At 43.7% G+C, this 72,089-nt stretch overlaps 2 protein-coding genes across 4 annotated transcripts in view; one reads left to right on the top strand and one right to left on the bottom strand.

Moving 5' to 3' along the window:
• The window catches only part of LOC144507715 (transmembrane emp24 domain-containing protein 1-like), a 10,734-nt gene extending 3,686 nt beyond the window's left edge, over positions 1–7,048 (bottom strand). For 2 of the 3 annotated variants that reach the window (XR_013500134.1, XR_013500135.1), the window contains exons 1-2: positions 6,824–7,036; positions 5,902–5,999 (exon numbers count right to left, since the gene is read on the bottom strand). Coding sequence is in view for 1 of the 3 variants with exons in the window: in XM_078234931.1 (XP_078091057.1) it covers positions 5,902–5,999; positions 6,824–7,012 (287 nt within the window). In the remaining 2 variants the exon portion in view is untranslated. Of the gene's footprint in view, positions 1–5,901; positions 6,000–6,823 lie in introns of all 3 variants that reach the window. The other variant, XM_078234931.1, reaches the window with a different exon arrangement.
• A 32,722-nt stretch (positions 7,049–39,770) lies between these two features.
• LOC144507526 (tumor necrosis factor ligand superfamily member 14-like) lies at positions 39,771–65,726 on the top strand. The gene is made up of 4 exons (XM_078234655.1): positions 39,771–40,121; positions 45,125–45,155; positions 59,340–59,384; positions 65,189–65,726. The coding sequence occupies exons 1-4, from the start codon at positions 39,900–39,902 to the stop codon at positions 65,602–65,604; spliced, it is 714 nt and encodes a 237-aa protein (XP_078090781.1). The 5' UTR covers positions 39,771–39,899; the 3' UTR covers positions 65,605–65,726.
• Positions 65,727–72,089: the final 6,363 nt, after the last annotated feature.

Raw genomic sequence — 72,089 nt, 5'->3', positions numbered from 1 at the left:
GGCGACCAGAACTGAGCACAGTACTCCAAGTGGGGTGTGACGAGAGTCTTATAAAGCTGCATCATTATCTCCTGACTCCTAAACTCAATCCCTCGATTAATGAAGGCCAGCACACCATACGCCTTCTTAACCACCTCCTCTACCTGCAAGGCCGATTTAAGAGTCTCCAAGGTCCTTCTGATCCTCTACTCTGCTAAGAGTCTTACCCTTGATATTATACTCCTTCATCCCATTTGACCTACCAAAATGGACCACTACCCATTTATCCGGGTTGAAGTCCATCTGCCACTTCTCCGCCCAGCCTTTCATCCTATCTATGTCACGCTGCAGCTTCTGACATCCCTCCAACCTATCCACAACACCACCAACCTTCGTGTCATCGGCAAACTTACCAACCCGTCCCTCCACTTCCTCATCCAAGTCATTTATGAAAATGACAAACAGCAAGGGTCCCAGAACAGATCCCTGGGGCACTCCACTGGTGACTGACCTCCATTCAGAAAAAGACCCATCTACAACCACTCTCTGCCTTTTGCAGGCAAGCCAGTTCTGAATCCAGAACGCAACAGCCTCTTGGATCCCATGCCCTCTCACTTTCTTGGGAAGTCTTGCATGGGGGACCTTATCGAATGCCTTGCTGAAGTCCATGTAAACCACATCTACCGCTTTTCCTTCGTCAATGTGTTTAGTCACATTTTCAAAGGATTCCACCAGGCTCAGAAGGCACGATTTGCCTTTGACAAAGCCGTGCTGACTACTTTTGAGCATACTAAACTTCTCTAAATGTTCATAAATCCTGTCCCTCAGGATCTTCTCCATCAACTTACCAACCACTGAGGTTAGACTCACCGGTCGGTAATTTCCTGGGCTATCCCTATTCCCTTTCTTGAAAATAGGAACCACATCCGCAATCCTCCGGAACCTCTCCCGTCTCCAACGACGACGCAAAGATCATCGCCAGAGGCTCTGCAATCTTTTCCCTCGCCTCTCACAGTAACCTGCGGTACATCCCATCCGGCCCCGGCGACTTATCTATCTTGATGCTATTCAAAATTTCCAACACATCCTCTTTCTTAATGTCCACATAATCTTTTCAGTCTGCCTCAATCCTGTAGTACAACCACCCAGGTCTTTTTCCACTGTGAATACCGAGGTAAAATATTCATTAAGCACTTCTGTTATTTCTTCCGGTTCTGTACAGACTTTCTCACCTTCACCTTTTGTAGGTCCTATTCCTTCACATCTCATCCTTTTACTCTTCACATATTTATAGAACGCCTTAGGGTTCTCCTTAATCTTACCTGCCAAGGCCTTCTCGTGACCCCTTCTGGCTCTCCTAATTTCCTTCTTAAGTTCCTTCCTACGAGCCATATACTCATCTAGATCCCTATCATTGCCTAGCTCTCTGAACCTTTTGTACGCTTTCCTTTCTCACTAGGTTCAGCGCAGCTTTCGTGCACCACGGTTCCCGTAACCTACCAACATCTCCTTGTCTCATCGGAACGTTGTCATGCAGAACTCCAGACAAACATTCCTTGAAAATCTGCCACCTTACTTCAGTACCTTTCCTGATGTTAGGGAACTTAAGGAAATAAATAGTGATGGCTTGAGGAGTGTACATATTACAGAGGAGGTAGTGCTGGAAGTCTTACAGCGCATCAAGGTAGATAAATCCCCAGGGTCTGATGAAGTGTATCCCAGGACATTGTGGGAGGCTAGGGAGGAAATTGAAGGTCCCCTAGCAGAGATATTTGAATCATCGATAGTCACGGGTGAGGTGCCTGAAGATTGGAGAGTGGTAAATATTGTGCCTTTGTTTAAAAAGGGCTGCAGGGAAAAGCCTGGGAACTACAGGCCAGTGAGCCTCACATCTGTGGTGGGTAAATTGTTGGAAGGTATTTTGAGAGACAGGATCTACAGGCATTTAGAGATGCAAGGACTGATTAGGGACAGTCAGCATGGCTTTGTGAGTAGAAAATCATGTCTCACAAATTTGATTGAGTTTTTTGAAGAGGTAACCAAGAAGGTAGATGAGGGAAGTGCAGTTGACGTTGTCTACATGGACTTTAGCAAGGCCTTTGACAAGGTACCACATGGTAGGTTGTTGCATAAGGTTAAATCACATGGGATCCACAGTGAGGTATCTAAATGGATACAAAATTGGCTTCTTGACAGAAGCCAGAGGGTGGTTGTAGAGAGTTGTTTTTCAAACTGGAGGCCTGTGACCAGCGGTGTGCCTCAGGGATCGGTGCTGGGTCCACTGTTATGTGTCATTTATATTAATGATTTGGCTGAGAATATAGGAGGCATGGTTAGTAAGTTTGCACATGACACTAAGATTGATGGCATAGTGGACAGTGAAGAAAGTTATCTCCAATTGCAACGGGATCTTGATCAATTGGGCCAGTGGGCTGACGAATGGCAGATGGAGTTTAATTTAGACAAATGCGAGGTGATGCATTTTGGTAGATTGAACCAGGCAGGACTTATTCAGTTAATGGTAGGGCATTGGGGAGAGTTACAGAACAAAGAGATCTAGGGGTCCATGTTCATAGCTCCTTGAAAGTGGAGTCACAGGTGGACAGAGTGGTGAAGAAGGCATTTGGCATGCTTGGTTTCATCGGTCAGAACGTTGAATACAGGAGTTGGAATGTCTTGTTGAAGTTGTACAAGACATTGGTAAGGCCACACTTGGAATACTGTGTGCAGTTCTGGTCACCCTATTATAGAAAGGATATTATTAAACTAGAAAGAGTGCAGAAAAGATTTACCAGGATGCTACCAGGACTTGGATTGAGTTATTAGGAGAGGCTGGATAGACTGGGACTTTTTTCTCTGGAGCGTAGGAGGCTGAGGGGTGATCTTATAGAGGTCTATAAAATAATGAGGGACACAGATCAGCTAGATAGTCAATATCTTTTCCCAGAGGTAGGGGAGTCTAAAACTGGAGGGCATAGGTTTAAGGTGAGAGGGGAGCGATACAAAAGTATCCAGAAGGGCAATTTTTTCAGAGGGTGGCGAGTGTCTGGAACAAGCTGCCAGAGGTAGTAGTAACGGCGGGTACAATTCTGTCTTTTAAAAAGCATTTAGATAGTTACATGGGTACAATGGGTATAGAGGGATATGGGCCAAATGTGGGCAATTGGGATTAGTTTAGAGGTTTTAAAAAAGAGGGCGGCATGGACAATAGAACCATAGAAAATTACAGCTCAGAAACAGGCCTTTTGGCCCTTCTTGTCTGTGCCGAACCATTTTATGCCTCGTCCCACTGACCTGCACTTGGACCATATCCCTCCACACCCCTCTCATCCATGAACCCGTCCAAGTTTTTCTTAAATGTTAAAAGTGACCCCGCATTTACCACTTTATCTGGCAGCTCATTCCACACTCCCACCACTCTCTGCGTGAAGAAGCCCCCCCTAATATTCCCTTTAAACTTTTCTGGGCCGAAGGGCCTGTTTCCATGCTGTAAACCTCTACGACTATGACTCTATCTTCTCCATATCCACTCTATCCACACCTCTCAGTATTCTAAGTTTCAATGAGATCCCCCTCATCCTTCTAAACTCCACCGAGCACAGCTCCAGAGTCCTCAAATGCTCCTCGTATGTTAAGCTTTTCATTCTCATGAACCACCTCTGGATCCTCTTCCGAAGTGAAGAGGTGTATAGATCTTGGAAGGTTGTAGGGGGTTAGAGATGTGAAGGAGTGATGCCTTAGAGGAATTTGAAATTATATTCAGTTTAACTGATTCATTGCTGGACTTGGAGCCAATGCAGATCAAGCACAGAATTCCTGAGACCACAATTAGGAGCAGGCCACTCAAGCGTGTTCCAGCATTCAACAAGATAACGGTTGACTGGATTATGACCATAACTCCACAATAAACCTTGACAATCAAAAATCTATTTACCTTAGCCTTGAATATATTCAATAACCCAGCTTCTACTGGGGTTACCTTGGGGACTGGATTTAAACTGATCATCTGGACATTAATAATTTGATTAATAGTAGGATAAATCATGTTATTTCCCAGTCCACTTGTTTCTGAAATCCATAAACAAACCTAATTAAGGTACGACAAGCACTCGGGAAGAATTTCCACACCAGGAAAAACAGGCAATAAAAGTGGAGAAAAGCATTTTACTGCACTTAGCTCTTAGGCAGGATTTCAAGAGTTGTGCAGTGTTAGAATGATCCCACAGTTGACCCTAGTCAGTGTTGAGTTAGTTGATCTCAGTCAAGGTATGCTAGTTAGAGCCACAATTAACCTCTGCATTTTAGTTATGAAAGAAATTCAGCTAGGGCTCCTGGCTTTTATGATTGGGTACAGTAACAAGAGTCACAACACCCGGTTAAAGCCCAACAGGTTTATTTGATATGAGCTTTCAGAGCGCTGCTCCTTCATCAGGTGATGATTGCACACATGGGCACTGGGTGATGACAGGATTGAGTTCCAATGTTGCATAAGGTTAAATCTCACGGGATCCAGGGTGAGGTTATCTAAATGGATACAAAATTGGCTTCTTGACAGAAGCCAGAGGGTGGTTGTAGAGGGTTGTTTTTCAAACTGGAGACCTGTGACCAGCGGTGTGCCTCAGGGATTGGTGCTGGGGGTCCACTGTTATTTGTCATTTATATTAATGATTTGGATCAGAATATAGGAGGCATGCTTAGCAAGTTTACAGATGACACCAAGATTGGTGGCGTAGTCAGAAGTGAAGAAGGTTATCTCGGATTGCAAGGGGATCTTGATCAATTGGGCCAGTGGGCTGGCGAATGGCAATTGGAGTTTAATTTAGATAAATGTGAGGTGATGCATTTTGGTAGATTGAACCAGGGCAGAACTTACTCAGTTAATGGTAGGGCCTTGGGGAGAGTTACAGAACAAAGAGATCTAGGGGTACAGGTTCATAGCTCCTTGAAAGTGGAGTCACAGATGGACAGAGTGGTGAAGAAGGCATTCGGCATGCTTGGTTTCATCGGTCAGAACATTGAATCCAGGAGTTGGGATGTCTTGTTGAAGTTGTACAAGACATTGGTAAGGCCACACTTGGAATACTGTGTACAGTTCTGGTCACCCTATTATAGAAAGGATATTAAACTAGAAAGAGTGCAGAAAAGATTTACTAGGATGCTACCGGGACTTGATGGATTGAGTTATAAGGAGAGGCTGGATAGACTGGGACTTTTTTTTCTGGAGCGTAGAAGGCTTAGGGGTGATCTTATAGAGGTCTGTAAAATAGAGGAGCATAGATCAGCTAGATAGTCAATATCTTTTCCCAAAGATAGGTTCATGGACGAAAAGAAATTGGTTTAGGTTGGAGGGTCACAGTTTTTTTTTTTAACTGGTCGGTGCAACATCGTGGGCCGAAGGGCCTGTTCTGCGCTGTAATGTTCTATGTTCTATGTTCTAAAGGTAGGGGAGTTGAAAACTAGAGGGCATAGGTTTAAGGTGAGAGGGGAGAGATACATAGGTTTAAGGTGAGAGGGGCAATTGTTTCACGCAGAGGGTGGTGAGTGTCTGGAACAAGCTGCCAGAAGTAGTAGTAGAGGCGGGTACAATTGTGTTTTAAAAAGCATTTAGAGTTACATGGGTATAGAGGGATATGGGCCAAATGCAGGCAATTGGGACTAGCTTAGGGGTTTTAAAAAGAAAGGACGGCATGGACAAGTTGGGCCGAAGGACCTGTTTTCATGCAGTAAACCTCTATGACTATGATCATCTGCACAGTCAAATAGCTTGACAACACAAGCGAGATACATGAAGAATGGCCAGGCTGTAAGGAAGTTGAAGTGTAACACCGTTTCAGGTAGCACTTGAGAGAGGAGAACATCATGCACACAACTGGCTGACAGATACAAGCTATGTTGAATCAATGTCTGGGAAAGAACACTCACATGTGGACACCATCAGATCTCCTTGATTCCATGACCAGGCTTTCGCCCTTTGGACTAAACACAGTAAAGTCGATATCCAGTCCAGCACCGCCAATAACCTGTGTGGAAAGCACAAGCCAGATACACAATGGTTTATCCTCATGTTAAAGTTCAGCAGTGATAATGAGCCACAGTTTTTGTTTATTAAAAATCTTTACATTGCTTCTGAGAGGAGAAAATGGAGATCAGCAATAAAGTTTAAGTTAGTCACAAGTAGGCTTACATTAACACTGCAATAAAGTTACTGTGAAAATGCCCTAGTCGCCACACTCCAGCACCTGTTTGGGTACACTGAGGGAGGATTTAGCACGGCCAATCCACCTAACCAGCACATCTTTCAGACTTTGGGAGGAAATCGGAGCACCCGGAGGAAACCCACTCAGACATGGGTAGATCATGCTGTGACCCAAGCCGGGAATCGAACCCGGGTCCATGGCACTGTGAGGCAGCAGTGCTAACCACTGTGCCACCCCAATAAGATCACAAGAAATCACAAAAGTAGCCTGAAGAAAATGACATAAAAACTAGGAGTCGGCCATTCAGCCCTTCGAGTCTGCTCCACCATTCAATATGATCATGGCTGATCCTCAATTTCAATGGCATGTTCCTGCCTTCTCTCGATAGACCCCCTGATGTCATTCAAATTAAACTAGCATTGCAGTTGAGGCACACTCAGAGCTGTCAGTTTAACCCTGAGTCCAGATGGATCTGTGCTCAGACAGGGATGAGTATTTGTGCTAGTCCTCCCTGCTCAATGCTGATTATATTTCCGGGGTTGGATAGTGCACCCTTTTTGAAAAGGGGGCACAGTCCCCAGCCCAGAGCAGTGTCAGAGGGGCATTTTCCTGAGGAGGTGCAGTCCCTGCCCAGCCTCGGGCCCCACCTGGTACTCCAGCTCCATGCTGGTGTTGTGGCCGGCGTTCTGGTAGAAGCATTCCTCTCTGCCAGGCGGGAGGACAAAGGTGAACTCCGAGTCGGAGGGCTGAGTGAAGGAGAGGGAACCAAGGGCCCAGCCCAGCAGAGTGAACAGAAGCAGCCCCGACGCCCCCATGCTCGGCTCCCGCAGCCTCATATCCGCCTCAAACTTCCCCAAAACTTTCCACTTCCGCACAACTTTGCAGAATACTGATTGGTCAGAATGTTGGAAAGCCGACGTCCAATCAGAGAGCGAGAGCTTGCTGCTTCCCCCATTGGTAGATTGCCAATGTCCAATCAGAGACAAACAGATGGCCAACCTGGAAACCTTCACCAATCACAATGAAGGGCAGGATTGGCCCTCTATTGAAGGGGGATTTTCCCCCCTCCCCCCTTTCACCCAGATAAACTCATCAACATCTGAAATTAATTTGTAATAGCTCACAAATATACACCTTGAGTATTGGTAATAGAAAGACTTGCTGTTCAAGCTTTTCCTATGGACAGATTCACAAGAATCCCAAAAGGAACAACGATTCATACTGCATTGGTATGGTAAGGTTATATAAGGCATTGGTGAGGCCGAATTTGGAGTATTGTGTACAGTTTTGGTCACCTAGTTACAGGAAGGATGTAAATAAGATTGAAAGAGTGCAGAGAAGGTTCACAAGGATGTTGCCGGGACTTGAGAAGCTGAGTTACAGAGAGAGATTGAATAGGTTGGGACTTTATTCCCTGGAGCGTAGAAGATTGAGGGGAGATTTGATAGAGGTGTATAAGATTTTGATGGGTATAGATAGAGTGAATGCAAGCAGGCTTTTTCCGCTGAGGCTGGGGGAGAAAAAAACCAGAGGGCATGGGTTAAGGGTGAAAGGAGAAAAGTTTAAAGGGAATATTAGGGGGGGCTTCTTCACGCAGAGAGTGGTGGGAGTGTGGAATGAGCTGCCGGATAAAGTGGTAAATGCGGGGTCACTTTTAACATTTCAGAAAAACTTGGACGGGTTCATGGATGAGAGGGGTGTGGAGGGATATGGTCCAAGTGCAGGTCAGTGGGACTAGGCATAAAATGGTTCGGCACAGACAAGAAGGGCCAAAAGGCCTGTTTCTGAGCTGTAATTTTCTATGGTTCTATGAGAAGAGAGTGCTGATTACTTGGCAAGTGGACTGGTTGTTAGAGGTGTCATGAGGAATGAACCAAGGAATGGCTGCCCCCGCCGCCCCCAACGCAAACTTTTTATAGTTGAAGACGGCTCAATGCCTGTAATAAAAACACAAAATGCTGAAAAATATTTTGAAACATTAACACTGCTTTTCACTCTACAGGGGCTCCCATACTTGCTGCGTTTTTCCAGCATTTTCTGTTTTTATTTCAGTTTTCCAGAATCCACAGTTCTTTGCTTTTATTTTAGCTCAATGCTCTATTCTTTCTGTTTGCAAAGGCCCTGTCTGTGAATATATGTAGCTTCTTGCACATATAAACCACACTAGGAGCCTGACTTTTAATCTTAAATTGGTTATTAGTGTAATCCCTAGCACAATCAGGATTATTAATAAGTTTTGTCTGATCACAGAATCATATCTAATGTTGAGCACAATGGCCGAGTTTTATAAGCACGGGCTCGTTGAGTCTGGTTTGTATGTTGCCTGTTGCAAACAGCTGAAGGAATGTGCTGTTTGATACAGTCTACCGGTTGCTGGGATGTACAGCCTATATACCTGGCATCACACTAAAACTGAAATTCATTCACCACATTCAAAGAATCACACTCACATCCAAAGGTGTGTAGATTAGGGGGATTAGCCATGGTAAGTGCGCAGGGTTATGGGGAGGGGTAAAATGCTCTGTGGAGGGGTTAGTGCAGACTCAGCGGGCTGAATGGCCTCCTTCTGCAGGGCAGGGATTCGATAGTTCTATTACTCATTTGTGTGGTAGGAAGAATTATTTTTGGCTTGACGGCAGCATTCTGTTAGTGGAGAATAGCATACATGTTATTGCTGCCGAGCAACAGCGTGCAAGAGCTAGCTTGCTTCAGACTTTTCATTGCACTCCAATCACACTTGTTAAGGTGATAAGAAATAGAAGCTGGATTAGGCTGCTTTGCCCCTCGAGCCTACTCTGCCATTCAGTAAGATCATGGCTTCTCCGATTGTGGCCTTAACTCCACTTTCCTGCCCCCCACCCCCACCCCCACCCCATCCCATCCCTCCTCGCCAATAACTCTTGAGTCTCTTGTCACTCAGAAATTTGTCTAAAGCAGCCTTAAATAGATTCAATGACCCAATCTCCACTGCTCAATGGGGAAGAAAAGTTCAAACACTAACAAACCTATGGAATAAGAAGTTCCTCATTTCCATTTTAAATGGGAGACCTCCTCCCCTATTTTGAAATTATGCTCCAATTCTAGTTCCTTCCATGAGGGGAAGCATCCTCTTCACATCTACCCTGTCAAGCACCCTTAGAATCTTATCTGTTTCAGTAGATCACCTTTCGTTCTTCTAAACTCCAGTCAGTATAGGCCCAACCTTTCCATGTTTAAAATATTTTAAGAAGTTTAACAACACAAGGTTAAAGTCCAACAGGTTTATTTGGTAGCAAAAGCCACACAAGCTTTCGGAGCTCTAAGCCCCTCTAAGCTCCGAAAGCTTGTGTGGCTTTTGCTACCAAATAAACCTGTTGGACTTTAACCTGGTGTTGTTAAACTTCTTACTGTGTTTACCCCAGTCCAACGCCGGCATCTCCACATCATAAAATATTTTATCTAGGGAACCCCTTGCTGTACCTGCATGCTGACATTTTGTAATTCATGTCCAAGGACACCCAGATCATAAGAACATAAACATAAGATCCCTCAATATCTCAGCATTCTGCAGTCTGTCTCCATTTAAGTAATAATCTGCTTTTCTATTCTTCCTGCCAAAATGAACAATCTCACATTTTGCCACCTTAAACTCCACCTGACAATTTTTTCCCACTCAATCTCATAGAATCATAGAGGTTTACAGCATGGAAACAGGCCCTTCGGCCCAACTTGTCCATACCGCCCCTTTTTTTAAACAAACTAGTCCTAATTGGGCCTCTTTCCTTCTGTAGCCATCTTACCCATGTAGCTGTCGAAACGCTTTTTAAAAGACAAAATTATGCCCACCTCTACTACCACCTCTGGCAGCTTGTTCCAGACACTCACCACCCTTCGGAGCAGGCAGAGAGGGGAGTGATTTTTGGAGAGCAGAACTGGAAGATAAGATAAGCTGAATTTTTCTTTTACTTACTTTTTTCTGAGTTGTTTTTTGGTGTTTTTTTTCCTGAGCAACAGGAAACCAGAAGTAGGTCGCAGGGAGACCTGGGATGGTTTTTTGCCCAATAAATTTGAACAGGGAGGTAACCCGAGACTCTACACGTGTAGATTCTCCCACCCTTCCCCCTCCTCTAACCTAATAAAAAGACTCGGTGTCAGAGCAGGTAAGCTTTTTTTCTTTTTCTTTTCTCTTTCGTTTCTTAGTTCGGGAAGTTAGCAGGGATGACAGTGCAGGCAGTGCAATGTTCCTCCTGTGGGATATTCGAGGTGAGGGACACCATAGTGTCCCAGCTCAGTACACCTGTAGGAAGTGCACCCAATTCCAGCTCCTTGAAGACCGTGTTAGGGATCTGGAGCTGGAACTGGATGAACTCAGGATCATTCGGGAGGCAGAGACAGTTATAGATAAAAGCTACAGGGAGGTTCATACTCCTAGGAATGAGGATACTTGGTTGACTGTTAGAAGGGAGAAGAAGCAGTCAGTGCAGCGATCCCCTGTGGCCATTCCTCTGTATAACAAGTATACCGTTTTGGATACTGTTGGGGAGGACGACTTACCAGGGGTAAGCCATGGGGTACAGGTCTCTGGCACAGAGTCTGTCCCTGTTGCTCAGAAGGGAAAGGGGGAGAGGAGTAGAGCATTAGTCATTGGGGCCTCCATAGTTAGGGGGACAGATAGGAGATTCTGTGGGAACGAGAGGGACTCGCGGTTGGTGTGTTGCCTCCCAGGTGCCGGGGTCCGTGATGTCTCGGATCGTGTTTTCGGGATCCTTAAAGGGGAAGGGGGACCAGCCCCAAGTTGTGGTCACATAGGCACCAAAGACATAGGTAGGAAAAGGGATGGGGATGTAAGGCAGAAATTCAGGGAGTTAGGGTGGAAGCTTAGAGCTAGGACAAATAGAGTTGTTATCTCTGGTTTGTCACCCGTGCCACGTGCTAGCGAGGAGAGGAATAGGGAGAGAGAGCAGTTGAACACGTGGCTACAGGGATGGTGCAGGAGGGAAAGATTCAGATACCTGGATAATTGGGGCTCATTCTGGGGTAGGTAGGACCTCTACAAATGGGATGGTCTTCACTTGGACCAGAGGGGTACCAATATTCTGGGGGGGAAATTTGCGAATGCTCTTCGGGAGGGTTTAAACTAATTCGGCAGGGGAATGGGAACCTGGATTGTTGCTCCAGTGTACAGGAGGATGTGAGTGGTGAGGTCATGAATAAGGTTTCAAGGTCGCAGGAGTGTACCAGCAGGCAGGAAGGTGTTTTGAAGTGTGTCTACTTCAACGCCAGAAGCATCCGGAATAAGGTGGGTGAGCTTGCAGCATGGGTTGGTACCTGGGACTTCGATGTTGTGGCCATTTCGGAGACATGGATAGAGCAGGGACAGGAATGGTTGTTGCAGGTTCCGGGGTTTAGATGTTTCAGTAAAATCAGGGAAGGTGGTAAAAGAGGGGGAGGTGTGGCATTGTTAGTCAAGGACAGTATTACAGTGGCAGAAAGGACGTTTGATCAGGACTCGTCTACTGAGGTAGCATGGGCTGAGGTTAGAAACAGGAAAGGAGAGGTCACCCTGTTGGGAGTTTTCTATAGGTCTCCAAAAAGTTCCAGAGATGTAGAGGAAAGGATTGCAAAGATGATTCTGGATAGGAGTGAAAGTAACAGGGTAGTTGTTATGGGGGACTTTAACTTTACAAATATTGACTGGAAACGCTATAGTTCGAGTACTTTAGATGGGTCAGTTTTTGTCCAATGTGTGCAGGAGGGTTTCCTGACACAGTATGTAGATAGGCCAACAAGAGGCGAGGCTACATTGGATTTGGTACTGGGTAATGAACCAGGCCAGGTGTTAGATTTGGAGGTAGGTGAGCACTTTGGTGATAGTGACCACAATTCGGTTACGTTTACTTTAGTGATGGAAAGGGATAGGTATATACCGCAGGGCAAGTGTTATAGCTGGGGGAAAGGAAATTATGATGCGATTAGGCGAGATTTAGGATGCATAGGATGGGGAAGAAATCTCCAGGGGATGGGCACAATTGAAATATGGAGCTTGTTCAAGGAACAGCTACTGCATGTCCTTGATAAGTATGTACCTGTCAGACAGGGAGGAAGTGGTCGAACGAGTGAACTGTGGTTTACTAAAGAAGTTGAATCTCTTGTGAAGAGGAAGAAGGAGACTTAGGTAAAGATGAGACATGAAGGCTCAATTAGGGCGCTTGAGAGTTACAAGTTAGCCAGGAAGGACCTGAAGAGAGAGCTAAGAAGAGCCAGGAGGGGACATGAGAAGTCTTTGGCAGGTAGGATCAAGGAAAACCCTAAAGCTTTCTATAGGTATGTCAGGAATAAAAGAATGACTAGGGTAAGATTAGGGCTAGTCAAGGACAGTAGTGGGAAGTTGTGCGTGGAGTCCGAAGAGATAGGAGAGGCGCTAAATGAATATTTTTCATCAGTATTCACACAGGACAAAGACAATGTTGTCGAAGAGAATACTGAGATATAGGCTATTAGACTAGACGGGATTGAGGTTCATAAGGAGGAGGTGTTAGCAATTCTGGAAAGTGTGAAAGTAGATAAGTCCCCTGGGCCGGATGGGATTTATCCTAGGATTCTCTGGGAAGCTAGGGAGGAGATTGCAGAGCCTTTGGCTTTGATCTTTATGTCGTCATTGTCTACAGGAATAGTGCCAGAAGACTGGAGGATAGCAAATGTTGTTCCCTTGTTCAAGAAGGGGAGTAGAGACAACCCTGGTAATTATAGACCAGTGAGCCTTACTTCTGCTGTGGGCAAAGTTTTGGAAAGGAATATAAGAGATAGGATTTATAATCATCTAGAAAGGAACAATTTGATTAGAGATAGTCAATACGGTTTTGTGAAAGGGAGGTTGTGCCTCACAAACCTTATTGAGTTCTTTGAGAAGGTGACCAAAGAGGTGGATGAGGGTAAAGCAGTTAATGTGGTGTATATGGATTTCAGTACAAAATACGGAGGCATGGGATTGAGGGTGATTTTGCGGTTTGGATCAGAAATTGGCTAGCTGTAAGAAGACAGAGGGTGGTGGTTGATGGGAAATGTTCATCCTGGAGTTCAGTTACTAGTGGTGTACCTCAAGGATCTGTTTTGGGGCCACTGCTGTTTGTCATTTTTATAAATGACCTGGATGAGGGCGTAGAAGGATGGGTTAGTAAATTTGCGGATGAGACTAAAGTCGGTAGAGTTGTGGAAGGATGTTGCAGGTTCCAGAGGGACATAGATAAGCTGCAGAGCTGGGCTGAGAGGTGGCAAATGGAGTTTAATGCGGAAAAGTGTGAGGTGATTCACTTTGGAAGGAGTAACAAGAATACAGAGTACTGGGCTAATGGTAAGATGCTTGGTCGTGTGGATGAGCAGAGAGATCTCGGTGTCCATGTGCATAGATCCCTGAAAGTTGGCACCCAGGTTGATAGGGTTGTTAAGAAGGCGTACGGTGTGTTAGCTTTTATTGGTAGAGGGATTGAGTTTCGGAGCCATGATGTCATGTTGCAGCTGTACAAAACTCTGGTGCGGCCGCACTTGGAGTATTGCGTATAGTTCTGGTCGCCGCATTATAGGAAGGATGTGGAAGCATTGGAAAAGGTGCAGAGGAGATTTACCAGGATGTTGCCTGGTATGGTGGGAAGGTCTTATGAGGAAAGGCTGAGTGACTTGAGGCTGTTTTCGTTAGAGAGAATAAGGTTAAGAGGTGACTTAATAGAGGCATACAAGATGATCAGAGGATTAGATAGGGTGGACAGTGAGAGCCTTTTTCCTCGGATGGTGATGGCTAGCACGAGGGGACATAGCTTTAAATTGAGGCGTGATAGATATAGGACAGATGTCAGAGGTAGGTTCTTTACTCAGAGAGTAGTAAGGACGTGGAATGTCCTGCCTGCAACGGTAGTGGACTCGTCAACATTAAGGGCATTTAAAGGGTCATTGGATAAACATATGGATGATATTGGAATAGTGTAGGTTAGATGGGCTTTAGATTGGTTTCACAGGTCGGCGCAACATTGAGGGCCGAAGGGCCTGTACTGCGCTGTAATGTTCTATGTTCCTTTTTTTGTATCCCTCCTCACAAGTTGCTTTCCAACCATTGTATGAACAGCACTTGGTCTCTTCATTCAAGTTATTAATAATTGTAAATAGTTGAGACCTGAACACTGATCCCTTATAGCTAGTTAGTTTGCCACTGACCCATTTGTCCTGAATCTCTGCTTCCTGTTTCTTAGCCAATCCTCTATCCATGTTAACACATTACCCCCAAGGCCATGAGCTCTGATATTGTGTGGTAACCTTTTATTATGTGGGTGGAGAGAATGCTCATACATCCTGTTTGTTTACAGATTCCCATAAACACTTGTTTTTGGTTTTGCCCCCAGTTAATTCTGGTTTGAGACTCAGAAGGGTTGTTCCACCTCTGACTAAAATTAAGTTTTCACATTTACAGTTTCTCACCTTGACTGGAGCCTGTGGTTTGATGGTAGCGATATGAGCCTGAATCGAGCAGTTTCAGACACATGGGAGGAACACAGCACATTTTTGTTAACTTGTCCCCACTGTCCACCAGAATTAGGAGGTGGGGGAATAGAAAGTGTGGCTGTTTTTTTTTTCAGTTTCAAGGAAATTAAAGAACATACTATTCAAACAGTTAATTAAACACACTGCCTTTACCTTAGCCCCACACCTTGTTTTAGTCATCTACATCCAAATAACTCTGCCCAACTCACAAGCAGCGAACGCATTTTTGAATTTGTCCCATTCTGTTTCTACTTCTGCTCTTTTGAGTAGAACAATACGGAGACAAGGTGTTACCCCAGTGTCAACAAGCAAACGTTCTAAAGGGACACAACTTACAAACACCCAAATCATAAAAGAAGCAAAAGAAAAGTTACCAAACTAAATCTCAATATTAATTCCTATGTTTGCTATGCACTTTGCCCCAGGCCACAGAAGCCTTCAAGCATACTGGTGCATGTTCTCTATCCAAAAACACCCAGTTACAGATAAGGCTGCCCGAGAGAGTCAACGAGTCTGAACAAACACCCCCATGGGCTACATCTAAACTAGACCCGTGGATGGCTACTTTTGCCAGGCCCAAGAGCAGACACACAAGAAGGTCCTCCAGCTTCCCTTTCATCCCCACTCCTTCGCAGCAGGTGGCCAAATATCAGGAGCATGCGGCCAGCCAGAAATTGAGGTGAAGCAGTGAATGAGGAGAGGGACTGAAACCTCTTGGGTTCCATATAGTCATGCAACACTAATTCATTCAGGTTATAAAAGTCTGGAACTTGTTCTCCATTCCTGCGTGTTTCCAATAATCAAAAAGGAATGGGCTGAATTCAGTTCTCATGAATTAGCTTCCATTCATTTTCCTATCCGTTTCATTTTGTGTTTACATTAGTTAACTGGTTACATTTGGGCTTACTGGGCCCGAAGCTTGGTGCGCCTGCCTGCGCCTGACTTCTGCATAAAGCTTAATGGGCTGTGGCCATGTGGTAAATGTCTGTTCGCTCTGCAGCAAGCAAAGAGACACTCTCAATTTATCAGTAGATTAGTTGGGAGACTTTTTTATTCATTCATGGGTATGGGCATGGCTGGCAAAGCCAATATTTATTGTTCATCCCTAATTGTTCTTGAAAAGGTGTTGGTTAAATGCTATCTCGAACCACTTCAGTCTGTGTAGAAAGAGAGTTCCAGCATTTTGATCCAGTGACAGTGATATCTTTGTTGGCCTTTATTGCAAAAGGATTTGATTACAGAAGTAAAGACGTCTTGCTGCAATTGTATAGAGCCTTGGTGAGATTGCACCTGGAATATGGAGGGAGTCGAGCATGAGAGGATACAGTCTCAGAATAAGTGGTAAGCCATTTCAGACTGAGATGAGGAGGGATGTCTTCAGTCAGAGTGTGGTGAATTTTTGAAATTCTTTATCCCAGAGGCTGTGGAGGCTCAGTAATCGAGTATATTGGAGACAGAGATTGATGGATTTCTAGATATTAAAGACATCAAAGAATATGGGAATAGTGAGGGAAAATGGTGTTGAGGTAGATGATCTAGTTGAATGGCAGAGCTGGCTCAATGGCCTACTGCTCCTATTTCCTGTGTTCCACTGTGTGAGATTTGGTGGGGACTCTTGCAGATGGTGAAGTTCCCATGTGTCTGCTGCCCCTATCCTTCTAGAGGTTGCAGTTTGGAAGCAGTTGTCAATGAAGCTTTAGAAAACTGCTGCATGTATCTTGTAGATGCATGCACTGCTGCCATGGTGCATCGATGGAGGGAATGAATGTTGAAGCTGGTGGATGGGCTGCCAATCACCTGGATGGTGTCCAGTCTCGAATGTTGTTGGAGCTGCATTCATAAAATCATAGAATCCCTACAGTGCAGAAGGAGGCCATTCGGCCCATTGAGTCGGCACTGACAACATCCCAACCAAGCCCTATCCCCGTAACCTCACATATGTACCTTGCTAATCCCCCTGACACTCAGGGGCAATTTACCATGGCCAATCCCCCAAACCTGCACATCTTTGGACTGTGGGAGGAAACCGGAGCACCCAGAGGAAACCCATGCAGACACGGGGAGAATGTGCAAACTCTACACAGACAGTGACCCAAGACTGCAATTGAACACGGGTCCCCAGCACTGTGAGGCAGCAGTGCTAACCAGTGTGCCACTGTGCCGCCCCACATTGGGAAAATATTCCATCACACTTCTGACTTGTGCTTGTAGATGGTGGACAGGCTTGAGGGAATCAGCAGGTGAGTTACTCACTGCAGAATTCTAGCCTCTAAACCTGCTCCTGTAGCCACAGTTTTTATGTAGCTTATTGGGTTAAGTTTCTGCAATGGTGACCTCAAGGGACATTCTGAAAGTCATAATGCCATTGAATGCCAATGGAGCATGGTTAGGTTCTCTTTTGTTGGAGATGGTCATTGCCTGGAACTTCAGGTCCAAACTTTAATGTTGTCCGGATCTTGATGCATGCATGTATAGACTGTTTCATTATCTGAGGCACAGCAAATGGTGTTGAATATTGTGCAATCGTCAGTGAGCATCACCATTTCTGATATTATGATGAAAGGCAGATCATTGCTGAAGATGTTAGGGCCGAGGACACTGCCCCACAATTATGTTCTGGGCCAAGATGTTTGACCTCCATCCACCACAATGGTTTTCCTTTGTCTAAGGTATGACTCCAAGTAATGGAGAGTTCCCCTGACTCCTCTTGACTTCAGTTTTGCTTGGATTGCTTGATTGGACACTCAAGTTAAATACTGCCTCGATGTGTAAGTCCTCCTGTGGGAGGAGATTGCAGAGCCTCTGGCGATGATCTTTGCGTCGTAGATGGAGACGGGAGAGGTGCCGGAGGATTGGAGGATTGCGGATGTGGTTCCTATTTTCAAGAAGGGGAATAGGGATAGCCCAGGTAATTACTGACCGGTGAGTCTAACCTCAGTGGTTGGTAAACTGATGGAGAAGATCCTGAGGGACAGGATATATGAGCATTTAGAGAGGTTTAGTATGCTCAAGAATACTCAGCATGGCTTTGTCAAGGGCAGATCGTGCCTTACGAGCCTGGTGGAGTTCTTCGAAAATGTGACTAAACACATTGACGAAGGGAAGGCGGTAGATGTGGTTTATATGGATTTTAGCAAGACGTTCGATAAGTTCCCCCATGCAAGGCTTCTAGAAAAAGTGAGAGGGCATGGGATCCAAGGGGCTGCTGCCCTGTGGATCCAGAACTGGCTTGCCCAAAGGAGGCAGAGAGTGTGTATAGATGGGTCTTTTTCTAAATGGAGGTCAGTCACCAGTGGTGTGCCCCAGGGATCTGTTCTGGGACCCTTGCTGTTTGTCACTTTCATAAATGACCTGGCTGAGGAAGTGGAGGGATGGGTTGGTAAGTTTGTCGACAACACAAAGGTTGGTGGGGTTGTGGATAGTCTGGAGGGATGTCAGAAGTTACAGAGGGACATAGATAGGATGCAAGACTGGGCGGAGAAGTGGCAGATGGACTTCAACCCAGATAAATGCGTAGTGGTCCATTTTGGTAGGACAAATGGGATGAAGGAGTACAGTATAAAGGGAAAGACTCTTAGTACGGTAGAGGATCAGAAGGACCTTGGGGGGCGGCACGGTAGCACAGTGGTTAGCACTGCTGCTTCACAGCTCCAGGGTCCCGGGTTCGATTCCCAGCTCGGGTCACTGTCTGTGTGGAGTTTGCACATTCTCCTTGTGTCTGCGTGGGTTTCCTCCAGGTGCTCCGGTTTCCTCCCACAGTCCAAAGATGTGCGGGTTAGGTTGATTGGCCAGGTTAAAAAATTGCCCCTTAGAGTCCTGGGATGTGTCGGTTAGTGGGATTAGCGGGTAAAATATGTGGGGGTAGGGCCTGGGTGGGATTGTGGTCGGTGCAGACTCGATGGGCTGAATGGCCTCCTTCTGCACTGTAGGGTTTCTATGACTCTGAAATCGGCCCCGCAGGTGGAGGAGGTGGTTAAGAAGACGTATGGTGTGCTGGCCTTCATCAATCGAGGGATTGAGTTTAAGAGTCCGGGGATAATGATGCAGCTGTATAAGACCCTCATCAGACCCCACTTGGAGTGCTGTGCTCAGTTCTGGTCGCCTCACTATAGGAAGGATGTGGAAAAGATTGAAAGGGTGCAGAGGAGATTTACAAGGATGTTGCCTGGATTGAGTGGCATGCCTTCTGAGGATAGGCTGAGGGAGCTCGGTCTTTTCTCCTTGGAGAGACGAAGGCTGAGAGGAGACCTAATAGAGGTGTATAAGATGTTGAGAGGCATAGATCGGGTGGACTCTCAGAGGCTTTTTCCCAGGGTGGAAATGTCTGCTACGAGAGGACACAGGTTTAAGGTGCTGGGGGATAGGTACAGGGGAGATGTTAGGGGTAAGTTTTTCACTCAGAGGGTGGTGGGCAAGTGGAATCGGCTGCCGTCAGGGGTGGTGGAGGCGAACTCAATAGGGTCTTTTAAGAGACTCCTGGGTGAGTACATGGAGCTTAATAGGATGGAGGGTTATAGATAGGTCTAGAAGGTAGGGATGTGTTCGGCACAACTTGTGGGCCGAAAGGCCTGTTTGTGCTGTAGTTTTTCTATGTTTCTATCTCACCTCACCTCTTCAGCTCTTCTACCCATGTTTGGACCAAGGCTGTAATGAGGTCTGAGGCCCTCAGGAACCCAAACTGAGCATCACTGAGCAGGTTACTGCTGAGTAAGTGCTACACGATAGCACTGTCAACAACATCTTCAATCACTTTGTTGAGGACTGAGCGTGAACTGATTGGTGATAATTGGCCAGATTAAGAGTTATTCCTGCTTTTTCAGGATGGAGTTATACAATGTTTCACATTCTCGGGTAGATCTCGGTGTTGTAACTATTCTTGGAACAGCTTAATTCAAGACTAGATCTGGAGCACACATTGGGATGTTGGGCACATAGCCTTTGCTGTATCCAGTGAACTCAGTCATTTCTTGATATCATGTGGAGTGAATCTAATTGGCTGAAGCCTAGCATCTATGATGGTGGGACCTCAGGAGTGGGTAGAGATGGACCATCCACTTAGTATTTCTGGATGAATTTCAATTCCATTTCTCTCTTTGCACCTAGTAGAGCACTAAGGCAGATACTCAGAGAGTTTTACAGCACAGAAAGAAGCCCTTTGGCCTATCATAACTGTGCTGACCATCAAGCACCTATCTTTCTAATCCCATTTTCCAGCACTTGGTCCATAGCCTTGTATGCTACGGTGTTTCAAGTGCTCATTAAATGTTTTTAAATGCTGTGAGGGTCCTGCCTCTACCGCCCTTTCAGGCAGTGAGTGCCAGAGTCCCACCACCCTCTGAGGTTTTCCTCAAATCCCCTCTAAATCCCTTGCTCCTTTACTTTAAATCCATGCCCACTGGTTATTGACCCCTTTACTAAGAGGAAAAAAATATCTTCCTATCTACCTCCCTCATAATTTTGTACACCTCAATGAGGTCTCTCCCTCAACCTTCTCAACTCGAATGAAAACAATCCCAGCCTAACCAGCCTCTCTTTCATCTGTTTCCATAGTTAGTAATTCCTAGAACAGGTCACTAGTCTGTCACCAGGGGCTTATAGCTTGAGGGGCGCCACTCTACATTAGGTGTGGCTGACCAGGAGTTTCTCCCACTCTTGCCATCAACCATTGATGTGTTTGAAAGGATTTGCAGGTTGATACTCAACTGTTAAGAATCAACTCAGTGTTTGGCCGCATTATAAACATACCTTCCTTGGCCATGAAGTCCTGGGATTGGACTCGAACCGGAGCCTCTGGCTCAGAGGCAGGGACGCTACCCACTGCACCACAAGACCTCCTCACTTCTGGTTGAAGATGGTTGCAAATGCTTCAGCCTTGTCTTTTGCAGTGACATTTAGGGCTCTGCCATTGTTGAGGATAGCTATGTTCATGAATCATCATCCTCCTCTGGTTAAATGTTTAATTGTTCACCACCATTCATGACTGGATGTGGCAGGATTTCAAATCAAATCCATTTGATCCTTTAGTTGTAGGACATAGAGATCTGTCTACATGACACTACTTCCGCTGATTAGCCTGCATTGGTTTTATGCTGTAACTCCACTAGATGGTGCTAACACAAGGAATGGTTTAGAAGAGTAAGAGGCAACTTGCTTGAAACCTTTAAGATCCTGATGGGTCTTTACAGGTGGATATGGAGCAGATGCTTCCTCTTATTGGAAATCTAGAACTAGAGGTCACGGTTGCTCATTTCAGATGGAGACAAGGAGAAATTATTTCTCTCAGGGTCTTGTGAGTCCTTGGAACTCTCTTCCTCAAAATGCAGTGGAAACAGTCTTTGAATATTTTTAAGGCAGAGCGAGATAGATTGATTAACAAGGGGGGGAAAGGTTTTTGGGTGTAGGCAGGAAGGTAGGGTTGAGGTTACAATCAGATCAGCAATGATCTCATTGAATGGTGGAACAAGCTCGAGGGGCCGAGCGGCCTACTCCTGCTCCTAATTTGTATATTCGTATTTGAACGTATTTTTATTTTTTATTTCAGATATTTGCTTGGAGCAGATTCTCTGATTTCAGTTTGTGGTTTAACTGTTATCAAATTGTAAAATGTCTTTGCTACAGGTGTAAACTGAAACTTGGTGATTTGTGTGTGAAGTTTGCAAAGGTTGGTGGAATATGGTAGACCAAAAAGGTTGCTAAAACACGGTGGGAAAATGGACAATATTGTAAAGGCGCAGAGTGAACTGGTTCCGCAAAAGGTTAATGGTTGATCTCTGACTGCACCATCTTGTGGCACAAGGACTGTAGAAGTGATAAACAAATTATCGTACAGTTCAACAAAGCATGATATGGTAGTGCCCTACGATCGGAGAAGGGAAAGATGATTAACTTTCATTGATTTAAGCAGTTGAAGTTGAGGAGAACAATCAGCAGCAGTTTAACCTTTGGCTCAAAACATGATTCAGTTCACTACTGTGTCAAGATAAAGATGCAAAGGAACTACAGTGGAGACACAAGGTGTTGTTAACTATGACAGTGTTAAGTGTGAAGCAGTGTTAATCGTGTCAGTAGTGTTAACTCATCATGGTCCCACTATATTACCCATATGATGATGGGCTTTCATGAAATAGATACTAAATAGGCTCAACCCCAAAAAGTTCCTGCCTGTTGGGCCAGCCTTTTACTTTATCCATTCCTGGGATAAATAAGAATGAATTCCAGTTTGGATAGCTTTGCGCCCAGGATGATTTTCATTGATGGACAAATTCAAATTAAGAATTTTGCTTAGCTCACTGTTGCTTCATAGAATCCTTACAGTGCGGAAAGAGGCCATTCAGCCCATCGAATCTGCATTGACCACAATCCCATCCAGGTCCTATTCCTGTAACCCCACATAATTACCCTGCTAATCCCTGGACGCTAGGGTCAATTTAGCATGGCCAATCAAACTAACCTGCACACCTTTGGACTCTGGGAGGAAACCCACGCAGACATGGGGAGAATGTGAAAACTCCACACAGACAGTGACCCAAGGCTGAAATTGAACCTGGGTCCCTGGCGCTGTGAGGCAACTGTGCTAACCACTGTGCCACCGTGCCGCCCCACATTGGGGAAATATTCCGTCACACTCCTGACTTCTGCTTGTAGATGGTGGCTTCCATTCAGTAACTTAGACATTTTTGATGTGGAGAAAGATCATGCAATCGAAGCTGTTTGAAAGCAATTATTTTTGACACTGGAGTATACAAACTTTTTCCCCACAGATATTTTGTCAAATGTGTTTTAGAAACAAAATATAATCAAAAATGACATAGGGGGAGCCAAGAAAATCAGTTGAAGAGAGGTGACTTACAATTGCACCAGTTAGTTATTCGGTTTGTTCAGTATCTTTCTACACAGTTACGAATTGGTCAGTACTTTCTGCTCCATCTTAGATTAAGAGCATTAGGTTGTTCCCTTATCTGTAACATGTCTTGGCTCTCGGAGTGAGCAAGAATATTTGTTGAAGAGGGAGTGTGTTAGCTGAGGAGTGGGAGAGACTGTATTAGTTCAAGTATTTCTACTGATGGAACTTGTAATCTAAATTAGAATTACAATGTGATTTTAGCTGGAATAATAAGTCTATAAGCATTTGAAAAGGAGTCTACAATGCACAGCAACACAGTTAGAACAAACAGCTATAAATATTGCTGGGAAAGAGTTGGAAGCAGATACCTTAGTCAGGCTCAGATCCACTCTCCTTTCCTGGTCTCCATTACTAGAATTATATTAATTGATATGCAAACAGAATCTTAACCATAACCTATCAGAAGCTGCTGTGTATCCAGCCAGTAGAAACCTAGTGGCCTACCCCTGTGGTTAACCATTCGACGACCACTTCTTCAGCTGTTTATTGTGGGGCAATGGCTATTGACTGCACAGCATCATCCCATCCTGTCCAAATCAGTAGAAATGCCTGCACCCAAGGGTTAAATAATTCCTGTTTCTCACTAACCACCTATGTTTAGACACATTCATGTCATGTGTTTCATTAATGAATAACTGTCTGAAGAATCTTTCTTTGAAAGGGATATTCAGAAGTGATTCACTGTGTGTAAGGTGGCCACTTTATTAAAAAATGATTTTGTTGAAATAACTACTCGCCTCTCCAGGCTAATAGTTAAAAAATGATTGAAGTGAAATTGGGTAAATGCCAAGTTCTCTGTCTGTGGTTGTCAGTATTGGCTGTGACTATGAAATTTAACTTGAGTCACAGGGCATACTTGCTTTCACTGTCTGGAAGTGTCTGGAAGGCAAGACTGTTCTCTTCCTGTTGGGGAGCACTTCAGCGGTCACGGGCATTCGGCCTCTGATATTCGGGTAAGCGTTCTCCAAGGCGGCCTTCGCAACACACGACGGCGCAGAGTCGCTGAGCAGAAACTGATAGCCAAGTTCCGCACACACGAGGACGGCCTCAACCGGGATATTGGGTCACACTATCTGTAACCCCCACAGTTGCCTGGACCTGCAGAGTTTCACTGGTTGCCTTGTCTGGAGACAATACACATCTTTTTAGCCTGTCTTGATGCTCTCTCCACTCACTTTGTTTTGTTTCTTAAAGAATTGATTTGCTGTAAGTATTCGCATTCCAACCATTATTCATGTAAATTGAGTCTGTGTCTTTATATGCCCTGTTTGTGAACAGAATTCTCACTCACCTGAAGAAGGGGCTTGGAGCTCCGAAAGCTTGTGTGGCGTTTGCTACCAAATAAATCTGTTGGAAATCATAGAAACCCTACAGTGCAGAAGGAGGCCATTCGGCCCATCGAGTCTGCACCGACCACAATCCCACCCAGGCCCTACCTCCACATATTTACCCACTAATCCCTCTAACCTACGCATCCCAGGACTCTAAGGGGCAATTTTTAACCTGGCCAATCAACCTAACCCGCGCATCTTTGGACTGTGGGAGGAAACCGGAGCACCCGGAGGAAACCCACGCAGACACGAGGAGAATGTGCAAACTCCACACAGACAGTGACCCGAGCCGGGAATCGAACCCGGGACCCTGGAGCTGTGAAGCAGCAGTGCTAACCACTGTGCTACCGTGCCGCTCTTAACCTGGTGTTGTTAAACTTCTTACTGGAAGTGTCTAAACAGCTCCATGGCAGAGAGATCTGAACACTTCAAACCACATGGTTATTGATTCCTTATTGATGGGTCATATCAGGAAAACACACTTGGCTATGTCAAGTTGAAGATAATCAGAAAATAAAAAGAGCACAGTCTGACTCTCTGGCTTGTGGGAGCAGCCGGTTGAGGTTGGAGATGTTGCAGAGATGGAAGTAGTCTGATACAGACCCAGCACAGTTCTCAGAATGAATAGTTTACACTGAGGGACAGGACCTGCTTGGCTGCAGTGGTACAGTGTGTGCAGTACTGTATATACTTCCTGACACTCAAGATTTGCATATTTCTGCTCAGTGATTTTGCAGGATCATTCTTATAGTGTGCACAATCATCTGTGAGTCATCAGTAATCAGGTCATCTTTTTACAATCCCAACCACAGTACTGAGTGTGTGTCACCAGACAAGCAGTTTAAAATAAATTGTCCCTGGGATGTGACTGCCAAGACTATAAATGCATATAGAAACAGAGAAAATAGGAGCAGGCCATTCAGCCCTTTGAGCCTGCTCCGCCATTCATTATGATCATGGCTAATCATCCAATTCAATATCCTGATCCCTCCTTCTCCTCATATCCTTTGATCCCTTTCGCCCCAAGTGCTATATCTAACTGCTTCTTGAAAACATTCTAATGTTTTGGCCTGAACTACTTTCTGTGGTAGCGAATTCCACAGGCTGACCACTCTCTGGGTGAATAAATTTCTCCTCATCTCTGTCCTAAATGGTCTACCCTGTATCCTCAGACTGTGGCCCCTGGTTCTGGACATTCCCACCATTGGAAACATCTATCTTGTCTAGTCCTGTTAAAATTTTATAAGTTTCTATGAGAGCCCCCCTTCATTCTTCTGAACTCCAGCAATTACAATCCTTACCGAAACAATCTTTCCTCATACATCAGTCCCGCCAACCCAGTAATCAATCTGGTAAGCCTTGTCTGCACTCCCTCTAGGGCAAGAACATCCTTCCTCCGAAAAGGAGACAAAAACTGCACCCAATATTCCAGGTGTGGCCTCACCAAGGCCCTGTATTATTGCAGCAAGACATTCCTTCCCTGTTCCTGTACTCAATCCTTTTGCTATGAAGACCAACATACCATTTGCCTTTTTTGCTGCCTGCTGCATCTGCATGCTTATCTTCAGTGACTGGTGTATGAGGACACCGAGGTCTCATTGCACATTCCCCTCTCCTAATTTATAGTCATTCAGATAGTAATCTGTTTTCCCATTTTTGCTACCAAAGTGGATAACCTCATAATAATCCAAATTATACTGGATCTGCCAATCATTTGCCCACTCACTCAACTTGTCCAAATCACATTGTAGGATCTCTGCATCCTACCCAGTTTTGTGTCATCTGCAAATTCAGAGATATTACATTTAGTTCCCTCATCTAAACCATTCATATATATATATAGTGAACAGCTGTGGTCACAGCACTGATCCCTGTGGTACCCACTAGTCATTGTCTGTCATTCGGAAAAAAAGCCTGTTTATTCTTACTCTGTTTCCTGTCTGCCAACCAGTTTTCTCTCCATCTCAATAGACTACTCCCAATCCCATGTGCTTTAATTTTACATGCTAATCTCTTCTGTGAAAGCCTTCTGAAAGTCCAAACCACATCCACTGGCTCTCCCTCATCAACTCTTGAGTATCCTGAGTAAACCTTTCTTGCACAAGTTTCTTCAGAGAAAGATAACAGTATAGACTAGTAAGATATAGTAGGCCAAATTCTAACCAATACTGCTGAGTAATGGTAAAGTTTGTAGGCCATATTAAGGTTTCTTTCTCTGAAGGCTTCATGGTCAAATCATGAGGTGTACTAAATTATTTTTCAAACCTGGCATGGTGGGACTTGACCTCATGGTTACCAGTCCAGAACTATTACAATGCATAGCCAGGAAATATCCTGCTTTAAGTATCCAGAGAGGTAGTAATCCCACTTCAAAATACCAAGAAAGTTAATGATAAACCCAGCAACCTGTTCTTTGTTCTAACTACAGACCAGTCAGTTTAACTGTGGTGGTGGGAAAACTTTTGGAAACTATAATTTGGGACAGAATTAATCAGCACATGGATAAATGCATGTTAATTAAGGAAAGCTAACAGATTTCTTAAGGGAAAATCATGTTTAAGTAACTTTCTGGAGGTTTTTGAAAGAGGTAACAGAGGGTTGATGAGAGTAATGGTGTTGTGATGGCGGCATAGTGGTTAGCACTGCTGCCTCACAGTGTCAGGGACCCGGGTTCGATTCCCACCTTGGGTCACTGTCTGTGTGGAGTTTGCACGTTCTCTCCATGTCTGCGTGGGTTTCCTCCGGGTGCTCCGTTTTCCTCCCACAGTCTGAAAGACGTGCTGGTTATGTGCATTGGCCCGAATAGGCGCCGAAGCGTGGCCATTTCACAGAAACTTCATTGCACTGTTAATGTAAGCCTTACTTGTGACTAATAAATATTTTTTAAACTTCACATGAATTTTCAAAAGACATTCAATACAGTGCCACACCTGCAAAAAAAGTCATAGTTCATGGACTAAAAGAGACAATAGCAACATGGGCGGCATGGTGGCACAGCAGTTAGGCCCGCTGCCTCTCAGCGCCAGGGACCTGGGTTCAATTCCAGCCTTGGGTGACTGTGTGAAGTTTGCACGTTCTCCCCATGTCTGTGTGGATTTCCTCTGGGTGCTCCGGTTTCCTCGCGCATTCCAAAGATGTGCAGGTTTGGTTGATTGGCCATGCTAAATTTCTCCTCTGTGTCAGAGGGATTAGCAGGGTAAATACGTGAGATTACAGGGATAGGACCTGGGTGGGATTTTTGTCGGTGCAGGACTGATGGGCCAAATGACCTCCTTCTGCACTGTAAGGATTTTATTCTAAAATGGATTCAAAGCTGACTGATTGACAGGAAGGTTAACGGATGCGTTTTGGGATGGAAGAAGCTTTCTTCCATCCCAGAAGTAGAGACAGTTGTCGGACTTTTGACACAATTGGTTCCTGCAAACGGCATTGTAAATTGAAAGGTCGTAAGTCAGAATCGATTTATCTATAGGAACAATGTTATAAATGGGGGATTGATTCCTGAACCCCTATTTTGACTGAAAAGTAACATTCCCTTTCCATCAGCTGTGGCCATGATGGTGTGAACAGAGGTGTAGAATCACCCTGATTTGATATTTTGTAGCTTCAAAGCGAAAACCAGTTTCTAATGAGTGTTAAGAAAATTCAAACTTCTTGTAAAACATGCATCAGCTCACCAGTTTCCGCTGAGTCAATTAATTCTAAACTGGGGCTTTTGTTAGGTAAAGTTTGTGAGATTTTCTATATCTGAGAAGCAATGAGGTTGTAAAAGGCAGAACATGAAGGAACACAAAAGTTGGTAAAGACCAACTGTTCAGTGGCAAGGCATCGCAAAGCAAAAACCAGCATTGTAAAACTGAAATACGGTGTACATTTATAACTGTCAGTAAGTGCCACTCATCAGAAACTGAACATCATAAGGTTGATCGATACCTGTCTGTAATGGAGTTCCCCAGGGTATTTTGATCTTCCTGATAGATATTAATGATCTAGACCTTGGTGTACAGGGGACAATTTCAAAATTTGCAGACATGCTAAACTTGGAAGCTTTGTAAACTGAGAGGAGGACAGTATAGAACTGCAAAAACAGTTTCCTCCTATCTGTTCTATCCAGGCCCCCATCTCCTTTCAGCCCTCTTTTCTCCAGAGTCTCAACATCTCCAATCTATCTTCATAAGTGAAGTTTCACATCCCTGGAATCATTTGCGTAAACTTCTGCTTCACTCTCTCCAATGTCTTCACACCCTTCCTAAGTTGGTGGAATGGGTGGATAGGTGGCGGATAAAACTCAATGCAGAGAAATGTGTGATGATATATTTTGATAGGAGGAATGTGGAGATACAGTATAAAATAAAGAGTAATACTCTAAAGTAGAAGAGGGACTTGGGTGAATGTGTGTATAAGTCATTAAAGATGGCAGGGCAAGTAAAGAGTGCGGTTAATAAAGTATATAGTATCCCTGAGCTTTATTAGAACATAGAACATAGAAAGCCACAGCACAAACAGGCCCTTCGGCCCACAAGTTGCGCTGATCATATCCCTACCTCTAGGCCTATCTGTAGCCCTCAATCCCATTAAATCCCATGTACTCATCCAGAAGTCTCTTAAAAGACCCCAACGAGTTTGCCTCCACCACCACCGACGTCAGCCGATTCCACTCACCCACCACCCTCTGAGTGAAAAATTTACCCCTGACATCTCCTCTGTACCTATCCCCCAGCACCTTAAACCTGTGTCCTCTCGTAGCAACCATTTCAGCCCTTGGAAATAGCCTCTGAGAGTCTACCCTATCCAGACCTCTCAACATCTTGTAAACCTCTATCAGGTCACCTCTCATCCTTCGTCTCTCCAGGGAGAAGAGACCAAGCTCCCTCAACCTATCCTCATAAGGCATGCCCCCCAATCCAGGCAACATCCTTGTAAATCTCCTCTGCACCCTTTCAATGGCTTCAACATCTTTCCTGTAATGAGGTGACCAGAACTGCGCGCAGTACTCCAAGTGGGGTCTAACCAGGGTCCTATAAAGCTGCAGCATTATCTCCCGACTCCTAAACTCAATCCCTCGATTAATAGGCATGATGTGGAGATGCCGGTGTTGGACTGGGGTGAACACAGTAAGAGTTTTAACCTGGTATTGTTAAAACTCTTACTTTATTAATAGGCGCATAGAATACAAGAGTAAGGAGGTTATGTTGAACTGGCATAAAGCACTAGTTGGTCCCCAACTGGAGTACTGCATCCAGTTCTGGTGCCACATTTTAGGAAGGGTGTGAAGACATTGGAGAGAGTGAAGCAGAAGTTTACGCAAATGATTCCAGGGATGTGAAACTTCACTTATGAAGGTAGATTGGAGATGTTGGGACTCTGGAGAAAAGAGGGCTGAAAGGAGATGGGGGCCTGGATAGAACAGATAGGAGGAAACTGTTCCCTTTGGTGGAAGGATTGAGAACCAGAGGGCACAGATTTAAAGTAATTGGTAAAAGAAGCAAAAGCAAAATCATGGTGAGTGGTTAGGTTCTGGAATGCACTGTCTCAGAATCTAGTGGAGGCAGGTTGAATCGTGACATTCAAGAGGGAATTAGGTGATTATTTGAAAAGAAACAACCTGCAGGGCTACAGGAGAAGGCTTGAGAATAGCACTAGGTGAAATGCTCATTGAGAGAGCTTGTGCAGACATACTGGGCTGAATGGCCTCCTTCCACCCAGTAACAATTCTGTGATTCTCAATCTCTTACAAAGTGCCCAGGCACAGAGTACGCACATAGTCAGGGAATTGTGTTCTTCAAACTGAGGATTGCTGAGCATGAGAACTAGCTGCACAAATTTGTGGAGACAAGTGCAGGGAAGGTGGTAAAAGAGGTGGAGGTGTGGCATTGTTAGTCAAGGACAGTATTACGGTGGCAGAAAGGACTTTTGATGAGGACTCGTCTACTGAGGTAGTTTGGGCTGAGGTTAGAAACAGGAAAGGAGAGGTCACCCTGTTGGGAGTTTTTTATAGACCTCCGAAAAGTTCCAGAGATGTAGAAGAAAAGATTGCAAAGATGATTCTGGATAGGAGCGAAAGTAACAGGGTAGTTGTTATGGGGGACTTTAACTTTACAAATATTGACTGGAAAAGCTATAGTTCGAGTACTTTGGAGGGGTCGGTTTTTGTCCAATGTGTGCAGGAAGGCTTCCTGACACAGTATGTAGATAGACCAACAAGAGGCGAGGCCACATTGGATTTGGTACTGGGTAATGAACCAGGCCAGGTGTTAGATTTGGAGGTAGGTGAGCACTTTGGTGACAGTGACCACAATTCGATTACGTTTACCTTAGCTATGGAAAAGGATAGGTATATACCAAAGGGCAAGAGTTATAGCTGGGGGAAAGGAAATTATGATGCGATTAGGTGAGATTTAGCTGGCATAGGTTGGGGAAGGAAACTGCAGGGGATGGGCACAATTGAAATGTGGAACTTGTTCAAGGAACAGCTACTACGCGTCCTTGATAAATATGTACCTGTCAGGCAGGGAGGAAGCAGACGTGTGAGGGAACCGTGGTTTACTAAGGAGGTTGAATCTCTTGTGAAGAGGAAGAAGGAGACTTATGTAAAGATGAGACGTGAAGGCTCAGTTAGGGAGCTTGAGAGTTACAAGTTAGCCAGGAAGGACCAAAAGAAAGAGTTAAGAAGAGCCAGGAGGGGACATGAGAAGTCTTTGGCAGGTAGGATCAAGGAAAACCCTAAAGCTTTCTATAGGTATGTCAGGAGTAAAAGAATGACTAGGGTAAGATTAGGGCCAGTCAAGGACAGTAGTGGGAAGTTGTGCGTGGAGTCTGAAGAGATAGGAGAGGCACTAAATGAACATTTTTCGTCAGTATTCACACTGGAGAGGGACAGTGTCGAGGGGAGTACTGAGATGCAGGCTGTTGGACTGGATGGGATTGAGGTTCATAAGGAGGAGGTATTAGCAATTCTGGAAAGGGTAAAAATAGATAAGTCCCCTGGGCCGGATGGGATTTATCCTAGGATTCTCTGGGAGGCTAGAGAGGAGATTGCAGAGAACAAAGAACAATACAGCACAGGAACAGGCCCTTCGGCCCTCCAAGCCTGCGCCGCTCCCTGATCCAAACTAGACCATTCTTTTGTATCCCTCCATTCCCACTCTGCTCATGTGGCTATCTAGATAAGTCTTAAACGTTCCCAGTGTGTCCGCCTCCACCACCTTGCCCGGCAGCGCATTCCAGGCCCCCACCACCCTCTGTGTAAAATATGTCCTTCTGATATCCGTGTTAAACCTCCCCCCCCCTCACCTTGAATCTATGACCCCTCGTGAATGTCACCACCGACCTGGGAAAAAGCTTCCCACCGTTCACCCTATCTATGCCTTTCATAGTTTTATACACCTCTATTAGGTCACCCCTCATCCTCCGTCTTTCCAGTGAGAACAACCCCAGTATAACCAATCTCTCCTCATAACTAAGCCCTTCCATACCAGGCAACATCCTGGTTAACCTCCTCTGCCCTCTCTCTAAAGCCTCCATGTCCTTCTGGTAGTGTGGCGACCAGAACTGGGCACAGTATTCCAAACGCAGCCGAACCAACGTTCTATACAACTGCAACATCAGACCCCAACTTTTATACTCTATGCCCCGTCCTATAAAGGCAAGCATGCCATATGCCTTATTCACTACCTTCTCCACCTGTGACGTCACCTTCAAGGATCTGTGGACTTGCACACCCAGGTCCCTCTGCGTATCTACACCCTTTATGGTTCTGTCATTTATCGTATAGCTCCCCCCTACGTTAGTTCTACCAAAATGCATCACTTCGCATTTATCTGGATTGAACTCCATCTGCCATTTCTTTGCCCAAATTTCCAGCCTACCTATATCCTTCTGCAGCCTCTGACAATGTTCCTCACTATCTGCAAGTCCAACCATTTTCGTGTCGTCCGCAAACTTACTGATCGCCCCAGTTACACCTTCTTCCAGATCGTTTCTATAAATCACAAACAGCAGAGGTCCCAATACAGAGCCCTATGGAACACCACTAGTCACAGGCATCCAGCCGGAAAAAGACCCTTCCACTACCACCCTCTGTCTTCTGTGACCAAGCCAGTTCTCCACCCATCTAGCCACCTCCCCCTTAATCCCATGAGATCCAACCTTTTGCACCAACCTACCATGAGGGACTTTGTCAAACGCTTTACTAAAGTCCATATAGACGACATCCACGGCCCTTCCCTCGTCAATCATTCCAGTCACTTCTTCAAAAAACTCCACCAGGTTAGTGAGGCATGACCTCCCTCTCACAAAACCATGCTGACTATTGTTAATGAGTTTATTCCTTTCTAAAGGAATAAAGGCTCTTAGAGCCTTTGGCTTTGATCTTTGGGTCGTCATTGTCTACTGGAACAGTGCCAGAAGACTGGAGGATAGCAAATGTTGTCCCCTTGTTCAAAAAGGGGAGTAGGGACAACCCTGGTAATTATAGACCGGTGAGCCTTACTTCTGTTGTGGGCAAAGTATTGGAAAAGATTATAAGAGATAGGATTTATAATCACCTGGAAAGGAATAATTTGATTAGGGATAGTCAGCACGGTTTTGTGAAGGGTAGGTCGTGCCTCACAAACCTTATTGAGTTCTTTGAGAAGGTGACCAAAGAGGTGGATGAGGGTAAAGCGGTTGATGTGGTGTATATGGATTTCAGCAAAGCGTTTGATAAGGTTCCCCATGGTAAGCTTTTGCAGAAAATACGGACACATGGGATTGAGGGTGATTTAGTGGTTTGGATCAGGAATTGGCTAGCTGTAAGAAAACAAAGGGTGGTGGTTGATGGGAAATATTCATCCTGGAGTTCAGTTACTAGTGGTGTACCGCAAGGATCTGTTTTGGGGCCACTGCTGTTTGTCATTTTTATTAATGACCTGGATGAGGGCATAGAAGGATGGGTTAGTAAATTTGCGGATGACACTAAAGTCGGTGGAGTTGTAGACAGTGCGGAGGGAAGTGGCAGGTTACAGAGGGACATAGAGAAGCTGCAGAGCTGGACTGAGAGGTGGCAAATGGAGTTTAATGCGGAAAAGTGCGAAGTGATTCACTTTGGAAGGGGTAACAGGAATACAGAGTACTGGGCTAATGGTAAGATACTTGGTAGTGTGGATGAACAGAGGGATCTGGGTGTCCATGTGCATAGATCCCTGAAAGTTGGCATCCAGGTTGATAGGGTTGTTAAGAAGGCGTACGGTGTGTTAGTTTTTATTGGGAGAGGGATTGAGTTTCGGAGCCAGGAGGTCATGTTGCAACTGTACAAAACTCTGGTGCGGCCGCACTTGGAGTATTGCGTACAGTTCTGGTCGCCGCATTATAGGAAGGATGTGGAAGTGTTGGAAAGGGTGCAGAGGAGATTTACCAGGATTTTGCCTGGTATGGTGGGAAAATCGTATGAGGAAAGGCTGAGGGGCTTGAGGTTGTTTTCGTTAGAGAGAAGAAGGTTAAGAGGTGACTTAATAGAGGCATACAAGATGATCAGAGGATTAGATAGGGTGGATAGTGAGAGCCTTTTTCCTCGGATGGTGATGGCTAGCACGAGGGGACATAGTTTTAAATTGAGGGGTGATAGATATAGGACAGATGTTAGAGGTAGGTTCTTTACTCAGAGAGTAGTAAGGGCGTGGAATACCCTGCCTGCAGCAGTAGTGGACTCGTCAACATTAAGAGCATTCAAATGGTTATTGGATAAACATATGGATGATATTGGAATAGTGTAGGTTAGCTGGGCTTTAGATTGGTTTTACTGGTCGGCGCAACATCGAGGGCCGAAGGGCCTGTACTGCGCTGTAATGTTCTATGTTCTAAGTGATTTCTGAGAAACACATTCTGGAAGTGCGCACCCCTACGGATGATGAAATAGTAAAACAAGAGAAGGAAAGTGGGTGTTGAGAGATAGGCTGGGAAATCTTGTGAGTCTGGTCTGCTTCAATCGGTTTACAATTCCCAATGCCGATGATGAGGACAATGCGAAAGTCACTGGGGAGCAAGGTGTAAACCATGGGGAAAAGAGATACTTAGCAGGAGAATATGAGAGGAGTAGTTATGCAGATACTATGATTAAGTGGCTGATTGGCCAGTTTGGCATCGATGACCTGAAGGACAAATGGTAAGGAAAGAGACACGTCAGAGTTGTGGAAAATCTTCTGAAAAATGCAGGAAACCAATCAAAAGTCATGATTCATGTTGTAACCAACAACAAGAAAGATAGGATGAAGGTCTTTCATAGAGCATTTGAGGAATTAAGCTCTGGTTTAAAGTACAAACCTTGAGATTAGAAACCTCGGGAAAACCTGATACCACATGCTAGACAAGTTCAGAAGCAGATTAAACATTTCAACAATGGCTACAAATATGGGAATGTGATATAGAAAGGCCATCAACCGCATCACAAGTGTAATTTTGCCACAATTTGTAATCGCATGGCCTGACATTCCTCTCTCAATCATTATTATTAAGCCAGAGATCCAACTCTAATTCAGTAGGAGAGGAGGGTAGAATAGCATTGGAACAGCACAAGATGTATGTAAAAATGAGCTGTCAACCGTGGGAATATATATCACACACCACATGCACATTAATCAGTAATTGTAAAATGTTATAAACAGAGCTAAACAATCCCACAACCAAGGGATTAGATCAAAGCTCTGCAGCCTTGTCACGTCCAGTCATGAACAATAATGAACAATTAAGCCACTAGTGGGAGGAAATGGTTCATTACTTTCTTAATCTTAATAATGGAAAAGCCTAGCAAAAAACAAGGTTGAAGTATTTGGAACCATCTTCAGCCAGAAATACTGAGTGGATAATCCACCTCTCCCTCTTCCTGAGGTTCCCACTATCACCGGCAAGTTTTCAGCCATTTAGATTCACACCATGTGACATCAGGAAACTGCTGAGGGCACTGGATACGGCAACAGCTATGGCTCCAAATAACACCTTGGGTGTAATGCTCAGGACCTGTCCTGCAGAACCAGCCACATCCTTAGCGAAGCTCCTCTAGTAAAAGCTAAAGCATTGGCATCTAACCAAAAAATCGGAAAAATGCCCAATTACATCCTGTCCACAAAATAACAGGACAAATCCAATCTGGCAATTACCACCCCATCAGCCCACTGTTAATCATCAGTAAAGTTATGGAAAGAGTAATTGACAGTATTTCGATGTGCACTTGCAATGCCAAGGCATACAAGACTATGGGCCAAATGCTGGAAAATAGGATTAGAGTAATTGGGTGGCTTGTCTTTGACCTGCACAGACACAATGGGCTGAATGGCCTTTTTCTATGCTATATACCTCGATGACTCTATGACAGTGTTATCAAATGGTACTTACTCACCAATAATTTGTTCACCATCGCTCAGTTTGAGTGCTACCAGGCCCACCTGGCTCCAGACCTTGTTACAGCTTTCATTCAAACACGGATAAGAGAGCTGAATTCAAAGGATGAGGAGGCAGTGACTGACCTCGACATCAAGGCAGTAATGGCCAAGTCTGGCACAAGGATCCATAGCAAAATTGATGTTAGCAGGAATCAGGGGAAATTCTCTAAGGCATTTCTGTCGATGTTCCTCAGGTTAGTAACCTAGGTATAACTATCTTCAGCTGCTTCATCAATGACCCTCCCTCCATCATAAGATCAGAAGCAGGAATGTTCACTGAGGATTTCACAGTGTACAGTTCTTTTTTAAAACTCCTTAGATAATAAAGTAGTCCGTGTCCATACTTAACAAGACCTGGACAACATTTAGGTATGTGACAAGTAACATTCGTGCCACACATATGCCAGGCAATGACCATCTCCAACAAGAAAATCTAACCACCTCTCCTTGACATTTAATGATATTACCATCATTGATTTATTCACCATCAATATTCGGGGGCCACATTATTGAGCTCAAAATTAACTGGGCTACCAACATAAATACCATGGCTACAAGACCAGGCCAATTCTGTGGCAAGTAACTCATCTCCTGACTCCCCAAAGCCTGTCCACCATCTACAAGGTACAAGTCAGGACTGTGATGGAATACTCTCTACAGCCTGAATGAGTGCAGCTCCGATTTAAGAAGCTCAAGACCATTCAGCTCACTAGATTGATACCTCCTCCATCACCAACAAAACATTGCAGCAGCGTGTATTATCGACAAGATAAGCTGCAGCAATGCGTTTAGACATTTACATGGGTAAGATGGGTATTGAGGGATATGGGCCAAACACAGGCAATTGGGACTAGCTTAGGGGTTAAAAAAAGGGTGGCATGGCAAGTTGGGCCGAAGGGCCTGTTTCCATGCTGTAAACCTCTATGATTCTATGGGCTCGATTTTACTATCAAGTTGTGCCCGTTTTCGGGTGCGAAAATTTGGTAAAGACAGGTGTGAGGCAAGTAGCGTGGCGATCTGCATCCGCCTCTGCACCGGTTCCCTCTTTATCAAGGTCTGAAAATGGCAGCCGTCGGGACTGCACCCGAAACGGGTTGCACACCTAAACTTACCAGCACTTCCCTCTTTACCACCACGTTCACACGTCCAGATTTGGCGCAACATGATCCGCAAAGGTCCGATTTGGGCACTCCAGCTTCTGAGGAGGTAAGTCCCAAGCTTCCGGTGGCTCTCTGACTCAGATCGTTGTGGGGGAGGAGGGGAGGGGGGGTGTGGGTGGAGGGGGGGAAGGTGGGTCAGATGGTTCTCTGACTCAGATCAGTGGTGGGGGAGGGGAAGGGAGGTGGGTCAGATGGTTCTCTGACTCAGATGGGTGGTGGGGGTGGGGGAGAAGGGAGGTGGGTCAGATGGTTCTCTGACTCAGATCGGTGAGGGGGGTGGAGGAGGGAGGTGGGTCAGATGGTTCTCTGATTCAGATTGGAGAGGGGGGAAGGGAGATGGGTCAGATGGCTCCACTCAGATTGGTCGGCGGGGGGGAGGGGGGAGTCCGCTGCCACTCTATCTCTGCTCAGTGAGGGGGAAGGGGCGGTCTGCTGCCACTCTGTGTGATCGATGGGGAGGAGAGAGGGGTCCGCTGCCACTCTGCGTGTGATCGGTGGGGGGGGAAGAGGGGCAGGGAGCCGCAATCGGTCTGGGTAGCTGGGGGTGGGGGGATAAGGGTGTCATTAATGTTGTGGGGGTGGGGCAATGTCTGTGGGGGCCAGGGGGAGGCATTATCCGCCCCGGGAGCGATGTGACAGGGGAGCGTTTTCTATCTTTCTTTTATTGCACACGCGCAGTTGGAGGTGCTAATCGGAGCTGCAGGGTTTCGGCCGTGTTAAGCCCTGCCCACAGGCTTCTGCAACGTGATTCAGAATCGCTACTATTTTTTCAGGCAGAGTGCATATGGGGGTGCCTGAGAACGGGTCTAAAAGTCGGATCTGAAACGCTCCCAGTTTCAAGTCTGCCCAGCACTTAGAATGAAAATGGTAAAATAGGGCCCATGACTCTATGACTGCAACAATTGATGAAGATAAACTTCAACGCACCTTCCAACCCTTGGCTATACAATAGGACAAAGGTAGCAGGTGCAGATGCAGGATAAAAAATGTCCTCCACAGAATCATTGAATGGTTACAACACAGGAGGAGGCCGTTTGGCTAGTCGTGTCCACACTGCGTCTCTGTAAAAACAACTCAGCTGGTATCTTTGAGATAAGCAGTGGGGTCTAACAGGGTTTTGTTCTGGCACTTTCTGCTGTCATTTGCCATCAGTGTGTGTCCACTTTCATACCAGAACTGATGAAAAGATGTTGAGCTTTGCTTGCCTGAGATCCAAGATAAAGATGCACCAAGTCCTCTTCAGAGAATTGCTCTGTGTTGTCGCACCTTCATTCCATATTGAGGGAAACCTTCAGCAGAAAATGGACAGATTTGCTCACACCTGTACATGGCTTAATTTGACCATCAACATCAGGAAGAGAAATGTCATGGTCCAGGATGTTGCCATACTGTATCTATCAGCACTGACAATATGACTCTGGAGGTTGTTGATAGTTTCACATATCAAGGCTCCACAATCACTAGTTTATTAGTTTAGTTTATTTATTTATTAGTCACAAGTAAGGCTTACACTAACACTGCAATGAAGTTACTGTGAAATTTCCCTAGTCGCCACATTCCGGCACCTGTCCAGGTAAATGCACCCAACCAGCACGTCTTTCAGACTGCGGGAGGAAACCAGAGCACCCGGAGTAAACCCATGCAGACACAGGGAGAACGTGCAAACTCCGCGCAGACAGCAACCCAAGCTGGGAATCGAACACAGGTCTCTGGTGCTGTGAGGCAGCAGTGCTAACCACTGTGCCACCGTGCCGCCCAGTAAAGATGCACCTTCACAGACTTCATGGCTGTAGCTTGCCCTCAAAATGTCTCTGCCAAGGAGCCTTTCTCACCCTGAGATGATTGCATGCTGAGTCCTGATTGGTCGCCTAGGCCAGGTGATCCTTACTCTGCCCTTAAAGGGACAATCACCACACTAACAATCTGTCACTTGATGCTGAAATTAAGACACACATTGTGAAATCTGTAGCTGTTATGCCCAAGCTGAGTAAGAGAGTTTGTGATAACAGCAACCTGACTGAGAAAGCCTGTATCCTCAGCGCATTCCTCTACAGGGTGAGATCTGAACAGTGCATGCGAGGCAGGAGAAAAGACTGAACGGTTTCCACCTGCTCTATCTCAAACATCCCCTTAGCATCTCTTGGCTAAGATCACCAGCTCAAAGGTCGCGGAGCATGGTAATTCCATCAGCACACACTCATTGCTAAACATGTGGTTTCTCACTGTTAAGCTAATGACATCTGTGCTGGCTCAGCCACGTCCATTGAATGGGTTGGTGCGCTATCAATTAGGCAAAAGACTACTTGTGTGCCAATACAACTGTAGGCTTTTATTCATAACAGAATCAGGAGCACGTCCCAACAGGTAACCGACCCGAACTGAACAAGGGGGAGGAGACAGCCACCTTTATACTAGGTGACAAGGGGAGGAGCCGAGCCGGCAGGGGATGTGTCCAGGCATAACAAACACACAACGGTGGTCCAGGCAGATCAAAGGCACAACTGAAGTCCACCACATGGGTAGTGGCTGTATACCCAAAGACTTCCTGTACGGTGAATTGGGCAATAGGTCATGACCTCCTGGACATCCTTAGCTCTGCTACAAGGACACCTGCAAGCAAGATGTGAAGATGGAGGACATTGACACTGACAACTGGGAGACAATCAACTTCTGGAGGTTGACTGTTTGGAAGGGCATTGGAACAGGTCCTGACTAAGGATAAGTCAGGACCTTGTGGGAAGGTACTAAATTGGGGGAGGGCAAATTATGACAGAATTAGGCAGGAGCTAGGGAGAGTTAATTGGGAGCAGATGATATTGGGCAAGTCCACATTTGACATGTGGGAGTTGTTTAAAGACCTACTGATCAGAATTCAGGACCAACATGTTCCAGTAAGGAAGAAGCACAAGGATGGTAAGGTAAGGGACCATTGGATAACGAGGGAGGTTGTGAATTTAGTTCAAAGGAAAAAAGGAGCTCTAGCAACCTGCGGAAGATAACAATTGCAGAAGAGAAAATGATGACAAATCTGACAAAAGATATCAGAAATATTGAGAAAGTAATTGTTTCTTGTGTGAAGCAATAATCTATACACATCCTGCAAGTGTGGTTTCTGCTGGTAAAAGCATCCATTCTCGCTGTTGTGTCATTTCGACAAGCTGCAGGAAGCCCAGTGATCAGGGTTATTGAAAGCTAAATATGTGGTTTCAAATTGACAAAAGGCAGTGGGTGGCTGTTTAGTAATGATATAAAGCACCGAGCCACAAGATTTGTCCATTACAGAGTGAATGATTCTGTCTGGGGACCGGCGGCACTCTTGAATTGATGAACATCACTTTGGTTTTAAATCGAACTTTACCAGATAGTTCTTTCCTTGATTGATTTTTTGCACTCAAGGAGCCCCAAAAATGGGGGACAATTATGTTTATCCTTCAATTTTTGTTGTGGATGGACAGACAGACACAGTCCCTTTTGCAACCTCGACTAAACGGAAAAAATTGACTTTTGCACACAAGTTCCTTCTGATGCTGGTGTTATTGGCTCTGATTGGAGATGGATTTGGAGCATTTTATCTGTGGAGACTGCGATCTGATGTTCAGGAATTCAGTTCCATGTTTTTAGCCAACAAGGTAAACCCTGTACAACTTATCCTTCTCTTATACAAAATTAGGTTGTTGAAGATACATGTAGATAACTGCAATCCGCATGCAAAAATAAAATTTGGAATGTCAGTTACTATTTTGTCACTGTACACTTTTGAGCCTATCAGCTAATTGATACCTCTGTGACAATGTATAACGGGACTGTATTAACAAAATGCTTGACACTTTCACTTCTGCACAGAATCCTCCAGGGCTGGAAATGACTAGGGTCAAGAAGAATTTTTTAAAAATTCATTTGTGGTACATGGGCGTTGTTGGCTGGCCAACATTTATTGTCCATCCCTCATTGCCTGAGAGCAGTGAGAGTCAATCACATTGCTGTGGCTCTGGAGTCACATGTAGGCCAGACTAGGTAAGGGCAGCAGATTTCCTTCCCGAAAGGACATTAGTGAACCAGATGGGGTTTTTCCAACAATCCACAATGGTTTCCTGATCATAAGTAGATTCTTAATTCCAGATATTTTTTATTGAATTCAAGTTCTACAATCTGCCGTGACGGGATTCGAATCTGGGTCCCCAGAACATTAGCTGAGTTTCTGGACCCATTGATTCCCACATTCCATGAATGAAAAGAAATACGGAATCATATAGTCCACATTGAATGTTTAATCGTGATAACCCCCCTCCTGAAGCAATACCACTAGGCCATCACCTCCCCTCGAATGTACATTATTTTGATTGTTGAACAGGTCAAGTATATGTCAGCAAAAATAAATCTAACCCAGGGATCTAATCAATTAAAGTCAGAGAAGCTCTCAGGGTTGCTATGTTCACCACAAGTCACTAACAAACTCTCCATAAATCATAGAATCATAGAAACCCTACAGTGTAGAAAGAGGCCATTCGGCCCATCGAGTCTACACCGACCACAATCCCACCCAGGCCCTACCCCCATATCCCTACATATTTACCCGCTAATCCCTCTAACCTACCCATCTCAAGACACTAAGGGGCAATTTTAGCACAGCCAATCAACATAACCCGCACATCTTTGGACTGTGGGAGGAAACCGGAGCACTCGGAGGAAACCCACGCAGACACGAGGAGAATGTGCAAACTCCACACAGACAGTGACCCAAGCTGGGAATCGAACCCAGGTCCCTGGAGCTGTGAAGCAGCAGTGCTAACCACTGTGCTACCGTGCCGTCCGAATGAATGAACTGAATTAATAGTCACATTGCTGAGAGTCATATTGTTCAAATAAAGGTGATTCGCTGATGTTGAAGACTGCCAGGGTTTATTAATCAGCATAACTCTCACAAGGTTGAGTGGTGGGAATCTGCTTTGTTGCCATGTGTGAGAGCGGCTTGTGTGCTGTAACCACAGAGTGTATACACAGGCTACTGAGCAGGTTGGGCCTGTTGTTTCAGGAGGGTGGGTTATCACGATTAAACGTTCAATGTGGACTATATGATTCCGTATTTCTTTTCATTCATGGAATGTGGGAATCAATGGATGGACCAGTATTTATTGCCATCCCTAATTGCCCTTGACCTGATTGGTTTGCTAGGCCATTTCAGAGGCAACCACATCTTGAGTTACATGTAGGCCAGGCCAGCAAAGAACAGCAGTTTCCTTCCCTCAAGGACATTTGTGAACCAGGTGAGTTTTTACGACAATCAGCAATGGCTTCATGGCCATTAGACTTTGAATTCCAGGTTTTTTAATGGAATTTAAATTTCACCATCTGCCATGGTGGAATTCGAATCCAGTTCCCAGACCATTACCCTGGGTCTCTGGATTACTAGTCCAGTGACAATCCACTATGCCACCACCTCCCCATGAGGCAGAATGGAAGGAAATGGTAGGGATGAACATAAGCTATTTTTCAAATCTTGTTCCTCATGATCAGTTTGAGAACAGCATTGGAACAGACCTGACAGTGACAGTGACTATACTCGGAAAGTTAAAGATATCGAGATGGATCAGATATCTGCAAGAATTTAATTGACATTATAGAATGTTCTGGTATATTTATCATGTCAATGTTTAATAAATAAAGGGATAAAGATAATCAAATTGAACCACATCAATTTGCAAAAAGACAGAGTTGGAAAGAGCTGCTATTGTACTAAGTAGAATGTCTGATTGCATAAAGTAGCGATACAGCGTGTGATCAGGAGGAAGGTAATGGGGTTATAGAGTACATTAACTTTGTGATTATGAGAGAGAGTGCGAGATTATAATGTTCATTCGATCAGAGATCTGGGGTTATAACAAAGGGAGGGGAAAAGTTTGAGCTGTGACATAAATTGGTAAATTATAGAAAAGATTTTGCATAAAAATTATTTTCAAAATAGCAAAGCATTAAAACTGCAATCTCTTGTTGTTCAATGAATTAGATATAATAATTTTACTGTAAATATGTTTGCAAATTACTGTCAGCATATTAACTTATGTTCATCTTTTGTAAAAGTCACAGTAGTTTAAGACTAAAACAAGATCTGATGTGTTGCTCTATCATTTATTAATATTGGGAGCGACTCAGGCGAGGCAGAGGTATTCCTGTAGCAACAAATAATTACCACAAAAATCATGCTATTCATTTTCTTAGACATGTTAACAAAAACTTACTGAGATAGCAGGACCAGTGAAGATACTCTTCAAGGCACACAAGTATAATTTGCTTGTGAAATATTCTAAGAAGAGTAGGATAGGCCCAGAAAGGTAATGATAAGTATCTGGAATTTAAGTTTTAAAGGAAAGCTAAAAAGTTGGACCATTTTTGGAAAAGAGGTTTCAAGGTTGAACTTATTTCAAGATGTGAACGGAATTGGCAAACTGACCTTATGGTGAAGAAATCCAAAACCCCATAAATTAATTGATGAGGAAGTTATAAGTAAGAAAATAAGTCAGGGCAAGTTTTTCACAGAATTTGTGAATAAACATGAGAAATGCTTTGAGTGAGCATTAGAGATAACAGAAAGGAAGAACGTAAGAATCGTATGCAATGTATGTGTTACTGTGTGTTACAGGCAACTAATCTGCACATCAGGACCCGCAAACAGCAATTAAATAAGTTTTGGTGGTGTCGTTTACCTGAGATGGCAGTTGGGGCTTGGTTTAAAATCTAATTCAAAGGCATTCCAAGTGCCTCTCTCTGTACGGCACTTTAGCATGAGGCTGAATATGCTCAGGTCTCCAGAGTAGGGCTTGAACCCACAATATTCAACTCAGATATGAGAGAGCTATCACTGAGTCATGGCTGGTGCCATGAACAGAATGAATAGGGAAAGTTTATTTTTGCTGTTTGAAGAATTAGTGATTCATTTAAAATTATCACTAAGAAAGTGAGAAGAAAGATGATCATAATTAAAATAGACAGGATTTTGCAAGGAGTGAACACTGAAACTTGAAAAGGAAAATTAGATAAATATCTTAAACAGAAGAATGTACAGAGTTATGGGGGAGACAGCATGGTGTTAGGATTAGTTTTGGATTGGTTTAGTGCAGAGGTAGCACATAACCAATAGCCAAATGACATAATTTTGTGCTATAACTTTCTATCATTCTAGTCTAGAATTGGGTCAATACCACTGGCGGATTAACCTAATTCTGGGAACATTATAGAAACAGGGTGATGATGCTTCAAGCACTTTCCCAGTTCACACAATGTAACCTGCCCTCTATGTCTCCTTCCATTTTATATATTTTTATTTTTATCTATTTTATTGTCAGATATTTATTGTTTGACTGAACATCTATGGTTGATCTAAAAGGGGCTTGGAGCTCCGAAAGCTTGTGTGGCTTTTGCTACCAAATAAACCTGTTGGACTTTAACCTGGTGTTGTTAAACTTCTTACCTAATCTAAAAGCCACAGAGACATGTAAGTGTGGTGAAAACAAGTCTTACTCTAGAATATAGATTCCATTTCCTGCTATTCTGCTTTGTCATCAAGTGAAATAAACACTGGATGGAATTATGTGTCGAGCAGCACCAAATCCAGCAAACATATTAATTAAAACAAGAATGGTATTAAGATGGCATGTTGTGTGACAGTGTGGTGTCACGGTGAAGGAGAGCTCTGAGAAGAATCTCATTCCATCTACCTGCATTACATTTAAACTCCTGGGGTTAAATATGGCTTTGAACATAGAACATAGAACAGTACAGCACAGAACAGGCCCTTCGGCCCACAACGTTGTGCCGAGCTTTATCTGAAACCAAGATCAAGCTATCCCACTCCCTATCATCCTGGTGTGCTCCATGTGCCTATCCAATAACCGCTTAAATGTTCCTAAAGTGTCTGACTCCACTATCACTGCAGGCAGTCCATTCCACACCCCAACCACTCTCTGCGTAAAGAACCTACCTCTGATATCCTTCCTGTATCTCCCACCACGAACCCTATAGTTATGCCCCCTTGTAATAGCTCCATCCACCCGAGGAAATAGTCTTTGAACATTCACTCTATCTATCCCCTTCATCATTTTATAAACCTCTATTAAGTCTCCCCTCAGCCTCCTCTGCTCCAGAGAGAACAGCCCTAGCTCCCGCAACCTTTCCTCATAAGACCTACCCTCCAAACCAGGCAGCATCCTGGTAAATCTCCTCTGCACTCTTTCCAGCGCTTTGCTAAACCAGTTCACTATCTAATCCTTCCTGAACCAAATGTTAACATTAAACAGAAAGGAATTCTGCTGCAATGAAGCTTTCAATGCTTTAATAGAAAAGTCATACTAATTCCCAGAGGCTGTCAATCAGATAGGTAATGTAGACTATTAAAAACAGAAAATACTGGAAATATTCAGCCCCTAAAGGAGAAATACAATTTAACATTTCAGGTGGTGGGTCTTAGTGCAAATGGAATTACTGACAGGAAGAATGGAACAGAGCAGTGAATCTGATCAAGGTTTCCATAAAACCACAATGCACTGCTTTAACAATCCGGCCAGGACCTCTGGGTGAGTACTTCCATAATACTGATATTGTTGCACATTCTGACTGTTTTTCCCCTATTTTATTTCAGAACACTTCACTTATTGTTGGAAGTCTCCAAGGTGAGTGAAACTACCATTAAATTAAAACAAATTACTAAGTGCAGTAATATATTCCTGCAAGATTTATACATTCAATAGAATTGTATATTGCATGATTATTATCTAGGAATATGTGTGATTTGCTGAGATAGTTAAGTAACCTTTTACCCTGAGATTTGAATTCGTGTCCAGTCCAACTTGATGGGATTAAGGTGACACTGTGAGGGTCTGACACTGAATTGGAACAATATAAATGCAGTAAAGGTCCACAACACTCGATTTGTCTCAAAATACTCAGAAAGACCACAGGGATGGCTGGTGTAGAATATAGAAAAAATCATGCATCTTCTTGTCTGATCCTATTACAAAGCAGGCACATTGTTAGATTAATGTTACTGATATCTGCCCAATGCCATATCAGATTTGGGCTGATTGAAGGACAGTTTTAGGGGGGAGCTTTATTCTGTAACTAATCCATACTGTAACTGATCTGTGAGCGTTTGTTGGTGAAATTTGAAATGGTTAATGTTGACATTGCAAGGGGTTGCTGATAATTGTACTGGTGACATTGGCAGAATTTGGAGCAGGTACCAGGAAGGATTGGTCATGTTTAGAAGAGTTTGGTATCAACACTGGACAAAGTCAGCAGCAGGGATCAGTGTGAATGTTAGTAATTGATGGTGTTGTTGGGATGTCGACAGTAGAAAAGCCTGGAGCTGATTCTTGGATTTTTCAATCATTAATTTTAAATCTGAGGTGATAGGTTCTTGTTAACCAAAGGTATTAAATGATATGGGATAAAGGTGGGTGTATTGAGTTTAGTTGCAAGTTTAAAAATATCTAAGGATATGAAATTTATCATTCTTTGTCATTTTACCTCTCCAACAACATGCCCAGACTAGAAATGTTCTCCTCACTCAGGAACCTGCCCAATTCCATTTTGGAGAACTGCAGGGAACTCATACTCACTACCACTCCAGTTATCTGTTACTAAGAGCAATGACCCTGAAAATAAATACTTCACAACATTTAATCTATTCTTTAAATTTTTCACTCATGCTGGCTGGTGCTACTATACCTATCCACCCCAAATAACCGAGCCAACCGGACAGAATCTAATATTTTCATAACTTGAAAATATAACCCCTGTAACCTTCTTTTTCTCTAATGAAAATAGCCTCAGCGTTTGGTGCCCCCTCCCCCCTAATTATACAAGAGCTCTATCTGAGGTAATGCATTTTGGAAGGTCTAATACAGATAGGAAATATACAGTAAATGTCAGAACCCTTAAGAGTATTGATAGGCAGAGGGATCTGGGTGTACAGGTACACAGGTCATTGAAAGTGGCAACGCAGGTGGAGAGGGTAGTCAAGAAGGCATACAGCATACTTGCCTTCATCGGCCGGGGTATTGAGTTTAAAAATTAGCAAGTCATGTTGCGGCTTTATAGAACCTTAGTTAGGCTGCACTTGGAATATAGTGTTCAATTCTGGTCGCCACACTACCAGTGTGGAGAGGGTACAGAAAAGATTTACCAGGATGTTGCCTGGTATGGAGGGTATTAGCTATGAGGAGAGGTTGGAGAAACTTGGTTTGTTCTCACTGGAATGATGGTGGTTGAGGGGCGACCTGATAGAAATCTACAAGATTATGAGGGGCATGGACAGAGTGGATAGTCAGAAGCTTTTTCCCAGGGTGTAATTGACTCTTAAATTACTAGGGGGGCATAGGTTTAAGGTGCGAGGGGCAAGGTTTAAAGGAGTCCAAAGATGTGCGGGTAAGTTGATTGGCCATGCTAAAATTGCCCCTTAGTGTCCTGAGATGCGTAGGTTAGAGGGATTAGTGGGTAAATATGTAGGGATGTGGGGGTAGGGCCTGGGTGGGATTGTGGTCGGTGCAGACTCAATGGGCCAAATGGCCTCTTTCTGCACTGTAGGGTTTCTATAGTTCTATGGTTCTATGGAGATGTACGAGGCAAGTTTTTTACACAGAAGGTGGTGGATGCCTGGAACTCGCTGCTGGGGGAGGTAGTGGAAGCAGATACGATAGTGAGTTTTAAGGGGCGTCTGGACAAATACATGAATAGGATGGGAATGGAGGGATATGGTCCCTGAAAGGGTAGGGGATTTTAGTTCAGTCGGGCAGCATGGTCGGTGCAGGCTTGGAGGACCGAAGGGCCTGTTCCTGTGCTGTAATTTTCTTTATTCTGTTCTTTGTTCTCTAGTATTGTATTGATCACTATCCTTCCATTTAAGTTTCATAGTCCCAACATGCTTGAAAACATAAATCAAATGCTCCATATCAAAGGCTCATATAGCACCCTTAGTTTTACAATATACTTCAACGTAAAATGCTTTTTGCTTTCCCAATGGTGTTATCTCATGCTGCTTTTGAACATTTAATGCAATACCAATGATTGTATGATCAACTGAAACCCCCAGGTCCCTCTCTTGATGTCTAACCTTCAACAGGAACCCTGCATAGTACACATATATGGGGTTTTCCCTTTTCAACGACATGACACTGCACTTACCAATATCAAAAGACATCAGACATTCTCATGCCCAGGCCCTTAACGTAATTAAATTAATTTGCAATCAAATTATTTTGTCTAAATATTCCAACCCCTGTGCACGTTTTTGTGCTATCAGCAGATTTATGAATAGCTGCATAAACAACCTCATGTAAATTATTTATCCTGATGATAAATGGCATGGGGACACAGTGGTTAGCATTGCTGCTTCATAGTGCCAGGTTCAATTCCGGCCTTGGGTGACTATCTATGTGGAGTTTGCACGTTCTCCTCATGTCTGCATAGGTTTCCTCTGGGTCCTCCAGTTTCCTCCCACAGTCCAAAGATGTGCAGGTTAGGTGAATTGGCTGTGCTAAATTGCCCCTTAGTGTGCAAAAGTGTGTAGGTTGGGGGATAGGGCAGTGAGTGGGCCTGGGTAAGATGCTCTGGTGGTGAGTTGGTGCAGACTTAATCGGCCTTCTGCACTGTAGGGATTCTATAAACAACAATATGCCCAACGTACAGCCCTGCAAGATTCCATTCTGACCTAGTCCATGCACATCTATTCCCATTGATGATGAGCAATGGCATAACTGAATCCTTCCCACCACCTCTCTAAATTATGTTAGTCTTTCCTGCAGATACTTAAAGTGGGGGGCTGTGCTGGGGTCACTGGATTTGGGCGCACTGCCCCTCGAGGCAGGCGCAGGACTGTCAGGAACTGAGAAAGGCTGCATGAAACTCTGCGATTTTGTCCCAGCTGTAAAACAAATTCAATGAAACACCATGCCCTATCCATTACAATTCATGCCACGTCGGGCCCCACACCCACCCCCCATGGCCCCTCACACCTTCTATGCCAACCATGATTCTCTACCCATCCTCCATGGCTCTTTATAGCCCCAATGCCAATTTAGTGTCAACTCAGCCCAACCCAGCCGTCACTATTTTCCCTTACTCTCTCTATGCCAACTCGCCCAGTATCCACCAAGAGATTAAATAAAACAAAGTTCTAAGTGTCAATTGACGATTTCATTATTTAAAAAACATTCTCATTGATACATTCAATGTATTTAAATTCCTTCAAGTATTTAATGCCTTATGAAAAACAACTATTTAAATTCACAGCCCAACATCAAAGAATTTATAACCACTTGGAGCAGTCAATCAAATTGTGAACCTTCAGGCCCTCCCACTGTAATAATGCAACATTGTGGAATAAATCAAGCAGCACTAATCCTATAATGATAACCCTCAAGTTTATGTCAACAGACAGCTAGTGACATTGCAAGTAGTTGCAGCAAGTTGTTTTCTTTTCATTTAGAAAGCAGATTTAACTGCCTTGACAATTTGACAGTTCCAATTCAATTTTAACAATCTCAAAGGGCACCTTATCTCTCCGAAAGGGGACACTGTACATATCCAAAAGTGTACAGCACCTCTCCAAATGACTCCAGAAGCTTTTTGTCTAAAGCCCAGGAGTCATGTTTTTCACATCCCTTCAATGAAAATTGTATTTGTTTGAATGTAGCTACACTTTTACATGTGCAGCTGCCTCCATGAATTATGGATGTTTAAACTACAACCTACTCCATTTCTCCACCATGGTGAAAATGGTGGGTGCTGGGGTTGATTGCAGGATTTGTGGAATCAGGGCTCTGGTGCTATTTTATCTAAGTCAAAGATCCCTTCCATTTCCATAAAAATTCGGGACACTCATCTCAGTGTTGTTCTCTCATCCAATTTATCTTCTTCCTCTTCTATCTTTACCCTCAATGTCTCCTTCAGTTGTTGCCAGAAGAAGGTTCTCAGGTCTTTGTTTCCAATGTCCATACTTGGCTATCTTTTTTTCTCTCTCTCTCTGTACTTAGTAACCCTTTGATTCTTGAACTTCTACTCTTGATTCAAATCATTCATTTGTCTTTCCATCCACCCAGCTGATACTGAGCATTCTCTTCCATATGCACATTTCAAAAGTTGCTATCCTTACCCTCTTTCTTCAGAGTCCAACTCTTGCATCTGTAGAGTGCAACACTTCATTCTAGTGACTGTACTAGACATTTTTTCAGCTTCATACAGATGCTTTCGGACTCCAAATGTTACTTATGTTTCTGCTCAAGGTTCTTGCTGTAGCTAAATTTAACATGGATTTCACTCTTGGATGTAACTTTATATCCTCTCGCAGCACTGCAGATCTTGGATCTTCCAAAGTTCTCTCGATTTGGGAACAGTTCCTTTACATTCTAAAACTGCATATGTCACTCACCTATTTAAGCAAGATGAGAGAGAGAAAAACCAGGGAATTATAGACTAGTTAGCCTGAGTGGCAGGGACAATGGGAAAGTACTCTAATTGGTAAGATGTGACGACTGATCAAATATCAACCTGTTGATCCTCCCAACAAAGATATACGTTGGGGCCTCAACTGTTCACTGTATTTATTGATGACTTAGATTTTAGATAATGGGATAGAAAGCCACATATCCAAATTTGCTGATGTTACAAAGATAGGTGGCATTGTAAGCAGTATACATGGAAGAATAAAATTACAAAGGGATACTGATAGATTGGATGAATCAGCAATACTATTGGCAAATGGATTTCAGTGTAAACAAATTTGAGATAAAAGGAGAGAATAAGGTACTTTCTGGGCAGTGAAATACTTACATGAAGTGCAGTCACTATTGGAAATGCGGCACCAAACTCCATAAACAGCAATGTGATAATGGTCAAATAATCTATATTTTGTATTGTTGATTCAGAGACATATATTGGCCAGGACACTGGAGACTCCCTAGCCTTTTTTGAAATAATGCCATTATCCTTTAACATCAACCCGAAAGGACAGGGTCTCTGTTTAGCATCTCATCTGAAATGCAGCGCCTCCTACTGCAGGGAAATGATTTTTGTGCCAAAATCCTGGCGTGGAGCCTGAACCAACTGACTCAGTGTGCTACCAACTCAGTTACAGCTGACCAAAGCTAGAAACCGTGAAGGCTCAAAGGGACTTGAAGGTCAAAATGTCAAGGACAGTTACAGATGATAATCAATAAGGTTCAAGAAATGCTTTTTTTAAAACTTGGAGGACTAAAATGTGAAGGCTAGAGAAGTCCTGCTTCAGCTATATAAAGTCCTGTCTAGATCAGACCTAAAATATTGTGAGCAGCTCTAAGCACCACATCAGCGGAAGGATATATTACCCCTGTAGGACATGCCGTGGAGATTTACCATTATGATACCCGAGCCCCAAGGCTTTAATTAGGAGGAAAGGTTGCACAAGCTAGTGTTGTATTGTTCCAATTTAGAAGATTAGGGACTGATTTGATCAAAATTTACAATATATTAATGTATGAACATAGGACTTAGGAGCAGGAGTAGGACATTCAGCCCCTCGAGCCTGTACTGCCATTGAAGATTATGGCTGATCTGATTGTGGTCTCAACTCCACTTTCCTCTCTGCTCCTGATAACCCTTGACTTCCTTGCCTATGAAAAAAACTATCGAACTTTGCCTTGAATAAATTCAATGAACCAATCTCCAATGCTCTTTGAAGAAGAGAATTTCGCACAGAGAAAGAAAATTTCCTTATCTCTGTCTTAAATGGAGATCCCTTATTTTTAAACAGTGTCCCCTAGTTCTAGTCTCCCTGTGATAGGAAACATCTTCCCCATGAAGTTCCTCTCAGTTTAATAAACTCCAATGGGCATAGGACCAACCTGTTCAACCTTTCTTCATAAGGTAATCTTAATTTCAGAAAAGAGTTAAGTGAACCTTCTTTGAATTGCTTTAGTGCAATTCTATCCTTTTTCATATTAGGAGACCAAAACTGGTACTAGTACTTCAAGTGTGATCTCACCAAGGCGCAGTACAGCTCCAGTGAAACATCTCTACTTTCGTATTCAAATCCCCTTGCAATAAACACCAACAGACCATTTGTCTCCCTAATTACTTGCTGTTCCTGCATTTTGTGATTCATGTTCCAGGATTCCCAGATCCCTCTATATCTGCAAGTTCTACAATATCTGTCCATTTAAATAATATTCAGTTTTTTTATTATTCCTGCCAAAGTGACCAAGTTCATATATTCCCACATCATACTTCACCTGCCAAATTTTTGCCCACTCACTTAACTTGTCTATATCGCTTTGTAGTCTTTTTATCCCCACTTGACAACTTACTCTCCTACCTCCCTTGTTGCCTACAGTAAATGTTAGCTACCATACCTTTGGTCCCTTCATCAAAGTCATGGATATATAAATCAGTGGTAGGCAACCTATGGCTCAGGGGCCACAAGCGGCCCATCTGTGTTCTGAGTGCAGCCCACAAGACATTTTTTGACTGTTGCCCGCATGAATGTGCAGGATTGTCACATTCCTCTGATTTCCATCTGCAGTTTTTTCCTACTGGTATGACTGAAGTGATACGCACGTAACTCAAGGGCAAGCGAAATGAGGTGTGTGCTAATTGCTCACAGCATTGCCTGTGAGTGCCGTGTGCTCCCTCTGTGTCCAAAGCGTAAATATTTATTTTGTTTTACCATTTGAGGTTGATGCTAGTTCTATTAATATATAAATGATTAAGCATTTTTTATAACTCCTTACAGAAACATAAAAACTAGCAGCAGGAGTAGGCCATTTGGTCCTTAGAGCCTACTCTGCCATTCATTATGATCACGGCTGATCATCCAACTCAGTAGCCTGTTCCTGCTCTCCCGCGTATTGTATTAAATGTATTTAGAGTCATTCAGTCATAGAGGTTTACAGCATGGAAACAGGCCCTTTGGCCCAACTTGTCCATGCCGCCCTTTTTTTTAAAAAACCCTAAGCTAATCCCAATTGCCCGCATTTCGCCCATATCCCTCTATACCCATCGTACCCATGTAACTATTTAAATGCTTTTTAAAAGATAAAATTGTACCCGCCTCTACTACTACCTCTGGCAGCTTGTTCCAGACACTCACCACCCTCTGTGTGAATAAATTGCGCCTCTGGACACTTTTGTATCTCTCCCCTCTCACCTTAAACCTATGCCCTCTAGTTTTAGACTCCCCTACCTTTGGGAAAAGATATTGACTATCTAGCTGATCTGTGCCCCTCATTATTTTATAGACCTCTATAAGGTCACCCCTCAGCCTCCTACGCTCCAGAGAAAAAAGTCCCAGTCTATTCAGCCTCTCCTCATAACTCAATCCATCAAGTCCCAGTAGCATCCTAGTAAATCTTTTCTGCACTCTTTCTAGTTTATAGAAACATAGAAACCCTACAGTGCAGAAAGAGGCCATTCGGCCCATCGGGTCTGCACCGACCAGAATCCCACCCATATCCCTACATATTTACCCACTAATCCCTCTAACCTAAGCATCTCAGGACACTAAGGAGCAATTTAGAATGGCCAATTAACCTAACCCGCACATCTTTGGACTGTGGGAGGAAACCCACGTAGACACGAGGAGAATGTGCAAACTCCACACAGACAGTGACCCAAGCCGGGAATCGAACCCAGGTCCCTGGAGCTGTGAAGCAGCAATGCTAACCACTGTGCTACCGTGCCGCCCCGAGTTTAATAATATCCTTTCTATAATAGGGTGACCAGAATTGCACACAGTATTCCAAATGTGGCCTTACCAATGTCTTGTACAACTTCAACAAGACGACCCAACTCCTGTATTCAACGTTCTGACTGATGAAACGTAGCATGTCGAATGCCTTCTTCACCACTCTGTCCACCTGTGACTCCACTTTCAAGGAGCTATGAACATGTACCCCTAGATCTCTTTGTTCTGTAACTCTCCCCAACGTCCTACCGTTAACTGAGTAAGTCCTGCCCTGGTTCAATCTACCAAAATGCATTACCTCGCATTTGTCTAAATTAAACTCCATCTGCCATTCGTCAGTCCACTGGCCCAATTGATCAAGATCCCGCTGCAATTGGAGATAACCTTCCTCACTGTCCACCATGCCACCAATCTTGGTGTCATCTGCAAACTTACTAACCATGCCCCCTATATTCTCGTCCAAATCATTAATATAAATGATAAATAACAGTGGGCCCAGCACTGATCCCTGAGGCACACCGCTGGTCACAGGCCTCCAGTTTGAAAAACAGCTCTCTACAACCACCCTCTGGCTTCTGTCAAGAAGCCAATTTTGTATCCATTTAGATACCTCACCCTGGATCCCGTGAGATTTAACTTTATGCAACAACCTACCATGCGGTACCTTGTCAAAGGCCTTGCTAAAGTCCATGTAGACAACATCAACTGCACTGCCCTCATCTACATTCTTGGTTACCCCTTCAAAAAACTCAATCAAATTTGTGAGACATGATTTTCCACTCACAAAGACATGCTGACTGGCCCTAATCAGTCCTTGCATCTCTAAATGCCTGTAGATCCTGTCTCTCAAAATACTTTCCAACAATTTACCCACCACAGATGTGAGGCTAACTGGCCTGTAGTTCCCAGGCTTTTCCCTGCAGCCCTTTTTAAACAAAGGCACAACATTTGCCACTCTCCAATCTTCAGGCACCTCACCCATGACTATCGATGATTCAAATATCTCGGCTAGGGGACTCGCAATTTCCTCCCTAACCCTCCACAACGTCCTGGGATATACCTCATCAGGTCCTGCAGATTTATCTACCTTGATGCACTTTAAGACTTCCAGCACCTCCTTCTCTGTAATATGTACACTCCTCAAGACATCAATATTTAATTCCCCAAGTTCCCTAACATCCATGCTTTTCTCAACAGTAAATACTGATGAGAAATATTCATTTAGGATCTTACCCATCACTTGTGGATCTGCACATAGATTACCTTGTTGATCCTTAAGAGGCCCTACTCTCTCCCTTGTTACTCTTTTGCCCTTTATGTATTTGTAGAAGCTCTTTGGATTCTCCTTTGCCTTATCTTCCAAAACAATTTCGTGTCCCCTTTTTGCCCTCCTGATTTTTCTCTTAACTCTACTCCTACATCCCCTATACTCTTCAAGAGATTCACTTGATCCCAGCTGCCTGTGCATGTCATGTGCCTCTTTCTTCTTGACCAGGGTCTCAATATCCCGAGTCATCCAGGGTTCCCGACTTCTGCCAGCCTTGCCCTTCACTCTAAGAGGAATGTGTTTACCCTGAACCCTGGTTAACACACTTTTGAAAGCATGCCACTTACCAGACGTCCCTTTTCCTTCCCACAGACTCCCCCCATTAACTTTTGAAAGTTCCTGCCTGATACCATCAAAATTGGCCTTGCCCCAATTTAGAATATTAACTTTTGGGACAGACCTATCATTCTCCACAGCTATCTCAGAACTAATAGAATTATGGTCACTGGTCCCAAAGTGATCCCTCACTAACACTTCTGTCACCTGTCCTTCCTTATTTCCCAAGAGGAGGTCAAGTTTTGCCCCCTCTCTAGTCGGGCCATCCACATACTGAATAAGAAATTCCTCCTGAATACACTCAACAAATTCCTCTCCATCCAACCCTGTAATACTATGGCTGTCCCAGTCAATGTTGGGAAAATTAAAATCTCCGACTATTACCTCCCTATTTTTCTTTAATCTTATTCATGGGGCCACGGTTAGTGAACATGCCCGATTTCAATCTTGCAGCCCATCGAGATGAAAGAGGGCCACTCATGCGGCCCACTCACTAGCCAAGGTTGCCCATCACTGTTGTAAATAGTTGAGACCCTAACACTGATCCCTGTGGCATTTTACTCATTAAAGCTTGCCAACCTGAAAAATACCTACTTATCCCTGGTCTGTGCTTTCCGTTAGCTAACCAGTCCTTTATGCTAATATGGATTTATATGGATTTTAGCAAGGCTTCTAGAAAAAGTGAGAGGGCATGGGATCCAAGGGGCTGCTGCCCTGTGGATCCAGAACTGGCTTGCCCAAAGGAGGCAGAGAGTGGGTATAGATGGGTCATTTTCTAAATGGAGGTCGGTCACCAGTGGTGTGCCCCAGGGATCTGTTCTGGGACCCTTGCTGTTTGTCATTTTCATAAATGACCTGGATGAGGAAGTGGAGGGATGGGTTGGTAAGTTTGCCGATGACACGAAGGTTGGTGGGGTTGTGGATAGTCTGGAGGGATGTCAGAAGTTACAGAGGGACATAGATAGGATGCAAGACTGGGCGGAGAAGTGGCAGATGGACTTCAACCCAGATAAGTGCGTAGTGGTCCATTTTGGCAGGTCGAATGGGATGAAGGAGTACAATATAAAGGGAAAGACTCTTAGCAGTGTAGAGGATCAGAAGGACCTTGGGGTCCAGGTCCATAGGACTCTAAAATCGGCCCCGCAGGTGGAGGAGGTGGTTAAGAAGGCATATGGTGTGCTGGCCTTTATCAATCGAGGGATTGAGTTTAGGAGTCCGGGGATAATGATGCAGCTATATGAGACCCTCGTCAGACCCCACTTGGACTACTGTGCTCAGTTCTGGTCGCCTCATTACAGGAAGGATGTGGAAAAGATTGAAAGGGTGCAGAGGAGATTTACAAGGATGTTGCCTGGATTGAGTGGCATGCCTTATGAGGATAGGCTGAGGGAGCTCGGTCTTTTCTCCTTGGAGAGATGTAGGATGAGAGGAGACCTAATAGAGGTATATAAGATGTTGAGAGGCATAGATCGGGTGGACTCTCAGGCTTTTTCCCAGGGTGGAAATGGCTGCTACGAGAGGACATAGGTTTAAGGTGCTGGGGGGTAGGTACAGGGGAAATGTTAGGGGGAAGTTTTTCACACAGAGGGTGGTGGGCGAGTGGAATCGGCTGCCGTCAGTGGTGGTGGAGGCAAACTCAATAGGGTCTTTTAAGAGACTCCTGGATGAGTACATGGGACTTAATAGGATGGAGGGTTATAGGTAGCCCGAAAAGGTAGGGATATGTTCGGCACAACTTGTGGGGCCGAAGGGCCTGTTTTTGTGCTGTAGTTTTCTATGTTTCTAATAGGCAACCCCCTAACCAGGAGCTTTTATTTTGTGCAGTAACATTTGATATATCACCTTGTCAAAAACCTTTTGGAAATCCAAGCACACATCTACAGGTTCCCCTTTATCCCTCTTACTTGTTACTTCCTCTAATAAATTAGTTAAACATGATTTATCTTTCACAAAGCCGTGTCAACTCTGCCTGATCCCATTATGATTATCTAAGTATCCTGTTATAACCTCCTTAATAATAGATTCTAGCAATTTCCCTGGGTCAAATGTTAAGCTAACTGGTCTATAGTTTCCTGCTGTCTCCCTTCTTGAATAAAGGTGTTTAATTTGCTACTTATCAACTTGCTAGGACTCTTTAAGAATCTAAAGAATTTTAAGATTATAAACAATGCCTCCACTATCTCTACAGCCATTTCTTTTAAGACCCAAGAAAGCAGGCCATCAGCTCCTGGGAATTTGTCAGCCTTTATGTCTAATAGTTTTCCCAGCACATTTTCCCCAGTGATGGTGATTGTTTTAAAATTTTCACCTTTCGATTATCAAATATCTTTGGGAAGTTTTCTAAATCTTCTACAGTGATGACAGACACAAAATACCTACTCAAAAACCTACCATTTCCTTGTTTTCCATTGTTAATTCCCAGACTGACTCTCTAGAGGACCAACATTCACTTCAGTTACTCTTTTCCTTTCTACATATTTGTAGAAACTCTAATTACCTGTTTTATATTTCTAGCTACCTTTCTCGCATACTTCAATCTCTTCTGTTTTCTTTAGTCATTCTTTGATAGTTCTTAAAATCTATTTGATTTCTAGGCGTGCCTTGAACCTTCACAGAATTGCACGGTGTTTTTTTCCAATTGATACTACACTTAATTTCCTTATGCCACTGGGTTAAATCTTTGCTGAGAGTTATTAAATCCCTCTTTAAAAGTCTGTTGCTGCATCTCTACTATCTTACCTTTTAACCTAGTTTCCTAGTTCAAATTAGCTAACTCTACCTTCATATCCTTATAATTACCTTAATTTAGATTTAAAACACTAGTCTTAGACCTACATTTCTCACCTTCAAATGGAGGCAAGCTTCTATCCTATTATGATTACTGTTGTCTAGAGCCTCCTTTATTGTGAGGTTCTTGATTAATTCTGTCTCATTACTAGAATGACCTGCTCCTTGGTTGGCACTATAATGTACTGCTCTAAAAAATTGTCCTGAATATACTCTATGAACTTATTTTGCAGGCTACCTTTGCCAATCTGATGCACCTAATCTACTTGTAGATTAAAGTCACTCATGAGTACCTTTCAGCACCTTTCTTACACACCCAATTTATTATTCCTGTATACTCTGTACTACAGTTAGGGGGACTATAAACTGCTCCCACAAGTGACCTCTTACCTTTTCTACATCTTATCTCTACCCAAATTGATTCTACATCTTGACCCCCAGCCATCAGTTTCTCAGCAGTAGAGGGTGTGAGCAAAGGGTAAATCCGTTGATAGCGGTGGGACCAGAAGATCCTGCCACCAGTCAATAGCAGGCCGCATCTACCACCACAAAACATACCTTGGGGGCTGTGGAAAATCTAAAAATTAGAGCCAGACCTTTCAGGAGACAAATTAGGAAAAAACACTTCTACGCACAAAGAGTTTTGGTACTCTCTTCCAGAAACGACAATTGATGGTAAGTGAATTGTTAATGTTAAAAATGAGATTGGTTAACAAAAAAATCTATTAAACATATCAACAGGTTTGGGACAAAGGCAACTATGAAGTTAAATAACATGTCAGCCATGATCTCATTCAATAGTAGAACAGGTTCAAGGACCTAAATGGCCTATTGATGTTCTAATGTTCATTTGAAAGAGGATTAATTATGCTCACTGTTGGATGATGAAAGATAGAAGGAGACTCGAATGGAGCTTAAATGCTGATGTGTACTACTTGGGAAGAATGGTATGTCTGTCCTGTACATTTTCTGGAATTATATGTCCCTGCTTTGGCCAGATCACCCCACAGCCATGTAATGACTGTCGGTTCTGGGTCTTCTTCTCTACACTCCTTTCAACTTGGCATTTTTCTTTAGCTCCTTAATTCAAAGTAATACTCTTATTCCAGCCCCACGTTAAAGCTCAGTCTTCTCTGTCAACTGAAACCAGTACTCATGAATGTATTATTCTTAGCCCTCTTTCAGATGGCACTCTTCACACTCACCTCCATTTTATTTTAGTTTTCTTCCCTCTATGGATATGCTCTCCCCGCACTACTTTCCTCTATTGTTCCTTTCATTTTGAACTGACAGACTTCACCATGCCCTGTTCACGCTGGCACTTTCCTTCCTCCTTGCCCCATTGTATTACTCCCAGCCTCTTTCCTCTTTCCCTTCAAACCACTGCTTTCAGTGACTTTCTGCTTCACTGACATCCAATGACTCGAGTTCTGGATATTGCAATCAAACAGTTTACGCAGACACAATGGGCCAAATTACTTCCTTCTGTGTTGAAAACTGCTATTAGCTTTGCTTTCTTACCTTCACTGACCTTCATTTCTTCCCCATCATTGCCAATGCTTTCATCCTTTGTTTCTGTCATTTTCTGTAGTCTCAGTGCTGCTCCTACCTGAATGTAGCTGCTTTTGAAGGGATGCTGAATCTATCATTCATTTGGCTCTACACCTTTTTCTAACTAATTATCAAATATGTATTATGGTGAACATGTTCAAACGTCATTTTATGCATAATATCTGTTTTGTTATTTAGACAAGATCTTCCGAGATTCAACAAAGCCTGCAGCTCATGTCACTGGTAAGAATACATCTTGGCAAGTAATTAAATTCAGATTGTCTTCCATGTCACTGCAATAACCTCAAAACACTAACTGTGATTTTATAAAGATGTCTTAAAACTTGTAAAGGTGCTTGTTACTGATCTTGTTACTGGCAGTTCAAGGGGCTTCAGTATGGGGAGAAAGTGCGAATATGGCACTGAGATAGAGGATCAGCCATGATCAAACTGAATTCAATAAATCTACAAGAAATTTATGGGCAAGCCCAGGAAACCATGAAAGATTTGGATTGTCACTGTGGCCCTGGAGGGATTGGGGTTCATCTTCCAAAATCCTGTGGACTCTAGAGCAGTTCCTACAGATTGGAGGAATGCAAACATAACCCCACTGTTTAAAAAGGGAGGGAGAGAAAAAAGGGAGAATTACAGACCAGTTAGCCTGACATCAGTAGTGGGGCGGATACTGGAGTCTATTATAAAAAAACATGATAACAGAACATTTGGAAAACATTAACAGGATTGGACAAAGTTAGCATGGGTTTGTGAGAGGTAAATCATGCCATTGGAGTTTTTTGAGTATGTAATTGGTAGAATAGATATGGGAGGACCAGTGGATATGGCATATTTGAACTTAGCCTTTTGATAAGGTCCTTCATAAGAGGTTAATGGGCAAAATTAAAGCACATGGGATAGGCATGGATCAAGAATTGGTTAAAAAGGAAACAGAGAATGGGAATAAATGGGTCTTTTTCCGAGTGCCAGTGCTTGGGCCCAGCTGTTCACAATATATAAATGACCTGGATAAAGGAACCAAATGTAACAGTTCCATGTTTGCTAACAACACATAACTGGGCGGAATTGTGAGTTGTGAGAAGAATGTAAGGAGGCATCAAGGTGATTTATACAAGTTGAATGAATGGGCAAACACATGGCAGATGCAAACAACGTGGCTAAATGTGAAGTTATACACCGGTGTGAAAAACACAAAGGAAGAGTATTATTTAAATGGTGATACATTGGGAAGTGTGGATGTACAAAGGGATCTGGGTGTCCTTGTACACCAATCAATGAAAGTGGAGAGGCATGTGCAGCAAGTAATTAGGAAGGCCAATAGAATGTTGGCCTTCATTGTAAGAGGATTTGAGTTCAGAATTAGGGATGTCTTACTGTAGTTATGCATGACCTTGGTGAGACCACACCTGGAATATTTTGCAAGCTGTTTTGGTCTCCCTACCGAAGAAAGGATATACTTGCATCAAGGGAATGCAGTGGAGGTTCATTAGGCTGACTCTGGGGTTGGCGGGACTGTCCAATGTTTGACTGGGCCTACATTCAGTAGAGTTTAGAAAGATGAGAGAAGATCAGATTGAAACATAAAATTCTAACAGGAGTGGACAGATTAGATGAAAGGAGGATGTTTTCCCTCGTTGGGGAATCTGGAACCAGGGGACACAGTCTCAGGATAAAGGGATGAACCATTTAAGACTGAGATAAGGAAAAACTTCTTAATTCAAAGGGCAGTGAACCTGTGGAATTCTCTACCACAGAGGCTGTGGAGGCCAAGTCACTGAGTGTATTCATGAAAGAGATAGATTTCTTTTAGATTTTAATGGTATCAAAGTGTATGGGGAGATAGAGGATCAGCCATGATCACGTTGAATGGCAGGCTCAAAGAGCCGAATGGCCTACTCTTGCTCCTAGTTTCAATGTTTCTATAAAAGGTCACTCATACATCACAACAAAGAGAATCTGCTATCCATTTATGTGATTCAATTCCCAAACTAAATGGTTACCTCTTAATGCCTGACAAAGTCTCGGTTTTATGTAACTGCTACAAGGTTAGTTAGAAGTTGGGGAAGTTGTCCCATAGACAATCATATCCAGAGACATAGCCATTTTCACAGCATTTAATGTGTCAGTCAGAAGTCTCCTGGCCCTCATTGATCCTGCCCCATGTGCAGCAGAGCTGGGAGCACATTCCAGTAGATGAAACACAAGCGTTAAGAACAATCTTTAGTCAGAAGTGCTGAGTGGATGATTTTTTTCAGCTACTTTGTCATACCCATCACCATAAATACCAGTTTCAGATCATTTTAGTTTGTTCAATATTAAGAAGTAATTGAATCCTCTGGACAAAAGAAAGACTATGAACCCTGACAGCATGTTGGATGTACTGCTCAAGGTCTGTGTACCACAACCCTAGCTAAGTTGCTCCAGTGTAGCTATGATACTGGTATCTACCCAGAAATTTGGAAGATTAGCCAGATATGTCCTATCATAGAACATAGAACAGTACAGCACAGAACAGGCCCTTCAGCCCACAATGTTGTGCCGAGCTTTATCTGAAACCAAGATCAAGCTATCCCACTCCCTATCATCCTGGTGTGCTCCATGTGCCTATCCAATAACCGCTTAAATGTTCCTAAAGTGTCTGACTCCACTATCACTGCAGGCAGTCCATTCCACACCCCAACCACTCTCTGCGTAAATAACCTACCTCTGATGTCCTTCCTATATCTCCCACCATGAACCCTATAGTTATGCCCCCTTGTAATAGCTCCATCCACCCGAGGAAATAGTCTTTGAACGTTCACTCTATCTATCCCCTTCATCATTTTATAAACCTCTATTAAGTCTCCCCTCAGCCTACTCCGCTCCAGAGAGAACAGCCCTAGCTCCCTCAACCTTTCCTCATAAGACCTACCCTCCAAACCAGGCAGCATCCTGGTAAATCTCCTCTGCACTCTTTCCAGTGTTTCCACATCCTTCTTATAGTGAGGTGACCAGAACTGCACACAATATTCCAAATGTGGTCTCACCAAGGTCCTGTACAGTTGCAGCATAACCCACGGCTCTTAAAACTCCAACCTCCTGTTAATAAAAGCGAACACTCTATAGGCCTTCTTCACAGCTCTATCCACTTGAGTGGCAACCTTTAGAGATCTGTGGATATGGACCCCAAGATCTCTCTGTTCCTCCACAGTCTTCAGAACCCTACCTTTGACCCTGTAATCCACATTTAAATTAGTCCTATCAAAATGAATCACCTCACATTTATCAGGGTTAAACTCCATTTGCCATTTTTCAGCCCAGCTTTGCATCCTATCTATGTCTCTTTGCAGCCTACAACAGCCCTCCACCTCATCCACTACTCCACCAATCTTGGTGTCATCAGCAAATTTACTGATCCACCCTTCAGCCCCCTCCTCTAAGTCATTAATAAAAATCACAAAGAGCAGAGGACCAAGCACTGATCCCTGTGGCACTCCGCTAGCAACCTGCCTCCAGTCAGAAAATTTTCCATCCACCACCACCGTCTGTCTTCGATCAGATAGCCAATTACCTATCCAATCTGCCAACTTTCCCTCTATCCCACACCTCCTTACTTTCATCATAAGCCGACCATGGGGGACCTTATCAAACGCCTTACTAAAATCCATGTATATGACATCAACTGCCCTACCTTCATCAACACACGTAGTTACCTCCTCAAAAAATTCAATCAAATTTGTGAGGCACGACTTGCCCTTCATGAATCCATGCTGACTATCCCGGATTAATCCGCATCTTTCTAAATGGTCGTAAATCCCATCCCTCAGGACCTTTTCCATCAATTTACCAACCACCGAAGTAAGACTAACCGGTCTATAATTACCAGGGTCATTTCTATTCCCTTTCTTAAACAGAGGAACAACATTCGCCACTCTCCAGTCCTCTGGCACCATCCCCAAGGACAGTGAGGACCCAAAGTTCAAAGCCAAAGGCTCTGCAATCTCATCCCTTGCCTCCCAAAGAATCCTAGGATATATTTCATCAGGCCCAGGGGACTTATCGACCTTCAGTTTATTCAAAACTGCCAGTACATCCTCCCTCCGAAGAACTATTTCCTCCAGCCTATTAGCCTGTAACACCTTCTCTTCCTCAAAAACATGGCCCCTCTCCTTGGTGAACACTGAAGAAAAGTATTCATTCATCACCTCGCCTATCTCTACTGACTCCATACACAAGTTCCCACTACTGTCCTTGACCGGCCCTAACCTCACCCTGGTCATTCTTTTATTCCTCACATAAGAGTAAAAAGCCTTGGCGTTTTCCTTGATCCGACCCGCCAAGGACTTCTCATGTCCCCTCCTAGCTCTCCTAAGCCCCTTTTTCAGCTCATTCCTTGCTAACTTGTAACCCTCAATCGAGCCATCTGAACCTTGTTTCCTCATCCCTACATAAGCTTCCCTCTTCCTTTTCACAAGACATTCCACCTCTTTCGTGAACCATGGTTCCCTCACTCGGCCATTTCCTCCCTGCCTGACAGGGACATACCTATCAAGGACACCCAGTATTTGTTCCTTGAAAAAGTTCCACTTTTCATTAGTGGAACTTATCCTCTCGAACAGGTCAAATCTATCTCTGTCAATTACTGTCCTCTCTGCCGTCTCCAATCAGCAATAAAGGGACTGAAGGAATTATCAATAGTGTTTCAACTAGACATCTATTCACCAATAATCTGCTCACTAGTGCTCAATTTGGGTTTCACTACTCAGTTCCAGATCTCATCCAGATATGAATGACCTAGCTCATCCAGATATGAAGACCATAGCTGAAGAAGAGATGTGAAAAACTTACCTTGACATACAGACAGTATTGACGGAGAAATGAACCAAGAAATCCAAGCACAAAATGCATCAGGGTTCAAGATGTAAACTGTTCAATGGCTGGAGTCATACCTGATACAAAGTTGAATGGTTGTAATTGTGGTGGTGATCTGCCTAAGGACAGATCACTCCTCCACACCTCATGGTCTTGGGCTTTCTCTTCAGTTGCTCATAAGAGCCTCCCATTTTCAATTTCAATGAGCAATATGACTAGGGAAAAAGATACATGAGGTGTCTTCATCCCATTGCCTTCTTTGTGTGCTTAAAGGAAATATAGCTCCTATTTATTAAAAACATGCTGCCACGGTTGTTGGTCAGTCAGAGAAATACAGGTGATGTGAAGGCAAAAGCATTTGGAAGAGAAGGTTAGAAAGAAAAAACTTTCATCAGTTTAACTCAAAAGCAGATTAGGGAACACTTACCCAGATTCACTTTGATTTATAAATGAGGTGAATCATTAGACTGAAATCTTTATATTGATCCCTTCAATTGACCCCTAACCATAATATTTTTTGGGGAAAGGTTCCAGATTTCTACTTGCCTTTTTTGTAAAGTGCTTTCTGACATCAGCCCTGTACAACATCACTCTAATTTTAAGGTTATTCTCCCCTGTTCTGGACTCTCACCAGGGGAAATATTTCCTGTACCTATCCTGTTAAATCCTTTAATCATCTTATACACCTCAGTTAAACCTTTAACCTTCCATGTTCAATGGAATATAGGCCTAATGTAGATTAAAGAGGTCGGTTTTAAGCAGTGTTTCAAAAGAGGTGAAAAGATTTGGAGAAAGGGTCCTGAAAAGTGGCTTACTAGTGACAGGATGAAGGAAGCGGAAGATACACAGGAGGCCACAGTTGGAAGAATGTAGAGTTCTCAAAGTATTGTAGGGTAGGAAGTGGTTACAAAGATGGGAGAAGTGAGAGAATGAAACATCAAGATTAGATTTTTAAAATTGAGGGTTTGCTGGACTAGGAACTAATGTATATGAATTGAACTTGGTGCGAAATAGGTCACAGACAGCAGAGGAGGCTGGAAGATGGAGGCCAGTCAGGAGAGTGTTGGAGTAGTTGAAGCAATTAAAGTTTGAATGATCATCGTAGATAATTCATAATGCTGGAAAGGATAATGGAACTTGGCTGTTTGAAACAATATTTATAGATGTTCTTATTCTTTCAGGATGTAACTGCAGTGCCTCTGGGTATGACCGACTACAGTGGGAGCACAACAAAGGGTTTGCTTTCTTGCGTGGAATTGACTATAAGGAAGGAGCTTTGGTGATTAAAAAATCTGGACATTACTTCATTTACTCCAAGATCCTATTGGGAGAAATAACTTGTGGTGTTGAAAGAAACGGGTTTCTGAAGCAGACAGTTTTCAAAGAGGGAGCAGCATACCCACAACCTATTGAATTAATGGCTGTTCGGAAATTCTTCTGCACAGGGGAGAAACCAGACCAATGGCTGGACAATAGCTACCTGGGGGCAATATTTGATTTCAATAAAGGGGATCAGGTGTTCATTAAAATAACAGAAAAAAAACTTCTGAGAATCTCCAACAATGCAGAAACATTCTTTGGTGCTTTTATGATTTAATATGTCTCATTCAGCAAACATGTACTCATTTCCTGCTTTGCGGATGTTAATGTCTGAATGTACCACTCGATAGTGATAAACTAAGTATGTATTTTTGCTTTTAACATGGAAGCGTTTACTCCGAAACTTGGGCTGGAACCTTGTTGTAGTGTCGAATGTGCCCATCTGCCTCATTTCCTACTGCCAGTAGCAGCACAAGATTCCAGCTAATGTGAAAACCTGCCAGTTGTATAATGCCCATTTAATATTAATTGTTTTTATAAATCTTTATTTATTGCTGTTTAGAACCATAGAACCATAGAAAATTACAGCTCAGAAACAGGCCTTTTGGCCCTTCTTGTCTGTGCTGAACCATTTTTTGCCTAGTCCCACTGACCTGCACTTGGACCATATCCCTCCACACCCCTCTCATCCATGAACCCGTCCAAGTTTTTCTTAAATGTTAAAAATGTTAAATGTTAAAAGCATTTACCACTTTATCCGGCAGCTCATTCCATACTCCCACCACTCTCTGCGTGAAGAAGCCCCCCCTAATATTCCCTTTAAACTTTTCTCCTTTCACCCTTAACCCATGCCCTCTGGTTTTTTTCTCCCCTAGCCTCAGCGGAAAAAGCCTGCTTGCATTCACTCTATCTATACCCATCAAAATCTTATACACCTCTATCAAACCTCCCCTCATTCTTCTACACTCCAGGGAATAAAGTCCCAACCTATTCAATCTCTCTCTGTAACTCAGCTTCTCAAGTCCCGGCAACATCCTTGTGAACCTTCTCTGCACTCTTTCAATCTTATTTACATCCTTCCTGTAACTAGGTGACCAAAACTGTACACAATACTCCAAATTCGGCCTCACCAATGCCTTATATAACCTTACCATAACACTCCAACTTTTATACTCGATACTCCGATTTATAAAGGCCAATGTACCAAAGGCACTCTTTACGACCCAATCCACCTGTGACGTCACTTTTAGGGAATTCTGTACCTGTATTCCCAGATCCCTCTGTTCAACTGCACTCTTCAGAGTCCTACCATTTACCCTGTACGTTCTTCTTTGGTTTGTCCTTCCAAAGTGCAATATCTCACACTTGTCTGCGTTAAATTCCATTTGCCATTTTTCAGCCCATTTTTCTAGCTGGTCCAAATCCCTCTGCAAGCTTTGAAAACCTTCCTCACTGTCCACTACACCTCCAATCTTTGTATCATCAGCAAACTTGCTGATCCAATTTACCACATTATCATCCAGATCATTGATATAGATGACAAACAACAATGGACCCAACACCGATCCCTGCGGCACACCACTAGTCACAGGTCTCCACTCAGAGAAGCAATCCTCCACAACCACTCTCTGGCTTCTTCCACTGAAAGAAGTCTCACAACACCAGGTTAAAGTCCAACAGGTTTATTTGGTAACAAATACCATAAGCTTTCGGAGCACTGCTCCTTCGTCAGATGGAGTGGAAATGTGCTCTCAAACAGTGCAGACAGACAAAATCAAGTTGCAGAATACTGATTAGAATGCGAATCCTACAGCCAGCCAGGTCTTAAGGTACAGACAATGTGGGTGGAGGGAACATTAAACACAGGTTAAAGAGATGTGTATTGTCTCCAGACAGAACAGCTAGTGAGATTCTGCAAGCCCAGGAGGCAAGCTGTGGGGGTTACTGATAATGTGACATAAATCCAATCTTCCATTGAGCCAGTGTCTAATCCAATTTACTACCTCCCCATGTATACCTAGTGACTGAACCTTCCTAACTAACCTCCCATGAGGGACCTTGTCAAAGGCCTTGCTGAAATCCAGGTAGACAACATCCACCGCCTTCCCTTCATCCACTTTCCTGGTAACCTCCTCGAAAAACTCTAATAGATTGGTCAAACATGACCTACCACGCACAAAGCCATGTTGACTCTCCCTAATAAGTCCCTGTCTATCCAAATATTTGTAGATCCTATCCCTTATCACACCTTCCAATAACTTGCCCACCACCAACGTCAAACTTACTGGCCTATAATTTCCCGTATTTCTTTTGGAACCTTTTTTAAACAACGGAACAACATGAGCCACCCTCCAATCATCCGGCACCTCCCTCGTGAATACTGACATTTTAAATATGTCTGCCAGGGCCCCTGCAAGTTCAACACTAGCTTCCCTCAAGGTCCGTGGGAATACCCTGTCCGGTCCTGGGGATTTATCCACTCTGATTTGCCTCAAGACAGCGAGCACCTCCTCCCCTTTAATCTGTAAAGGTTCCATGACCTCCCTACCAGTTTGCCCTATTTCCGTAGACTCCATGCCCGTTTCCTCAGTAAATACGGATGCAAAAAAACCATTTAGTATCTCCCCCATCTCTTTTGGTTCCATACACAGTCTACCACTCTGGTCTTCAAGAGGACCAATTTTATCCCTCACTATCCTTTTGCTCCTAACATACCTATAGAAGCTCTTTGGATTTTCCTTCACTCTGTCTGCCAAAGCAACCTCATGTCTTCTTTTAGTCCTCCTGATTTCCCTCTTAAATAGCTTCTTGCACTTTTTATACTCCTCGAGCATCTGGTCTGTTCCTTGCTGCCTGTACATTTCATACAACTCTCTCTTCCTCTTAATCAGTGTTACAATCTCCCTCGAGAACCAAGGTTCCTTATTCCTATTTACTTTGCCTTTAATCCTGACGGGAACATACAAACTCTGCACTCTCAAAATTTCTCCTTTGAAGGCCTCCCACTTTCCATTTACATCCTTACCAGAGAACAGCCTGTGCCAATCCACACTTCCCTGGCTTCTTATTTTTGTATTGCAGATTACAATTCCCACAGCCCCAGAATGAGAAAATTGTTCAATTTACTGTTTTACAATTTGTATAACACCAATTGACGGCACTGAAGCCCTTACCTTTAAAATTCATTCTGGGAATGTGAGTGTCCATCTCTAGTTGCTCTCATTCCTGAATTGCTGCAGTCCATGTGGTGAAAGTACTCTGCAGTGTTGTTAGGTAGGAAGTTCCATGATTTGACTCAGAGATGATGAAAAAATATTGATATATGTCCAAGTTGGGATGGTGTGTAATTTGGGAGGTGGTGATGTTCCCATGACTTACTCCTCTTACTCTTCTATATGGTACAGATCGCAGGTTTGGAAGATGCTGTCAAAAAATCATGGTAACTAGCTGCGGTGCATCTTGTAGATGGTTCATGGTATAGCCATGATGTGCAGGTGATGAGGGGACTGCATGTTTAAAATGATGGATGGGGTGCTTATCAAGCAGGTTGCTTTGTCCTGGCTGGTTTCGAGCTTCTTCAGTGTTGTTGGAGCTACATTAATCCAGGTAAGCGAAGAGTATTCCATTCCACCCCTGCATTGTGCCTTGTAGGTGGTTAAAGGTTTTGCAGAATCAGGAGATGAGTCACTCAATCAACTGCTCTAATAGCAAACACATTCATTTACTTTCATATGCTTTCTCGTAGGGCCTGTGTCAATCTATGCATCCAAACTGCCCTCCATTTGTGCTACCCCACTGGGATTACTCATATATCAAAACAAAATACTGTGGATGCTGGAATCTGAAATTAAAAACAGAAAATGCTAGAAATGCCAAGCAGGTCAGGCAGCATTTTTGGAGAAAGAAACCGAGTTTACAGAGGTCTATGATTTTCCTCAGAACAGTTGCTGTTAGACTAGTTGAATGTTTCCAATATTTTTATTACCCCTCCTCCCCTTTACATGTCCTGTTCCAGAAACTCTAAAAAAAATCTATACTATCCCTAAAGGACTCTCTACCTTCATCTGCCCAGCCCCAATAAGGCTGTCTACCTCGCATTACAATCCCAGCTGGTGTTATAACTGGATGTGAAGATCTCAGAATAGATCAAAAGATCGTTAATTTAACTTTTTTTGTCAAATGTGGAGGAACAGTCAAAGGATCGCTAATTAGTCTTAACAACAAGAATAAAACCTTTTCTTAAACATGGAAACAAATGGATTATAATTTACTTTGTTAATTAATTTTAAAATAGTTATGGAAAGGGACAAAACTGGTCCACATGTGCAAGTTCCAAATTGGAGCAAGGCGAATTTTGATGGAATTAGACAGGAGCTTGCAAGGGTTGATTGGAGTAGCTCGTTTGAGGGCAAAGGGACCTCTGGCAAGTGGGAGGCATTTAAAAGTGAAATAGCTAGAGTTTAGGGTCTATATGTTCCTGTTAGGGTGGTCAGAGTAAGGAACACTGGATGACAAAACACATTGCGGTTTTGGTCAGGAAAAAGGAGGCATGCCTCAGGTACAAGCAGCTGGAATCAAGGGATTCCCTGGAAGTGTACAGGGGATATAGGACTATACTCAAGAAGGAAATTAGGAGGGCAAAAAGGGGGCATGAGATAACTTTGGCTGAGAGGATTAAGGTGAATCCAAAGGGATTCTTTAAGTATATTAAAGGAAAAAGAATAACTAGAGATAGAATAGGACCCCTAAAGAACCAAAGTGGATGCATTTCTGTGGAATCTCAGGTGATGGGTGAGGTTCTCAATGAATATTTCTCCTCTGTATTTACCACAGAGAAAGACATGAAGATTTGGGAACCTGGGAAGTTAGTGGCAATATATTGGGGACAGTTTGCATTACATTAGAGGAGGTGATGGACGTATTGAAATGTATGAAGGTGGATAAATCTCCTGGCCTTGACCAAGTATACCCAAGAATACTGTGTGAGGCTAGAGAAGAAATTGCGGGAGCCCTGGTGAGATATTGCATCATTGTTAGCCACAGGTGAGGTACCAGAAGACTGGAGGGTAGCAAATGTTGTGCCCATATTTAAGAAGGGCTGCAAAGAAAAACCTGGGAATTATAGACCGGTAAGCTTAACATCTGTGGTGGGTAAGTTACTAGAGAGGATTCTAAAGGATAAGATATACAGACATTTGGAAAGACAGGGTTTGATTAGGAGTAGTCAGCACGGCTTTGTGCATGGGAGATCATGCCTTACAAATTTGTTAGAGTTCTCTGATGAAGTGACCAGGAAGGTTGATGAGGGCAGGGTGATAGACATAGTCTATATGGACTTCAGCGAGGCCTTTGATAAAGTTCCACATGGTAGGCTGCTCTAGAAGGTTAGATCACATGGAATCCAGGGAGAGCTGGCAAATTGGATATACAATTGAATTGATGGTAGGAAGCAGAGGGTAATGGTGGAGGGATGGGCGGCACGGTAGCACAGTGGTTAGCACTGCTGCTTCACAGCTCCAGGGTCCCGGGTTCGATTCCCGGCTCGGGTCACTGTCTGTGTGGAGTTTGCACATTCTCCTCGTGTCTGCGTGGGTTTCCTCCGGTTGCTCCAGTTTCCTCCCACAGTCCAAAGATGTGCGGGTTAGGTAGATTGGCCAGGTTAAAAATTGCCCCTTAGAGTCCTGAGATGTGTAGGTTAGAGGGATTAGCAGGTAAATATGTGGGGGTAGGGCCTGGGTGGGATTGTGGTCGGTGCAGACTCGATGGGCAGAATGGCCTCCTTCTGCACTGTAGGGTTTCTATGGTTTCTATGGATGCTTGTCGGATAGGAGGCCTGTGACTGGTGGTTTGCCTCGGGGTCAGTGCTGGGCCCATTGCTGTTTGTTATCCATATCAACGATTTGGATGAGAATGTACAAGGCATGATCAGTAAGTTTGCAGATGACACTAAAATAGATATTGTAAACAGTGAGGAAGGTTATCAAAAATTGCAGCAGGATCTTGATCAGCTGGGGAAGTGGGCCGAGAGATGGCAAATGGAGTTCAATACAGATAAGTGTGAGATGTTGCATTTTGGGAAGTCAAATTAAGGTAGGACTTTCACGGTAAATGGTACGACCTTAAGGAGTATCGTGGAACAGAGGGACCTTGGAGTTCAGGTTCACGTTTCTCTAAGGTTGGAGTCACAAGTAGATTGTCAGGGCATTGAGTATAGAAGTTGGGAAGTCATGTTGCAATTGTATAGGACTCACCTGGAGTATTGTGTTCAGTTTTAGTCGCCTTGCTATAGGAAAGATGTTATTAAACTGGAAAGAGTGCAGAAGAGATTTACAAGGATGTTGCCAAGACTCGAGGGACTGAGTTATAGGGAGAGATTGGACAGGCTAGGACCTTTTTCTTTGGGATGTAGGAGACTGAGGGGTGATCTTATAGAGGTGTATAAGATCATGAGAGGCATGTATTGAGTGAATGCACTCAGCTTTTTTTCCCAGGGTTGGGGAATCAAGAACTAGAGGGCACAGGTTTAAGTTAAGAGGGAAAAGAATTAATGAGAACCTGAGGAGCAACTTTTTTACACAGAGGGTGGTATGAATGTGGAATGAGTTGCTGGAGAAAGTGGTTGAGGCAGGGACATTGACAACATTTCAAAGGCGTTTGGACAGATACATAGATAGGAAAGGTTTAGAGGGATATGGGTCAAATGCAGGCAAATGGGCTTAGCTTAGATGGGCTTTTTGGTTGGCATGGACCAGTTTGGGCTGA

The sequence above is a fragment of the Mustelus asterias genome, chromosome 19 (genome assembly GCF_964213995.1).
Source record: "Mustelus asterias chromosome 19, sMusAst1.hap1.1, whole genome shotgun sequence".
Taxonomy (NCBI): Eukaryota; Metazoa; Chordata; class Chondrichthyes; order Carcharhiniformes; family Triakidae; genus Mustelus; species Mustelus asterias.
This window is presented reverse-complemented; position numbering and strand designations above follow the sequence as displayed.

Coding starts and splice junctions, on each gene's coding strand:
- LOC144507526 (XM_078234655.1), top strand. CDS start 39,900: ATGGGGGACAATTATGTTTATCCTTCAATTTTTGTTGTGGATGGACAG. Junction 40,122..45,124: donor CCATGTTTTTAGCCAACAAG/GTAAACCCTGTA, acceptor ATTTTATTTCAG/AACACTTCACTTATTGTTGG. Junction 45,156..59,339: donor TATTGTTGGAAGTCTCCAAG/GTGAGTGAAACT, acceptor TTTGTTATTTAG/ACAAGATCTTCCGAGATTCA.